Genomic DNA, 53,297 nt, shown 5'->3' with positions numbered 1-53,297 from the left:
TGTATGATGTATTGACCACCACCACTCTCACCTGGTGCACTACAGCAGCGAGCAGGTGAGCGAATGCTGACTGGGTCACGACGCTGGTTTCTTCTCCTCCATCCATCAGCATGGAGATTTCTTTCTCTCGTTTATACAGACTTTTCTTCAACACCTCCAGACACGTTTGGGCTCCATCTAAAGTCAGATCTGGGTCACCTTCCTGTCAGACAGAGGACATGCACTTCATACAATTCTGGTAACTTTCCTAATGACTGCTTAATTAATGACCTGAGGCTGTACTATTTTTTAAATAATGGGACAGTTGCAATCATATAATTATACATGCAGATTTTTCCTGAATCCATCAATAATATTATGGCCTGTAGATGGTGAACCTCTGGATGATAAAAGGTTTGTACCCTTTCTATTGCTGTTTCTCTGAGTTGTTTCTTCTCCCGTGAGGTCTCCAGCATCTCTTGCACTCGTCCCATCTCCATCCTCGCCATCTGCAGCTCCTGTAGAGCTATCACCCACCCAGACATCAACAGAGCACGTTTCATTCTTGTAATAGTTTAATTATTCACATATGGCCAAAACTATGTGGATGAATGAATGTTTGTGAGTTACTTGATGCCTGGTGGCTGTGCAGAAGGTCCAGTCGTGACGAGAAGAGCTCCAGCATCTTACTCTGTGGGAAGTAATTATATTATAAAGTATATTATAAAGTGCTGGTAAAGTGGGTGCCACACAGCAGCGTGGTTCCTTGGCTCCTGGGTTTGACATTTTGTACCTTCTCTGTGTTCCAGGATTCCGAGTTCTGTTTGTTTTGCTCCTGTAAAGCTCTCAGTTCCTCCTGGAGCTTCTCATTAACACTCTGCAGAGTCTGAAATGGCCAAAAAAAAAAACCATCAGGCTGGGTCACACTTTGCTCTCTGTATTCCTCAGCCACTTGTGCCAGGGCCTCGACCAAACACTAGGAGTCTCTGTTGCACCGGCAAGAAGGTGACCGGTCTTCTAACTGCGTCTGTATAGTGCCAACTAGGTCTTAAACCTGGGTTTGTGTTTTTCTCTTTTTCTACCAAAAAAATATTAAACTGACCTTGATCTTTTCCTCCCACAGTGCACTTTTCCTCTCCACCTTCTCCTGGTAGACGTCCAGAACCCTCTTAAGAGCGCCGAGCTTGTTCTGGTAATAGCTTCTGATTCTGAGAACCGTTCTTTCCTATTCATAAAAAAAAATTAATAACGATAGCCGCTACACAGCAACTGCAACTGTTGTGACTGCTTCAAATATTCAGATATTAAGACTGAGTTACCTGGTTCTCTCGCGACGCGATGAGGAAGTTCTCCTCCAGTTCCTGAACCATCTCCAGATGCCTGCTCTTCATAGCCATCATGTCATCGGCTATCTGGTGGAGATATCGTGATACCATGAGAAATATGGAACAGCGAGGTCATGCGTTATCATAACATAACATATCATGTGTCTTCAAAATTGATATGGGGTATAACAGCGTCCAATCTTCTGGGAAAATCTGTCTATAAGATCTTGAAGTGTGTCTGATTGAATTTGTGCCCATTTGGAAGAACAGAAGGTGTTCAGTTGGGTTGGGGTCACCTCCACACCGGTGAAACCATGTCTCAATGGACCTTCTTATGGACAGAGACATGATAGGTGTCCACAAAAAGGGTGTCCACATACTTTTGGGCATAAAAGCACCAGTTTTTTCATCTTGTGGCACTTGTTTACCAAAATTAAGCTGCATCATTTGGACAGCAGGAAGCATCATGTGACTATCATGTGAATCGAAAAATGAGCCTAAGGGAACGACGAGCACAACCGTGAAACGAACAGTAAGACGTGTGTTTCCATTCAACCTTTTCATCTCTGTCCAAAATGTATTTATTTATATCTAAAAAGCTTGGTAGTCCAGATACTTTTGGCTGCTGCCCCTCAGATTAAGAGGCTTTTACTTTCATTTTATTAGGCAAATTAGCCTGCAGTATTTTTAAGACTTGTATTTTCTCCACAAGGGGGAGCTAAAGATAAAGTGTTGAGCATCATTGACACTGGGTGTCTCTACAGTGGGCACAGGCTCACCAAAACAACCAAAACACAACTTCTCCGTACTTGTGTTATACACAGCTTGGCAGAATCGTACGGGATGAAGATCTTCACATCCACAGGTTCCTCATCCTCTCGATCCCTCGTTGTCGAGCCGCCCGGGGCCACAAGTCCTGCTGATCAAATATTCAAAATAATTACAACATAACCTGCTGTTACGGAATCAGACCCGAGGAACTGGACCGTACCTTTGGCTGGCGGGTTTCGTGAGTCTGGACCGATCCAGCGCTTGAAGATCTTCCACCTGTTCCTGCCTCTTCTCAGCCAGGACGTCCCAGCACGTTCCCAGGAACCTCCACACATCAAACAGGCGTTTACAGATGTGACAGAAAATCAAGTCCAATGTGGCATGTGCAAAAGTGTGGATGCCCTGTAAGGTTGGTCAGTACCTTGTCAGACCTCTAATGCCCACTAATACCACCAAGATACAGAGTACCAAGATACTCAATGATGTTCAGGTCAGTCGACTATAGTGGACACATCAAAAACACCACGGTTTGGTGATCACTGCCCCTTGTTGGCTGGACAACTCTTTTTTTTACTATTTTATTTATGCATTTTTCCCCTTTTCCTTCCAATTTAGTCATATCCAATTAGTCTTCCTCTGCTGGAGACACCGATCTCATCTGAGGAGGGTGTATTTGCCCTACGACACGCCCTCCATTTGACCCCTTCTTATTCGCCTGAGCACGAGGTCGGTCTCTCGTATGGAGAGTCACGCACTAATCTCCACGTTCCCCCACCCCGCCCCCTTTTTTAGTCCTGTGCTTATCCCACCCCATCAGACTAGTGGCAGATTTGGTCTGCTGCACTGTCTGCACTGCCCACTAGGGGGCGCCCAGCCGACTGGTGGCAGAGCTGAGACTCGAACTCGCACAACCCCCAAGCATCATGCAGTCATTATAAAAGGGCTTATAAAGAATTTCAGTACGGTCGCCCATCCTCCGAAGCAGGATAGGAGTGATGCTAGACGCCCAGCTCCCCTAGTGGCAGACAAAATTGGTTACACTAAAAATTGTGAGAGAAAGGGAAAAAAAGGCATAAATAAAACAAACAAACAAAAATAAGTTAAAAACAATATAGCAGTAAACAAAAATCAATATGTCGTGGTCAGGGAGTGCCATTAATGTAAGAAATTCTAAAATGATTGGACATTCCTCCTCACTGTTGTGTTAATCCAGATTGGATTGACGTGACTCCTTGAGTAACTTGTGCAGAAATGCAGGTTGTTCAAAGGGGTTCACAAACTTTCTTTGTTGTCTTTTATTTTCCAGGACACAAGCGCATTCACGGCAGGATGTTGTTTAAAACACTATACGCTTTGCTAATGGTCTTGCAGAACTAGCATGAGCTTTTCTTTGAGCGTCTCCACCAACAAACCCAGTTTAAACTCTGCAGATAATGGGGACACGTGACCTGTTTTGGAAGCGGCTCTGGTCCGTCAGGATCAGCTGGTTTTCTGTAACCGATGAATCCCGAGCGGAACAATAGAGTCCTTCAGGACGTCCGGCGTGGCTTTAGTGTCCAGTTATCCAGTCATGTGACAGCGGCTTGATTTATAATATCACACGGACACGAATCAAGAGCTTCGCTTCATGTTTAAACAGAAGACTGGTGTGAAAAACTAAATACATCCAGTGAGTGGCAGTTCAGAGGCTTCGTTAATGAGTAAGAACTGACCAGAATGGCTAGACTGATTCAAGCAGGTAGACTACAGTGACCATCATCTTATTCCTCTTGCCCTGTCCTGAGCTCCTCCTCTGTCACCCCGACTGTCCGCACGTGGACGGACACGTTTCCTTGTCCGGCCTGCTGGGTCCAGGGTCCAGGGTCAATTCCCTTAAATATATCGGCACATGCAAGTAGTTGAACCTTGAGGTGGATGGACTACAGCAGAAGACCACACCACCAAGAGTTCCAGAATATGCTCACCAACATATAAAGACTGGATAGCTATTGTTCAGTCTGGATTTGGCAGCAAATTTGGCATCAGGTCAGGTTGGTGGTGGTGTTTACTTGGCAACACATCAGGCTATATCAATCCAGCATGGTCGGTATGCCACAGACTAGGGTTGAGGTAAGAATTGTTGCTGACCGATTCTCTTTAATGCGTCTTGTGAACTGGACAACTTCAACGGCCTTCCCAGTCGCCACATCCGATCCAACTGAGCACTTTGATGCGGTGAAATGGGTGAATGGCAGCATGAATTTCCAGCTAGTTTATCTGTAACCATATTAACGTGAACCAAAACCAGAAACATGTTCTGAGCAGATGAGGTTCTATGTGGTCGCATTATGGTGTTCCTAATAAAGTTATCAATAAAGGTGAAGAAAGAAACATTCGGATACATGAATCATCTTGTAATCAGATCTTTTATTGGATTCCAGATTTATCAGTGGTTTTGAGTGCTGTTTGAATTCTATATAGCCAAAAGTATGTGGACACTTATCCTAATCAATAAGTTCATGAGTTTCACTTTCAGCTGTGGAAATTTAATGTTCATGACATTTGTCAAGTTCGATATGGAAATACATCAGCCTGTGCAGAGCCCTGAGCCTATTTAACACCTTTGGGATGAATCAGAATGGTGATCGTAAGCCAGGCATTCTCATTGCCCGACCCGACAACCATCTGCAGAAATTCCATCGGAGACCCAGGGCAGATCCATATGGGACGTCCACAGTCGGGTGTCCACATACTGTTAGTCATATAGAACCACAACAGACAAAACGTTCATCAAACACGTCACACTGTATTAATAATAGTTATAGATATTTTTTGTTGGTTAATAACCGTAAGGTTGCAACACTAACGCTCGTTCCAGCAGCTCATCCTCCCCTCTTTTTCTTTAGTGCTTAACACAGACGGGTCACGTCTCTGCTTTTATCCCAGAGAGTTCAGCTTACAGGACAAAAGAGAGCAGAGACAAAACACCAAACACCTTCAAATACTGTTTATATCAGCTATAAATTGTTATAAATCTATTATTATTATATACAGTATGTGTGTGTGTGAATGTGTATAGGGGTGTGTGTGTGTATCTCACACATTCTCTCTCATGTTGAGCTCTATCTTTAGAGTGTGTGTGTAGTTGTACAGTGTATCACAAAAGTGAGTACACCCCTCACATTTCTGCAGATATTTAAGTATATCTTTTCATGGGACAACACTGACAAAATGACACTTTGACACAATGAAAAGTAGTCTGTGTGCAGCTTATATAACAGTGTAAATTTATTCTTCCCTCAAAATAACTCAATATACAGCCATTAATGTCTAAACCACCGGCAACAAAAGTGAGTACACCCCTAAGAGACTACACCCCTAAATGTCCAAATTGAGTACTGCTTGTCATTTTCCCTCCAAAATGTCATGTGATTTGTAAGTGTTACTAGGTCTCAGGTGTGCATAGGGAGCAGGTGTGTTCAATTTAGTAGTGAGAGCTTCACACTCTCTCATACTGGTCACTGAAAGTTCCAACATGGCACCTCATGGCAAAGAACTCTGTGAGGATCTTAAAAGACAAATTGTTGCGCTACATGAAGATGGCCAAGGCTACAAGAAGATTGCCAACACCCTGAAACTCAGCTGCAGCACAGTGGCCAAGATCATCCAGCGTTTTAAAAGAGCAGGGTCCACTCAGAACAGACCTCGCGTTGGTCGTCCAAAGAAGCTGAGTGCACATGCTCAGCGTCACATCCAACTGCTGTCTTTGAAAGATAGGCGCAGGAGTGCTGTCAGCATTGCTGCAGAGATTGAAAAGGTGGGGGTTAGCCTGTCAGTGCTCAGACCATACGCCGCACACTACATCAAATTGGTCTGCATGGCTGTCACCCCAGAAGGAAGCCTCTTTTGAAGTCTCTACACAAGAAAGCCCACAAACAGTTTGCTGAAGACATGTCAACAAAGGACATGGATTACTGGAACCATGTCCTATGGTCTGATGAGACAAAGATTAATTTGTTTGGTTCAGATGGTCTCAAGCATGTGTGGCGGCAATCAGGTGAGGAGTACAAAGATAAGTGTGTCATGCCTACAGTCAAGCATGGTGGTGGGAATGCCATGGTCTGGGGCTGCATAAGTGCAGCAGGTGTTGGGGAGTAACATTTCATTGAGGGACACATGAACTCCAATATGTACTGTGAAATACTGAAGCAGAGCATGATCCCCTCCCTCCGGAAACTGGGTCGCAGGGCAGTGTTCCAGCATGATAATGACCCCAAACACACCTCTAAGACGACCACTGCTTTATTGAAGAGGCTGAGGGTAAAGGTGATGGACTGGCCAAGCATGTCTCCAGACCTAAACCCAACAGAACATTTTTGGGGCATCCTCAAGCGGAAGGTGGAGGAGCGCAAAGTCTCGAATATCCGCCAGCTCTGTGATGTCGTCATGGAGGAGTGGAAAAGCATTCCAGTGGCAACCTGTGAAGCTCTGGTAAACTCCATGCCCAGGAGAGTTAAGGCAGTTCTGGGAAATAATGGTGGCCACACAAAATATTGACACTTCAGGAACTTTCACTAAGGGGTGTACTCACTTTTGTTGCCGGTGGTTTAGACATTAATGGCTGTATATTGAGTTATTTTGAGGGAAGAATAAATTTACACTGTTATATAAGCTGCACACAGACTACTTTTCATTGTGTCAAAGTGTCATTTTGTCAGTGTTGTCCCATGAAAAGATATACTTAAATATCTGCAGAAATGTGAGGGGTGTACTCACTTTTGTGATACACTGTATGTGTGTGTAGTTGTATGTGTGTGTATAGGTGTGTGTGTGTGTGTGTATTTCACACGTTCTCTCTCATGTTGAGCTCTCTCCTTGCTTATAGTCTTGGTAGAGCTTGGGATATCAATTAAGAGGTCGAGAGTTTGAATCCCAGCCACTGTTGGGCCGTACAATGACTGACCCTGCGCTCTGACCCCAGCTTCCAAACAAGCTGGTATACGCGAAGAAAGAATTTTGTAATACTGTCATTCTATTCTATCAGATTGAGTGAAACAGTTTTAATACAGACTGTATGTTTAACACCAAGGACTCCACTAATCCACAGTAAGAGCCATTATCTCCAAATGGAGAAACCCTGGAAATACCAGAGAGTCACCTAACAGGTCAGTTTTCTTGACCACACCATACACAGGAGACGAAACACCTCCAGGCTTCTCCTCACCACACCCAGAAGTGAATGTTTGACCTGAGCTCACCTGCTTCGGTTAATTGGTCTAGGCGTGTGTTGTGGACGTTACAGGGTCGGCGCTGGACCTCCTCCCTCAGGTCTTGTACGCTTCCTGGGAGCTCGTCCAACACGGACATCGATAGGTGAGGTCTGGACACTCTGGACAAGCCTCCGCCGTCCTCGTCGTCCAACTTGGAGGGATTAGTTCTCTCCCAGGCTCCTACAGGGTGGCACAACGTGACCTTAAACCTCCTGTAATATTCACTACAAAACTGTACCGCTCACCAAGGGCATCATCAGAAGAAACTTTATGATCTTAACTATGCTGATCCATAAAAGTTGCCAGTTACCCTTGGGTTAGTAATGTTTCCTGGACACAAACCAGGATTTTAAGGGTCACCAGGGATCAGTGGGTTAACACTGCTTCCTAGACACAACCTGACACCCACCTTAGGTGGGTCACCAATGATTGATCTCTATATTCAAAGTGAGTCTTTCTTCCACTATTGGGTTGCCTGGAAGAGTTCAATTGGGTTGGGTTCAATTCCCTCCCTTGTGTAGCGGTCTGGGTGCTTTTTGTAGCTGCTTGGGGTTTCCTCCCACAGTCCAAAGACATCTAGTCAGGTAACTAAAGTCCCCCTAGGTGTAAGTGAGATGGACTGGCGACCCTTCCAGGGTGTTTCCTGCCTCTTGCTTGAAGAATCGGACCCATCGCGACCATGGGGCAGATCAAGGGGTGGTAAAACAGACAAACAGAATGATAACCATTTTGGGACCCACCCTGCTCTGAAAAAATAAACCTCTCTTAGTTCTTATAGATGATAGATCTTGCAGGAACATGACTGTTCTCTTATTGCTCACTCAAGACCTCCTACCTAAAGCACGTAAATACCCGCTGACACATGAGGGGCGAGTGTGTACGCAATCAAAACTTACGTTGCTTAGCAGCCGGGGCCACCGTGTGATTTCGTAACTTCCTCCCCATGAAGTTGAGAGACAGCGGGAGGTTCCCTGCTCCGGGGTTGGCGCACATGTTGAACCTTCATGAAAAAACACAACCACGTTGAAGATTGGCGGTCCTGAACCACTGATTGATGTTGTTGCTGGTTTACGATGTGTAAATGAATCCTGATTGAGTAATGTACATTCAGGCTAGGGTGCTCCCAGGGCACATTCGGGCTAGGGTGCTCCCAGGGCACATTGGGGCTAGGGTGCTCCCAGGGCACATTCGGGCTAGGGTGCTCCCAGGGCACATTCGAGCTAGGGTGCTCCCAGGGCACATTCGGGCTGGGGTGCTCCCAGGGCACATTCGGGCTAGGGTGCTCCCAGGGCACATTCGGGCTGGGGTGCTCCCAGGGCACATTCGGGCTAGGGTGCTCCCAGGGCACATTCGGGCTAGGGTGCTCCCAGGGCACATTCGGGCTAGGGTGCTCTCTGGGAGCACCACAGACACATTTCAAATATTATGGAAAGATACTCACGGTTTTGAAATGGGACACCCAACAATCCCAAAGTCGGGTGACTGCATACGTACTACTTTGTTCAAAAGTGCTGATATACACAGGACTAATTTGATGGCATTCATTACAAACTGCATGGAACAGTGGTCTCTTTGATAAGGTTAAGCAGAATCCAAACTATCAGGTTCTGGATTCCATCTAACCATCCCAAAAATGTCCTTTCAAATCTAGATGCTAGCTATCATTGGCCATGGCTTTGAATAGATGTCATCTTCCAGTGTCCACATAATTCTTGACAGTCTGGAGAGAGAATTAGATCAGACAAGAAAGGACTGGCGCTGTACCAAACACACTGCCCTCAAACCTAGTGGAATGTGGGAAGTTCCAACAAACCGGGCCAAAGCAAACAGGCTTGTTGGTACAAAGCAAAACCACGCCGGTCTGCACATCACAGAGGAGGGCTGTCCAAAATAACGGAAACACTACCTGAAAAGGATGCCGAAGGTGCAGTCAAGTGGCAGTCACAGTTACGGACAGGGGCGTAAGTACCCAAGGGGATCTAAAAGCTTGCTAGCATGTCACCAGACCTAAACAGTCACTAACAGGTGTAATAAATCAATGACAACTTTACAGCAACAGTTTAGGGAAGGCTCTTTCCTATTCCAGCATAACTGTATCCCTATAAAGACATGAAGAAAAGCTCAGTTTAAAAAACTCCTGCACAGAGCCCTGACCTCAGCCACACTCAACAGTTCTGGAATTAACGGGACACTGACATCAGTGCCCAGCCATACTAATGTCATCATCTTTTAACTGAACAGGCACAAATTCCCATACACGGTCTTGTAAGAAGCCTTCTCAGAAGAGCGGCTACTGCAGGGGTCGGCATTTGTTTTTGAAATGGGACGTCCAACATGCTCATGGTCAGGTGTCCAAGTACTTTTGGCCGTTTAGTGTATATGGATCCAACATTGTTAAAGCATAAAAAACAGATTAAATAAATGAATAAATGACCTTGATGAACCTTCAGTTACTTTACCCCCTGGGGTGGAGTTCAGAATTTAGGTAAACCTTGGTATGGTGCCAGTATTCTGAACATGACTTTTAACAGGTTTCTAACATGATCACATGATTCTTAAAGAATTTAGAGAATCTGTCTTGCTACAAGATACTACAATACGTAATTTAGTATAAATGAGTTAAAAGTGCCAATATAAACAGGACTAGTTTGATAATACTTATTACAAAGTACATGGAACAGTGGTCTCTGTGCTAAGGTTGAGCAGAAAGCGTAAATGTCACCTTAAAATCAAAACTAAAAATTAATAAATATAACAATAAATGAATTACCTGGACGTTAAATGCCAGCAGTAGCGTCTGTCAGGCCGATAGGTAAAAGCAGGATGGAAGAAATGGAAAAGCTTCTTGTTTTTGTGAGGATTCTGGTCGGTCCTAAAATATTAAAGAAGAAGGATGAGGTTTCAATGGGGGTTAGTTCACCCGCCGGACCAACGCGGGCTACTGAATGTCCTTAGGTTTCCGACGTGTGTGTTTGAGATTGTAACCTGATGTGTGGATGCTTTTATTTCCCCTGACATACACATACTCAGGTCATTTATCCCGGATATGAATGAGTCCTGAACACTTGGAGACCTGCACACCTACACACTATATGGCCAAAATTACATGGACACCCCAGTACCCCATAAGCCCTCCCTTTGCAGCAAGATCGACATTCATATTTATTCCAGCTAACAGACAGACAGAATTGTTCGCACTCCACCCTGTAGACTTCAGTTTAGCATACCATGTGTATCAAGTATAAGGAAACACCTATTAGCTGCAGGCTAACATGAGCAGAAACCTTCAGTTCCTCTACCCCAGTTTCATCCAAAAATTGCAGCCTGAGGTGGAGTTTTCCCAAAATATAAGAAGAATATAAACAGACCTTCATATGGTGCCATTATTCCGATCATAAATAATAGATTTATACCACAGGATGTTTCTTAGTTGACCCTGGTTTGGACCTCACATTGATATAGTGTGTTTAGTTGACCCTGGTTTGGACCTCAGATTGGTTAAGGTGTTTAGCTGACCCTGTTTTGGACCTCAGATTGTTCTACAGTAGTGTGTTTTAGTTGACCTGGTTTGGACCTCAGATTGGTAAAGGTTGTTCAGCTGACCCTGGTTTGGACCTCACATTAATAAAGTGTGTTTTAATTGACCCTGGTTTGGACCACATAAGGAACATGGTCTCAAGATTCCAAACCGGCCGCCATCCAGCCTGGAAAGGCTCCAGACCTATCACAAACATGTCTCAAATAAAAACATATATATACACTAACGGTGAATTATTGTATAAACCAATGAGTGCAATTAGGAAAAATTTAAAGCACTTGCTTTGTACACAGGGATCAGGAACCTTTCCCAAACAGTCCCCACAACATCAGCCACACCTGTCAGCAATGGGTGTGGTTGACACGCCTGATCTAAGTAAACAGGACGGGTGTCCGCATAATTTTGGACACATTCTTGGATGCTTGGGTGCTGATGTTTTTTTAATAATCATGTCATTTAAGTATCTAAAACAGTGCATTAGATGAAAAAAAACATACAGAGATTTTTAAAGCATTCAGCACGTCTTCAATTTACAACAGGGCGAATGACAGGGTGCGTACGTGTCACTTTTGAAGGAATGGCTGGACGTGGGCTGACATGCCTGCTGAAGGTTCATCAAACAGGTTGGATAGCTTGAGATTATCCAGCACAAACACACCTACTTCTTGCAGCTTAAAACCCCATTTAAAGTTTTTACAGTGCTGTGCAGTGCAGGATTGTGGAACATTTTCCATCTGAAGAAAAAATATTCATGTTTTTTAATCAGACTGTATTGGAGACTTTTTGAAATTGTACATCACAAAGCTGTTGTATTTAAGTCCATTTTTATCTTTCTTCCCACCAACTCTATCAGGAACATCAGTACACCTGGTAATTTGTGTGTTTCTATGCATTAAATCATACAGACACAGGACGCGATCGAGTACATGACGTTCTCAGCTGTATCAATCTCTATAGTTATGCAGAATAAATGATCAGATATGATCTAAGAAGCAAGAAGATATGATCTGGGATGCTGTCCACAGTAGAGTGAGCTTTATATCTGCCATGCAAGAAAGAAACTTCGGCTCTGGCATTTTCTTTATCGGTGCAATTACCTAGCTTAGTTTTTTTCTTTTATTGTGCAAAGCAGCGTCTATAACCAGGGTGATTTGAAGCTCGCTGAACTGTAAACGCGAACATCATGTTCCAGCAGCTTTCAAATCATGTCATACCTGTCTTTTGTTTTGTAAGAATTTGATAAGAATCGGGAGGGTTGAATGCGGCACAGTTCTAAGTGTTGTTCCTGCCGCTTTCAAGTCATCGTGTGACTGTTTTTTAATGACCGCTGGCTTCTCTATAATCGTTCTTATCCCTAATTTGGGGTGGCACAGTGGATCAGTGGGTAGCACTGTCGCCTCACAGCAAGGAGGTCCTGGGTTCGATCTCCAGGTGGGACGGCCCAGGTCCTTTTGTGTGTAGAGTTTGCATGTTCTCTCTGTGTCTGTGTGGGTTTCCTCCGGGAGCTCTGGTATCCTCCAACAGTCCAAAAACATGCTGTCAGGTCAATTAAAAATACAAGATTGTCCATGACTGTGTGTTTGACATTAAACTTGAACTGATGAATCATAAATCCTAATAATTAAATAAATATCCCTAATCTGAGTGCACGTGAGGAAATCTTGTGAGGCGAGGCTGTTCGGGGGACCAGTTTAACCGCTTTTACTAACAGTGCTGTTTAAGGATTTCTTTTGTTGTGTGTCTGCAGCTGTACCATGACTGCTGTTATCTGTGAGACTTTTCGGACCAACTTTTCCTCAGAGTGCATGTTTAAAACGTGATGCATTTGATATAGCGTTTACATATTTACATTTTTAATATGCTGACACTTTGTTCACTTTATTTACACTTTTTTTGAAGGCACAAAGTCATAAAAACACATTGTGCGACAGTCAAGAAAAGTAAAGAATAAAATCTTAGTTCCTGAGTGAGGTTTTGGGTGTGGTGGTGTAGCGTTAGCTTTTACACTTCCTGGATTTTGCGGTGTAGCCGCTTGGCCACGCCCACTGAAACACAAAAATCCAGGCAACCAAAAAACTTGCAGCACCGGTTACGTCACAGCGTGTATAAAACAGTGGGTGTTTGTGCGAGTTTTTGGGTCTCCGCTTCTATCAGACGCACATCCAGGTAGGTACAGAGCTCGGATTGAGTTATTTTATTTGTGGACACTTTAATGTTTGGTTTTTTCCTTTTTAAAATCATGCACTGCTTGTTAGGATCATCAATTTGTTTGATTTTTAGCGTTTTTCCCTTTTTTATTGGTGCATGTCACTTTAAAAGAAAAAAAAATAGGTGCATTTATGTATTTTTAGGACAAAAACACATTAAAATTGTTTTAAATTCTGGTCTGTAGTTCTTTTTTAAGCTTTAAACTACTTTTATACACCAAACCATGAACCTCTTGGACATCCTGTTCCAAACCATAGCCATCATTATAGTTATACAGTTGGACCCGACTGTTCTGTGAAGTCTTTCCACAGGATTTTGGACCGTACCTGTGGGAATTCGTGTTCAAAAAACCCTGGCTTGCAAGCAAAGTTCTGTGGTACTCATGCAAATTTAGTTTCTTCTGCACCAAACTCGCCCCAGGATTAACTTTTTAATCTTTATTGCATTTGATTTGTCCATGTTGGAACAGGACCTTTCCTAAACTGTTGCACAAAGTTGGAAGCCTCTAACTTAGCCAGAGAGTGAAGGGTGTGTCTGAAACATCTGATCTCAATCATTTGGGCGGTGCCTACATACCTTTGGCAACACAGTAAATATAGTATAACAGTTCTTGTATCATCTAATGTTTTCGGGTGGCACCGGACCCACCAGGGCCTTGATCGGGATGAAGCGGTTAGTGAAATTGAATGGTGAAATAAATATGTCATTATAGTTTTATACAATTTAGGGCGGGGCAGCTTGGTGGTGGAGCATGCATCCTCCCTTTTTACATGCAGTTACTGAGTGTCAGGAGTTTGGTATGTTCTCCAGAAGTCAGTATGAGTTTCCTTTGTATGCTCTGTTCTCCGGAGTGGCTGCTTGAAGCTGCTTCTGTGTGAGTGTGTGGTGCCCTGCCTTCTATTGAAGTTTTTCTGGGTGGTTCCAGGCCCACCTAGACCCTGGTTGTGATGATGCAAAATGTGCTGCATCATACTTTGAGCTTTCTGTATGGAAATAACCACACGCTGATATATAATCCTACATTCCTTTGATTAAAGGGCTTATCAGGTGGAACCAGACTTCATTAAAGGTGCCGTCTGTGATTTTAATCTGAATTTTTTTGGCTCAGTTCTGCCCAGAGACTTGGTCTCTGATTTTTCCTGGCTTGTGGAACCAATCAGCACAAGGAGGTGTTCTGCTTGCCTCTTATAATGTTTAAAGGCATTCGAGAATGTATTCGGGGCGTGGCCTTGACAGGGACACAGACCGGAACAAAGAGCTCATTTTTATTATTATTATAATTTTTTTATAATTGTTTCTTCTTCCAAAACCACTGATGTGACCTTTAATTTTCACCAAAATGGTTTAACCTGGTAGAAAAAAACATCCACTAATAATTACTGTATGTATTTTTAGATTAAAATCCGTTCGTTTTTCAACTTTGCAGGCTGAAGTTTCCTCACAAGGGGGTGCTGGTATGCCTGGCATCATTCTAAAATATTCTAACCTCTAGTGGGGCTAATAAAACATGTTGTATCTATTGTGTAGATGGCTATCAGGGTGGTACAGCAAGTGTGCCAGTGCTGCACAGGTCCAGGGTCTCAGGTTCCGGGTTCAATCCTCACTCTGTCACCTCACATTTGTCAGTAAATGGAAGAGGCTCGGACATTAAAAAATACAGAATGTAGGAATGTGTGATGTCCCAGATTTATTAGGGTTGCTCTGGATCTATTGTGACCCTGACCAGGATGAATCAGGTTGTTTGTTTGTACAAGCAAGGCTATATACTGTGTGAGTACGTAGTAAGTAGATAATGCAACATTAAAACATACATTCATCACAAAACCAAATAGTACCACGTATATATTTTGTGTGATTTATTTCTTTTTTTTATGTGTCCACATACTTTCGGCTCATTATTTCACTCTCTTCCTGCAGATCGTTTCCATCATGGCTTTCATCAGCGAGTTTCTCAAGCAGACCATGTATCTGGGCGCGCCCGAAGCCGTTGTAAGTTCCTGTAACCTTTTCTGAAGGAACGGCTAAAAAAAATACAACTTTTTTTCTACGGATGGAAAAACTGAACATCAGAGCGAAGGAGGGAGGAACGAGAGAGGAAGGGTGGGGGTTCGAGAGGCAGGGCGAATTTCTGACTCAGTTATAAACTTATGACTCAGAAGAGGGCTTGTCTGCTCCGAAAAAACAAAGTTTTAACTGTTTGGGTACTTAGATGAACCACCACTGTTCGTCTAAAGCGAATAATCCCAACTGTTTTGGTGACTGGGTCCCAGACAGTGTGCTAGATAGTGATTTAGCCAGTAGCATCATAAACTGTAAATCTACATGTTATTAAAACTAGATTGTGTCTGAATTTAGTCGTATTTAACTCGCTGGGGGAGGAAAAATTCCAGCTCCACACAGCAGCACAACTTTGAGATCTGTGAGACCCTCAGCTAATTAATTTTAGCATCTGTTAGCATGTTGCTCCACTGAGCTGTCTTATAGATCCGCTTCTGTCCTGCTCTGTCTGTCAAATTTCACTTTTATATGCTGTATGTACAGTAGATTTTTAAATACAGACCACTTCTGTTTTTATTTATTCATCTATTATTTTATTTATAATGAACACGAGTATGTGCTTAGCTAATGGTTTGACTGCCGTGGTCCTGTAGCAACTGCTACTACTGTCACTTAATAGTCATTAGAAATAATAGTAGCACAACTGTAGAAATATAGGTTTGCCCAGCTAACTTAGCCTGCTAACAGCCACCTCAGGTTAACAAGCCAGACAATAAACTCACCGTTTATAAATTTTTATGCTCTCCAAGCACAATTTGGAAAGTTAAAACGGCACTTATCAAGCTGGAAGGTCCAGGATTTATTTTTGAAGTTAGCCACAGCTTAAATGCTAAATCATGGCTAATGTGGCTAATGGACCACAAGGACTGTTTATTTTTAAGTGAAATCTTCCAGTCTCAACCTGATTCGACCGTGTGTAATCTGACCTGGGTTTAACAGTGTTGCTTAGATAAAAATATTAATAATGAAATAATATCAATATTGAAATAAAAGCTAGAAAAAGTTTGCTGCCGCTGACCTCCACTCCTGACCGAGGAAAGCCGTGACGAACACACATCCCCTCCGACACATGTGGAGTAGCCAACTGCTTCTTTTCACCTGCTAGAGACAAGTTCGTATGGAGTATAGCGTAACAGTATTGCATATGGAGAGTCACGCACTCCCGTTATCCCCCGTCGCTGTGCAGTGCCATCGATCAGCTAGCAGAGGGCATAATTGCATATTGCATTAGTTATAAGGAATCCCCTCCGGCATCCAACCCGATAGACGAGCCGTTGTTTGTGTAGGTGTGTCATGAGTTTGAGATGTCAGCACTAGTGTGTTTTACTATTGCACCAACTGAGTCAATTGCAGTGTCGCTGGGCTCAACGTCATTGTTGCGACTTTGCGTAGGAAAGGAATATTTGACTGTCGTCGTTATTATTAAACGTGAATGCAGGGTTTGTATTGTTAATCTGGTAGCTAAAATATTCCTTTATTTGTTAGCAGAATTAGCACAGTTATCTCTAGTGCAAAACCAATAGAGCAAACTTACATCTTAGCTAATCGACTGCTTGTAGGCCGATTGGAAAATAATGTCATTTGTACTTAATAATTACTGGAACGTTCCTGTGATGCTCGGTTTGAATCACGTTGTGTCTGTGTTTTTGAGGGGTTTCAGGGAACGGTGTCGGCGTACCCTCAGTTTGACGCCAGCTCGGACGCAGCCGTTCTGGACAAAGCCATCAAAACAAAAGGTAACGACGTTTTCCCACCTACAGAAACGAAATCAAACACGATAACGACTGAGTAAATTTACTCTGAGTCATTAAGCTAACAAATGTAGGCTCGTTATATAAACTAATCATTGTGTGCACACATTACACTGTACTGTTCTCAACCGCAATGTGGCCAAAAGTATATGGACACCAAATTATTATCTTAATGGGCGTCCCATTCCAAAACCACTGGGATTCAAATGGATATTTCAGCCTCCAGTCTTCTGTAAAGGCGTATTACGGAATTGTGGGGTGTCCCTGTGAGAAATGGGAGGCCAGGCTTACAGTTGACATTCTAATTCTTCCCAAAGGTGTTGAAGCCAGGGCTCTGTACAGGCCACCAGAGTTTCTTCTTACCAAACTCATTACACCATGTCTCTATGGACCTCACTTGGTGCACATGGACACAGTTACCATTTCCAGAAATGTAAAGAATAAAGTTGATTTGAGTTTGACTCCTTCTTTCCAACTGATAGTCGGGTGTCTACTAATTTTTGGTCATACCGTGTTAACTGTTGTCCGTGTTCTGTTTCCGTAAGGTGTGGACGAGGACACCATCATCCAGTCTCTGGTGAAGAGGAACAACGAGCAGCGCCAGCAGGTCAAAGCCGCTTATCAGAAGGCCAGCGGAAAGGTAAAATCTCAGAAAGTACATGGAACAGTGGTCTCTTTGCAGGGTTTAAGTTGCACATGATATAAAATTTGCTTGACTGTCCGTTCCAGCACCAGTCAACATTTTGGAACTACACCACCAAAAAATCATTACATTACATGACCAAAAGTGTGTGGACAAGTGTTTTGGTGCAAAAACTAAACTGACTTAGGCCGCTCAGTTGGCGCAGCGGTAAAATACGCTAGCACACCTGAGTTGGGTTTTCGAATACATCCTATCAAAGCTCAGCTCTGCCACCTGTCTGGGTTGGGCGGTTAGGCAAGCCGGATCATGGGTCCTCATAACTGGTGCGATTACGACCCCTGCTGGCTGATTATTGGCTCCTGCACAGAGCTGAGAAATAATGCTGATCGGGGTGTGGCTCTCCATACACAGTGCTGACCGGTATATATGAACTCGACTCGTGCGGGTGAAAAATGCAGTCTGTTCTGAGCACGTGTCGGAGAGAGCGTTTGTCCGTTGAGAAGCGTCCTCAGTCAGCGGTGGAGGGTTGAATCAGTGGAGGATGCAATCAGGGAATCAGGGTAATTGGACATGGCTAGATTAGGGGAGAAAATGGGGGGGGGGAATAGAAAATAGAAGAAAAAAAAGAACCGAACTGACTTTGGCCAGAGCTCCATTAATTGCCAGCTTGTTGCTTCTGTTCACAATTTTATGAAACAGTTTGGCATTTCTTTTCAAATGGGTTAAAAACATGTCTCAGTTACCCTCTGTTTCTTTCTTTTCGGCAGCCTCTGGATGCAGCTCTGAAGGCGGCTCTGAGTGGTGAGCTGGAGGAGGTGGTTTTGGGTATGCTCAAGACTCCGGCGCAGTTTGATGCCGAGCTGCTGAAAGGTGCCATGAAGGTACTTCGTCTTTGAATTCGTATTTCTACATGCCAGCAAGTGTATTTTTACTGACTATTTCATCTTGCTTTGGGATGAGATGTGTCCAACTTTTGTGGCATTTGGCAGACGCCAAGGCGACTTACACTTTTGACTGAATACAATTTAAGGGTAATTGAGGGTCTTGCTCAGGGGCCCAACAGTGGCAGCTTGGCAATGAAGGTGCTTGAACTGGCAACCTTCTGATTACTAGTCCGATACTTCAACCACTGGGTGACTTCTGCCCTGTTTTGACTTGTTTGACACCCTTTCCTGGACTGGGAGGGCATACACCTACTCGCATAGAGCTCTGATGTACGCAGGAGCACGCTAGGTCCTCCGTATTCCTCCACCATTTGTCCATGTGCCTTGACTGTGCAGCAGGGGGTGCTGTTGCATCTCCAGTCATCTTGCAGCATAACGTTCACAGTGCTAGCTTTTTAAATTCATTCCATTTTGATCCGGTCGTGAGTGTTTCTCTTGCTTTGTCACTTTCTTCAGGGTTTGGGTACAGATGAGGAAACCTTGGTGGAGATCTTGGCCTCCAGGAGCAATAAGGAAATCAGAGACATCAAGGTCGCCTACAAAGAGGGTGAGTCTGACCTTAGGGTATCGTATGCTGTTCAAACAGAATCTGATTATTAACAAGGAAGGAAAAGTGATCCCATATATATCTGTAGAACCTTCAGTGATCTGGTACCAACGCTAGAAGAAATAAATACTATAAATATGCAGCTAAAGTGAGTTCGATTTCCCGCAGCCTTCAAAAAGGACCTGGAGGCCGACATCAAGTCCGACACGGGCGGAGACTTCAGGAACGGCCTTCTGTCCCTCTGCAAGGTGGGTGCACTTCTGAACACTGTTGAATCCTGCACGTTTTCATTCAATCTGTGAAACCAAACGATCATCTTTTTGCTTCTCTTGTAGGGCACCAGAAGCGAGGACAGGACCGTGCAGGAGGATCAGGCAGACAGGGATGCCAGGGTAAGAGAATAACTGAGCATTTTAAAGATCCCTCGTGTATCAAAGTGCTTATGCGGGATGTATCTGTCGCTTTAGGCACTTTACGAGGCGGGAGAGAAGAGGAAAGGCACCGACTGTGCAGTTTTCATCGACATTTTGACCAACAGGAGCGCTCCTCACCTCCGCAAAGGTAATTCATTAAAAAACTGAATAAAATCTTGTTAAAAATGTTCTTTAAGGAATTACCACCAAGAGTAATTTGGAATGAATGTGTACTGAACATTTTTATGTCTGCCTGCTAGCACAATAGACATTGTCCAGTTGTTGTGAACACTTGACCTGTACGAGCCTCTTGGGAAGTTCTGAGGATTTACAGGCTGATTTTTACAGTCCATGACTAACCACACGGTTCTTCCTGTTTGCCTTCCAGTCTTTGAAATGTATTCCAAGTACAGCAAGGTGGACGTGGCCAAAGCCATCGACCTGGAACTCAAGGGAGACATCGAGAACCTCCTGGTTGCCGTCGGTAAGACATTCAAACTTGTCCTGCTACCCAATCCTTTAAGCTTTGCATCGTGGTAGAATAATAGATGTCTGACAGGCGAGGTTGGTTCAATTCCAGACCAAAAAAAAAGGTCCATGGGAAGCGGCTGCACCCTTATTGTGTAAAGTTGAAGTGATGGATTGAATTTTTTTGCTGTGTTTGCCGCTCCCGGTCACGCCTGTTTTTGCACAAGAAAATTTAAGAATGATGTGTTGCAATGTGCAAACAGGCATAAAGTATTTCTTTTTTAATAGATCATATTTAATAGATAGAAACCATAATGATTGTAATTTGTTTAACTTTTAATGTTTAAATTTGTCAAATAATGTTTACTCTTTTGTATCCTCTAGTCAAATGCGCCGGAAGCAAACCCGCCTACTTTGCTGAAAAACTCAACCTTGCGATGAAGGTAAGCACTTGTCTTTAAGGCTCTGTGGGCCACTGTTTCTTAACTTCAGTCCCAACGGGCCCCTGTTAAGTTTATCAAACACACCTCATTCAGACCATGAAGGCCCTGAAATTATGGGCCCTCAGGATTGGCGCTGAGAAACATTGATGCAGTCCATCCACCGCTAAATGTCAGTAGGGCTGAATGTGTGTCTTTGTTTAATCTGAGTGCAGGGCTCTGGGTACAAAGGGAAGATCCTGACCCGCATCATGGTGAGCCGCTCGGAGGTCGACATGGCGCTGATCAAGCAGGAGTACAAGAAGAAATATGGAAAGACTCTGTACAAGGATATTCTGGTAGGTTCTGGTGATTGTTTTGCATTGATAAACATCAGACAAATGTATGTTGTGACGTGGGTGTCATAAAATATTGGAATGGTAAGGACGTTTCCACTGGGGTTCAGTAGAGGGGCCAATGCAGACTCCTTGAAGGCCAATGCAGACTCCAGCTTTCCATTCCCAGTTCAAAACGCAGCTCCCAGGGTTGAACGCTTTTCTCGGCAGCTACCCCCAACGTTCCTTATTTTGAGTAAAGTTGTGGGCACCGGATGCACACTTGAGCACAGTTTGCCCAGATGTAGAGTCTAGTGGACTTATTCCTTGCCTGGAGCAAGATTCCTCCAGATTCCTCCAACATCTCAAAAATACACTAATAACAAGAATAAGACTATGATGATCTTCAGTGGACTAGCGCAGTGGTGTCCTCTCCATGATAAAGCTGTTAATGCAGTTTTATTACAAGAATTTTTTGGTTATTGAGACATTTATTGCTTATCTTGTGTTTTTTCAGGACGACACCAAGGGCGACTACGAGAAGATTCTTCTGGCCTTGTGCGGAAGCGACGAGTAAAACTGCTGCAATTCTCAAGAAGTTGGAAATAAATCGATCTTTACACTTTATGCCATGGAACACATTGAAAGAATGAAGCTATGTAACCGAGACACATACAAATATAAATGTATGAGTGCCTTATCTGTGTGTCTGGTCTGTTTGCTTTCTTGCTTCAAGAATAAAAACGGTTGTTGGATTTGTATTATTTTGTCTAGATATTTTTGTGTAGACATATTGCTCAGTAAAACAAACTAAACACTGTTCTCTTAAATTGTCTACTATAAAATATACAGATCACAAATTCCAATTTTAAATAGTTTGAAAATGAAGAATTGGAACCTCATGGGTGATCTACATTTGACACATATTGCAATCAAGTCTTCAAGTTCTTAGAATAAACTGCACACTTGAGAAGTAAACAGCATGAAGTAAACTTAAAAAAAAAAGAACTTAAATTCTTAAACATATTAAAGGCTGTCCTGCTTTAGTCCATTTTAAGAAGGCAGGCCAGTGGGAGTAGTCAAGGGTGGCGTGACTGGGTGTGATGTCTGGGATGCTTGGCTAGACATGCTTGTCTAAAAAATCTGGGGAATGCTTGCAAACCCTGTTGTAAAAGCACCATAAAGAACATGAAGATCCGTAAACAAAACCATGTTCTGATTCTGTCTGCTTATTTACTTATTGTTATTTATGTTAATGTATGGAATACTGTGACCTGGCTTGTGTGTGGTTAAGCATGAACACTTGAAAACACCACACATACACACGGCCAATTTAATAACATATAGATAAACACATCAGCATAAGTTAACATTAGATAAACCAACATTAAGATAAATATTAATGGAACACAGATATTTTAGTATTAAAGCTATGGACAAGAAGGACTAATCCTAAACGCCTCAATTAGCTTAAATAGTGCACTAGATAGTGAGTGGAATCCATGATTTTTGCACACTTTGTAGGGCACATGAGTAGGCTGCTAGAAGCCGTTTGGAATTCAAACTCGCAGAAGGCTAACGCGTTTGATTTACCTCAGAAATAATCTCAAAAACCACGTCAAAGCTAAATGAAAGCAAAATGAAACCCCACAGATGCATAAACTGAAGTTTTTATTCATTTTAGATTTTTCCGAGTGCAAAAAACATCAAAAATAGATTCGTAGATTATGATTGAAGCAACGGTTGAAGGACTTGTGTATCCGTCCAATCAGCGCGCTCCCAGCACAGGAGGCGGGACCTACCTGAAAACAGGTGGGGAAAGAAGTCAACACGGAAATGCAGAAGGTTGAAGAGCTGCTGGAGGAGACGCTGGTGCCGCAGTGAGAGGAGAAAAGCGCGATCAGCACTTCAACCAGTAAATCAATTCCTCACTCATTCATTCAGTATTCACGCGTTTATAATGTGTGATGATTGTCTGTCTCAGATTGTTTACAATTCGCAGATGAGCGGAAGATTCAGAACTGAGTGCTGTAGCTGCTACAGGATCAGTGGATCTGATACTGACTGTTTAGTGCTGAGAGATCTGACAGTTCATCCATCCCATTCATCCATTCATTCCGTTATTCATTCATTTCATTATTCAGTGCTTCCCTGTTATTTCACTGAACCCACTGACCTTCAGTAACAGTTCGATTTTCTACCTGAATTTAGTCACTTCATACATTCGTTCATTCATTCATACATTCATTCATTCATTCATTCATAGATACATTCATTCATTCATACATTCATTCATTCATTCATACATTCATTCATTCATAGATACATTCATTCATTCATTCATAGATACATTCATTCATTCATACATCATTCATTCATACATACATACATTCATACATACATTCATTCATACATACATATATAGACCGTTTCAATGAGGGTAAACAATAACAACGCTACTGCGCATGTCTGTTCCTTTCGCCTTTCCGGTAGCGCCACTTTTAAACATCCATCCAGCTGTCAACATGACGAGCTCGTACTTTTCGAGTCTCCCGAACGCGGAACAAACGCGATATTAGCAGAAATGAATGATAGATCATCAAGTATCTTTACCAGACCCTTTTGAGGAGAATTTAAGAAGTGTTTTTCCGCTGACCTAAAACGTTTGCCTGAGGTAACATACCCAGACGTGTATCACTACCCTGTTGAAACGGAGTGTGTTTACACCAGAGAGGCAGTGAAAGCATACCGCAGTTTGGACGCATACAATTAATTATTAAAATCATTATTGTGTCATCTCCCCTTTTGTGTCTGTTGAGTTAAGAGCCGTTATAATATGATAAAAATATGACAAACCACAGTGAATTACTTCTCATCTGAATTAGAACATATTAGCTAATGCTAAAACGATTTTTTTATAGCCTAACTGGAAATACATGAAATATTTTACAGTAAGCACAATGTACTCATAAATAGTTTATTTACTTTTTGTATTACAAAAGTAGAACCATGTTTCTTTACAGGTCTGTGTGTCATTTAATAATTAAGCTAAGCTAATTATTACAGCTAATTAAGCCGTTAATATAATTCCATATAGTGACGTTTCCCCAAAATATAGTCCTATAAAGTTATGGCTTTTACATCGTATTCTCAGGAAAATGTAAACTTTTTAAGGCTTATGTTAGGTTTATGTTTATTCTGTTCTATTAATACAAATATTAAGCGCCTGCATATTTTAATACACTTAAGCTAAACGTCAGGGACAAGACACCAAGAGAACAGCGTTTAAGTGAGTACATTTGTTCACAATATTTTATTATGAAATAATATATATTACATTTATTATAAGAGTTGATGGTGGGTATCCAGCCGGCTCTATTTACAGCAGCAATCCAAGCGTTTCGCTGTGCGTGGTCTTTTGGAAATCTGTTCACCTTAATTTCTGAAAGCAAGTTTGTACCTGGCCTGAGGGAACATCCGACAACCGAACAACACGGTCCTAACTTTAATTTAGACATACTGTCAGTAAATCACAACTGAACTAGCGCAAAAGAATTGAAGCAGTTGTGCTCAATCACTGTTGTTCTGAGCGCTGTTTACCACCAAGCGGAAGCGTCTTAGGAACATCAACGTCACTTCCTGGACTCATGAATATTCATTTGAAACGGTCCAGAGCCGTAGATAGAGAGAGTTGCGACACTCCTTGATCTCGCCGCTACGCGGTCACGTGGTTCATGTAACCCTCAATAGTTCCAAACAAACCCGGCGCTGTCATGTTCTCAAATGGGACAGGCAGCAGTAAATGAAATATTAAACGGCAAATAATAAACATTTGTACAATTTCTGGGTATTTTCAACTGCGTTTACATTTACTGCATCTGCTTTAATGTCAATTTGGTATATAAAGTGGAAGATTGATGTTTATAATGACTTGTTAATAGGTCGTTCTTGTTAACACACAGTACATTATAATAGCATACATTACATAATGCGATATCATTAAGTAGTAGAGACAATATACAGTATAGACATTAAAGTTTTTTATGTTTTGTTTTTTGCATAAACTAATCTCCCTTCACTTTCCTGAGGATTCATAATAATAATCATTTTTGCTAAACACTAAGTCATGTGCTGGATTCATAAGGTTTACCTGCACTGAATGAACAGATTGATAAACACATTACCGTACCAAAAACATTATAGTGCAGGTACATGAAAAAGCATTCATTCATCTCTTATTTCATGAGTGATTAATAATTGATTCCTACATGTAATACATTAATGAATTCATTATGAATATGCACTAGTTCATTTTGTCTAATGTAAGTGGTGGACAAGGTACACAAACCATTTAGTTGAGTTAAAGTAGAGATATCCAAGGTAACATATTACTCCAGTAAAAGTAGTAGTAAAAGTAAAAATACTCTTTACCTCCACTAAAGTACTAAACTAAATTTACCTTCAAATGTACTTAAGTATGAAAGTAAAAGTATAATGATTTATTGTGGTTCTAATGTTTTATGATCATTTCTGTAACAAGACTCTTGATTAATCAACTCATTTTAGGTGAAAAGACTCGTGTGTCATTAATTAAGCTTAACTGACTAAGCTAAATTGGGTTATACCTATTAATTAAGATAAACATGTAACATTTAGTGCTGAGCAAATGCTAAACAATAACAGTATTAAGTATATTAATGACATTAAATTCATAATTTTTTTAAAACAAAGCAACATACAGCTAAAAATGTTTGATAAGTAGTGGAAATGAATGGGGCTCTATGGGTTGTTTGGAACTATACAGAGCTCCACAACCCGGAAGCTGCGCAGAAAATATGTCCCGCCCCCTTTCCAACGGTTCCCTATGGGAGTGTCGCCACTCTGTTCTCTCTACCGCTCTGAAACGGTCTATACATACATTCATACATTCATTTATTTATTCATTTATTATAGTATTACTAACTGCACTACAGCTCACTGTCACGAACATTTTGTATGATGTTTGTACATTGAATGAATGAGTGAATATTCCCTTTATATTACTTAGGAGTACAACTCAGCGACCGTATTTTATTTTTATTCATGCATTCATCCACTATACCACTGCTCAGTGCAGTACAACTCATCATCCCTGAGTAACACTTTTCTATACTGTTTCATACCTGAAATCAGATTTCATTCATTCATTCATCTAATGTGTTTCTACTTGCTGCTGTAAAATCTACTGTTTTTCAGGAACACTATTCATTCATTCACTCATTGATTCATTCCATCATTCAGTGCTTCCCTGTTAATTCACTAAACTGATCTTCAGTAACACTTCTATTTACTGCCTAAATTAAGTCACTTCATACATTCATTCGTTCATTCATTCATAAGTGTAATGCACTCCTTAACTGGAGTTAAGCTTACCATTCAGTAGCACTTTGTATATTAAATTAAATGAATCATTTATAAATGATTCAGTAAATGAGTGAATCATTTCCACTCACTCACTCACTCACTCACTCTGTGTATATCTCTCCAGGACAGGACCATGAGCTGAACCTGTACCACACCCTCTTCCTCCTCCTCCTGCTATGATGAACGATAAGCTGATGTTCCTCGGGCTCCTCTACTTCGTGCAGGGGATCCCGTACGGCCTGCAGTCCTCGCTGCTGCCGGTCTACCTGCGCAACGCCGGCCATTCGCTCACCCGAATCTCCCTGGCCAAGATCCTCTACTTTCCCTGGGTGCTGAAGGTGCTGTGGGCGCCCCTGGTGGACCGCGCGGGCACCAAGCGCCTCTGGCTGGCCACGACGGTGGGCGGGCTGGCGCTGGTGTGCCTGGCGGGCGCCACGCTGTCTCCCGAGTCCCAGCAGGTGGGAGTGGCGGGGGTGCTGCTGGCCATGAACGTGCTGGCGTCGGTGCAGGACGTGGCGGTGGACGGGACGGCCGTCAGGCTGCTGCGTGGCGCCTCCGAGCTGGGCCTGGGCAACACGGCGCAGGTGGTGGGGTACAAGGCCGGCTCCGTGTTCGCCGGCGGAGGCCTGCTGGCTGTCATCGACGTGGTGGGGTGGGCGTGGACGTTCACTCTGTTGGCGTGTGTGTACGGAGGGATGACGCTGTTCGTGTGCGGCGCGCTCGTGCTCGACGGCGAGGTGGGCCGGCCGCCGGGCGAGGCCAGGAGGGCGTCAAGGGACGGGACGAAGCCGTGGGCAGTTCTGCGGAAGCTGATGGCCGTGCCGGGGACGCCGTGGACCATGCTGTACGTGCTGACGTATAAGCTAGGTGAGTGGGCAGCATTTATTTGTCTATAAATCCTGATCAGACTGCAGGGCCATGCTACCAGCATCTTATTTCTCAGTGTTGCATCACAACTACTGGCCAAAAGTATGTGGACATTTCACCATACGCTCATTAGACCCCACTCCACCCCAGGACTTTTTAAAATATGATTTTGGAATGCTCCTGTGGGAATTTGGGCCAGATTGGTTAACAATTACCATATTTAACAGACATTTTTAGTAGCTTTTAGACGCTTTAAGTCACAGGGGTCCAACAGTTGCACCCTGGAGGTCATGATTGTGGGGCTTGAACCTGTTTCTGTTATTGAGAAAGAACAGCCAATCAAAAGAGCATTCGGGATTCCAATTCATCCCAGAGGTTTTCAATCAGCTTGAGGTCAGTCATGCCTGAAACAGGAAAGAGAATTCCCCAAACTGTTTTACGTTGTAAGCATATTATTTATTTATTTTATTACTGATTTCACTCACCTAGCAGTATGTGTATCTGAAAGATCCGAACCCTGCCGTTAGAAAGTGTGTCCACATACTTTTGCCGTGTACTTTTGCGTTTAAATGATCAATATAAAATGAATGGAAACACCGCCATCTAGCGGTTATGAAAGGAATAACGCCTGCACATTATTCCCTCGTTCACCGCTAGATGGCGGTGTTTCCTTTCATTTGACTTTGATTATTAAAACGCAACTCTGAGGTGAAATGACTCACGACCTTTTCATATCTGACTTATATTCGGCCAAAAGTATGTGGACACCTGACCATGAGCTGGTTCATAATTGTAATCATGAATACAGAGCTCCTCCTGTTTGCAGCTTCAAAGATCTATGGGAATTTGTGCTCATTTCGTCCAAAAAGTTTGACGTTCCAATACGTCCCAGTGGTGTTCGGCCAGCTTGAGGTCAGGGCTCTGTGTGGTCAAGCTGGACACAAGACAGGACCTTCCTTAAACTGATGACGTAAACTCCTGAACTCATGAATGAATGGGGCAGTTGTATCCTAGTGGTTAAGGTACTGGGCTAGTAATCAGAAGGTCGCGAGTTCAAGCCCTACACTGCCAGGTTGCCACAGTTGGGCCCTTGAGCAAGGCCCTTAACCCTCAATTGCTTAGACAATATACCGTCTCAGTACTGTAAGTCACTTTGGATCAAATCGTCCGCTAAATGCCGAAAGTGTAAATGTAAATGAATGAGAAAGGCGTCCACGTATTTTTGGCCATGTATTGGCTAACATACATGGACACCACTATTATTCCCCAGTGCTGTCTCACAACAACTGCTGGCCAAAAGTATGTAAACAATTCACCATGAGCTCATTGGACCTTACCCCACCCTAGGACATTTTTAAATAGGATTTTGGAGTGCGTCTGTGGGAATTTGGGTCAGTTCGGTCAACATATACTACGTATAGTAGAATCGGGACGTCAGTTGTGAGCCAGTCCATCTCGTCCAACACCTCTGAGCTGTAATCTGGTGATATGCCCTTACAAAAGAGGCTGTTATAGCCTCAGGAGGGGTGTGGGTTAGGAATGACAGACCAATATTCAGGTGTCCACATACTTTTGACCATGTAGTGCACACGAGCGCTCGTTTCTGTCTGTGCAGGGATCGATCGGGCACTGATGATACCAGCTGTGGATTGTCCGTGAGAAAAGTCCAGCTGAGAGAGAGAGAGAGAGAGAGAGAGAGACAGATTTTGGGACGGGGCGAGGGGTGTGAAAAAGTAATCGCTCCCCCTCCCTCCACCCCCCTGCGTTTCCTGGCGGCCTGTTAGTGCATCGAATGATTTTAGATCAAATTGAGCTCGCTCACCAGTGCTGAGATTCTACCCGGGTTTAAATCTCAGCTGTCGACCGGCTGGACGTCTAGACAGACCTGAGCACTGTGGTGGACTGGTTTCTCGGTGGAACCACATTCGGCAGACGCCTTCAGTCAGGGCCTTGCTCAGGGGTCCAACAGGAGCTTGAATCTATTATTGACAAGGGGCAGCCGGTCAAAGGAGCATTCGGGATTCTAATTCATCCCAGAGGTTCAGGCACGGGGTCGCACACAGACCCGCCGATAGCGTGTTTTTCAGTGTCTGCGTCACCACGCCGAGTGACTGATTAGATGTTGTATGAAACTACAATAAAAAGAATAAATAAAATCGTTCTTGTCGCTGTCACAGGCTGAAAAGTTTTCAAAGCGAGAACAACAAGGCGGGATCTGAAAACGCGACAAGCCACGAGCGTTCGGAGAAGAGACGGAAACACAGACGCCGGCTCCCCGAACGTGTACAAACCAAAAAAACAAAAAACAAAATAAGAGACGAGAAACAAACTCCCGCCTTTGTTCGCGTTTTTCGCAGCCGTCTGGATCCTTTGCGGCGTTCGCTTCGTCTGTCTCGAACGATCCGCCGCGAAGCCTCGCCGCTGACGCCTGACAGTCAAAAAGAGTCGGCGTGGCGCTGTCAGGAACTCCGCGCGTCTCTGATTAGCTCTGTTTTTGATTCCGCTTTCCGTTTTTTGTTGCGTTCGGCGGTTCTATCCGGGGGACCCCCGGACGCCTCCCCGCGCGCTCGGCGGCGGTCTCCGAGCTGTCAGTCACGGCAGACGGGCTGCATAAATGATGACGGCGGCGTTTAAATAATAGACGGGCTGAACCGACACTCTTCCGCTCGCAGATCAGCTCGTCTCGTAAACAACACGTGTCCGGGATTCGATTTGAATTGGTCAGTTTGGTCAGCTGACTGTGTTTGACCCCACCAAAATAGTTCCAGAAGTATGTGGACACCTGCATATGAGTTTGCTGGACCTCCTGTTTCAAAAGCAGATGCATAAATATGGCTTTCTGGAGTGTATTTGTGGGAATTTGTGCCCATTCATTAGGCGAAGAATAGTGTAAAATCAGAGCTCTGTTTAATCAGTCTTGCTTCCAACAGGAAAGGGCCCTCCCTATACTGTTGGCAGGCATTCAACACAGTTTTGTCATGACGATCTGTTTGTGTTCAGGCGAGCAGGGCGCCATCACCATGTTCCCCCTCTTCCTGCTGGACCATCACATGACGGCGCGGGAGCTGGGCCTGTGGAACGGCGTGGTCGCCATGGCCTTCTCCATCTGCGGCTCCTCCCTGGGCGGATTCCTGCTCTCCAAGTACAGGTACGAGTCCCCGCCGCTCGTTCAGGCATAATTGTATGTTCTTATTTTATATCTCGGTGGTGCTACCGGCCTGACCTGGAGCTAAACAGACGTATTTGGGTGTGTGTAGAGAGGGGAAGTGGGCGGAGTGTTGCGGAACACGACTGCTACTGCACGAGTGAGGGTGGAGGGGGGTCAGATGGAGCTTAAAGTGGCTCTCCGTACGCGATATGGCTAGCAGAGGGGGCGTGAGGAGAACCTACTCATTTTTATCATATAGGAGATCATACAAACAGCAGCAGATTTACAATCGGGAACTGGATACGACGACATGAAGGAAAATAAGAAAACAACTTTTAAATGATTTTTATAAATCAGATTATTTTATATATTTTTTATGTGGTTTTACACTTTTATTTGTTAAATACGTGAACAAAACAAAGCAAATTCAAAGCAAACACAAGTTTAATGAACTGCAGTGAAACAGCGCCACCCTGTGGCGGAACTCTGGAACTTACGGCTTCAAAATGTCATGTAAATAAGACGATTTATTAATTGAATTTTAAGAGCTTTTATCACATTATTTTATATATTTAATTTATACATTTATTTTTATGTGATTTTGCACTTTTAATATTGTTTTAGGTGTTATTTTGTATTTTTGTATTTTATTTTTGTTGACTAATGACTAATACCATTTTTATTACAATTCGTATTACCATTATGATTTTTATTACTATTTTATTATTATTTGTATTACAATTTTTGTTACTATTTTATTTCTATTGTATTTCTATTGTATTATAATTTTTTATCACTATTTTATTACTAGAATTTGTATTACTATTTAATTTAAATTTTTATTGCTATTTTATTATAATTGTTATTACAATTTTTTTACAATTTTTTTACAATAATTTTTACAATTTTATTACTATTTTTATTACAATTTTAGTATAATTTTTATTATCATTTTATTACTATTTTATTATAATTCTTATTATCATTTTATTACTACTTTATGATAATTTTTATGACTTTTATTACAAGTTTATTATAATTTTTATGACTTTTATTATAATGTTTATGACTTTTATTACTATTTTATTATAATTTTTATTACCAAAAATCGCCTTGAAGTGGAGAATGATTCTGTACAGTCTGCGCCGGTATCGGTTCACATGCAGATGTTGTATCCGCGCCCCGAGCCTCTGCACCCGCCGGAAACGGAAACGTCCGACTAGTCTGTTCAAGCCTGGATGGGATCCACGTGTACCGGGCCTCCCGGGCGCCTCCCCCGTGTGATGGGAGATGGAAGCGCTGCTGTTAGGAGGGAGGTGTGAGTCCTGTGAGAGAGTGTGTGTCGGGAAGTGAGAAGTGATTTGTTCCTGACTCCATCTTTCTCACAGCGTGTGAGTGGTGCCGGACGGGGCGGGACTCGGAACCTTCCGGACACAGAACTCCGCGTTCGGTTGTGGTACCTTCACCGGTGCCGAGAGCTGGTTCGTAGTTGACTTTCCGATTCATCCCAAAACTGAGCAGGGTTGAGGTCAGGGCTCATTAGATCAGCATGTCGTTGTGGACCTTGCTTTGTTCCCAGGGGTGCAGGGGCCTTCCCCAAAGTGTTGTGACACAGACACTGATGCTTCACATCAAATGCTCTCACACTTCCAGTATTGTGTCTGTGCCAGAGGGTGTGTGTGTGTGTGTGTCCATGATTGACAGGGTCCACTGGGGTCTGATTGGCACTAGGGGATAATAGTGTGTGTGTGTGTATGTATGTGTGTGTGTGTGTGTGTGTGTGTGTGTGTGTGTGTGTGTGGCGTCTAATCAGCCCACGCTTTGTTTTGTTATTGATTAGGTCGTGGAGCTGAGCTCACCGGGAGGCTCTTAAACGCCTAACGCTGAATCAATGATGCCGTCTTGTGCTCATCCAAAATGAGTGTAAAGTGACTCACTGTCGACATTCCAATACATCTCAACTCGCGTTGTGCACAGTGAAGCCCTAGTCCAGGTTGTTCCTGCCTTGACACTCCTGACCCACCGCTGTCCTTTACTGACCCACCGCTATTCTTTACTGACCCACCGCTATCCTTTACTGACCCACCGCTATCCTTTACTGACCCACCGCTATTCTTTACTGACCCACCGCTATCCTTCACTTTTGATTGGTTGGAACTTTTTGAACTGTGTTTGTTTCCAGTATGGGTGCACTGATGAGGCGCGTGTTCGTGGTCCGGACCGTCAGCATGGTTTTCCAGTGCTCTCTCCTCACCGTGCTGGAACCCTCATCTCTCATGAAAGGTAACACACACACACACACACACAGTGGTTTAGCTGGTAGAGTGGGTGCATTGCAGCAACCTGGGTTTGATCCTCACCTCCAGTCACTGTCTGTGTGGAGGTCAGGGCTCAGCGCAGGCCACAGCAGACCTGTTCATGATGGGAGTGGCTAAAACACCTGAGTTTGATCATTAGGAGGGGTGTCCACATACTTTTGGCTGTACTTAGTATTTATTGTGTATATGTTGTCTGGAACAATATACAGTTTCTAGAACTTTCTACCCCCATATATCGGGCATGCTCCGCCCACAGGCGCTCTTTTAACAGGTTCTAGGACTTTACTCCTTTCCCATATATCGTGTGGGCACCATGGACACTTCCGTTCTTCTTCATTCGACTTGCTCACAGGCACTCTGTTTAGAGGTTCTACAACTTTCCTCCAGTGTGTAAAGGGGAGAGGGTGTAAACGTCGAGCGTGACTTTTTGAGAAAGGATTCGTCCCCAATGTCGACGTTCAATATCAGAGCCGACGTTCGGCTCTCCCGGTAACCGCCTGCGCTCAGCCGGGCCACGGAGGGGGATCGTACCGAATTTCTGCCTGCGCCGTTTCCATCGCGAAGTCGACGGCGTTTTCGTTTGAGCGTCCTCGCTGTTCGCTTTGATAAATGAATAACCACCATCCCGACTCCTGCCGCTCTCTCACACTCTCTCTCTCTCTCTCTCTCTCTCTCTCTCTCGTTCTTTTGTGGTTTTTTGGATGTTTATTTAATGGAAATAAAAAGAGAAACGGCGGCGGCTCGTATCCGAGTCGACTCGCTTTTATGTTTTTTTACGCCTTTGCTCCCCGTGAAGTCGCGGCTTTGTAGTCTGGCTGTTTTTGTCAGCAGCCTCGTTTCCGTCTCCGTCTTCCTCCGCGTCCCTCCGTCGCTCTCAACACTCGGGAAGCGAACAAATCTCCGCTCGTGCTTCCCCGCGAGTATCATTTCTGATTTTTGAATATTGAATGAATGCCTGTCTGTGGTTGCTGGAGAGCTCTTCATTAGGCGGAGGAATGGAATTCCAGAAGTATTCGGACGCCCTTTCTGATGATTCAACTCTTGTCTCAGGTTGTTATTATTGACGACTTGGCTGGACAGAAGTTCCTGGACCTGTGATAAGAGTCCCTGTGTCTGTGTGTGTGTGTGTGTGTGTGTGTGTGTGTGTGTTTGCGTGTGTTTGCTCTTTCTCAGGTATGGCGGTGTTGAGCCTGAGCACGCAGCACTTCATCGCAGGTCTGATCACCACCCTGACCTTCACCTGTATGATGCACTGCACGCAGAGGGCCGAGGAGAGCATCCAGGTACCACCAGGTTCCAGACATTTACAGACAAATGACATGAGAACTCAAGGGTTCCGGTTCTAGTCCCTCCTCGTCCGCGTGAGAAACGACTGGAATAGTTTGATTTGCCAAGTGGCGCAAATAATCCACACTTCTTATTCCGGATGATGTTCCTGCATTCCAGAAACGTTTGATGAACAGAACGTTGTCAAGCTCCTTCTATGGGCCGCCAGATTCAAAGACGATTGAAGGATCCCTCAAAGAACTGAAGATGTTCTTCTGAAGAAACCTTTGGACGGCTTCAATTGTAGCTTGCTAGTTTTAATAAAATTTAAATTTTTGGGATGAGTGACAGGCATTGATGAGGCATATAAAGTACAAAACAAAGAGACGGTTTGTCATCTCTCGCTGAAGACGCCCCACCAATGGTTTCGGTGGTGTCTGCTTCAAAAGTCTCAAGAAAGTCGATTCCTCCCAACATCCAAATACAAGAAACGAAATTATTTTGTTTGTCACCTCGCCTCGGTGTCGAAAAACGTCTTCAAACGGATGGAACATCCCGAGCTGTCTGTCAGCGCTGACAGCCGACTTGCGTCAGGACTCCCTTCGTTCTGTCTGTCTGCTGGCGGATCCGTCCCAGCCGCTCTCACCTGTCTGTCAAATCCGGTGTCAGGACGTCACCGAGCGGTTGGAGTGTCAGTCGTCGACGCCACGCTGAGAGCTCGGCGCTTCCGCCCGCCTTTCAGATCCGCACATCAAGAGGGATGAAAGGGGCTCATGGCTTTGTACCCGCCTCATCGCTGCCCATCAATCGCCTCAAAAAGGGTGTGTTTTTGGCTTCCGTTAATATCGGAGACCTGAGGGTCTATGGTACGATCTTGCGGAAGTCTGTGAGGTTCCAATGTGGTGACCACGGAGGCCATCCTGGTCTTTATAGGGGTCTAGCATTCCTGGAATATGTGAACACTGCACCGTAGGGTGCGCCTGGTTCCGTTAGATTACCCATGGCCTGCATTCTAAACATGGTCACCCAACCAGAAGGCTGAAGTGACGCACCGACTCTCGCTCTGACGAAGCCTGTGGATGCCGCCGAGTGTTCCCGGACGTCCCAGATTCGAGCAGGTGACACCATCGCCGCTGTGAAACGTGGTGGTGGTAGGGTCACGTGACTAAGCCGCTTTACAGCAAGGAAATAAGCCCTTGCCGAGAGTGCGCCTCTTAAGACTTACTGGTAAAGCTCCTCATACTGTCGGAAAAAACAAAAAGAAAATACAACCACGTTGCCTAGGTCAGATCTGTGTTCTAAACATGGTCACCCAACCAGAAGGCTGAAGTGACACACCGACTGTGAAACATGGTGGTGGTAGCGTCACACGACTGAGCCGCTTTTCAGCAAGAACATGAGCCCTCGTCTTTCGTCCTCGGGCGGGACACTGACCCCAAGCAAAAGTATGTGGACGCTCCTCATTTTACCCACACCCAGTAATACGATGCTTCCGAATTTCCAGTTCCCAGTTCCCATAAAAGGGCACAAATACCCACACACGGTCCAGAATCTTCTCCCAAAATCTGGAGGCTCCTTATTAACAGTCATAGTATTTGGGACGGGACGAGCTTTTGTCCACATAGTGAATGTTGCATCTACTGTAGCCAGTCGTGCGTTCGGATGTCAGCGCGTCCGTATTGTTAAGGCGGTATTATGTAACCGTAAGCCGATACGGATACGCGAGTGCTTGTGAGGAGCTCTGGAGAGGGAAACCGAACACCTTAAACATGTCTGAGGGAATAAAAGTGCTTCACTGGAGTCTTAATCGTGGTGAGAGTGAACGAGGGAAGTTCGGCCGGAAGCTCTTTTCTGGACGTTTGCTGTCCAATGGACAAACCAAGTTTTAAAAATGTGGGACAGAGGAACGATTTTGACCTTTAGCGATGATTCGTTTTCAGACAAGAGCCTTCCAGGTATTCCTGAGCCCATGTGGTTATATTAAAAATTAATATTAATATTGTTTTTCAGGCCTTGCCCTTTACACACAGATATTTCTCCTAATTTTCTGTATCTTTCAATAATGTTATGGACTGTAGATGGCAAAACCAGGGTAATTCCTGCAAATGTGCATGAAAAGGAAACCCAGCTACGTTGCCTTGGTCAGGCCTGCAGAGGGCTGAAGTTACACACCAACACTCACTCTGACAAAGCCGGTGGATGCCACCGAATGTTCAAGCACCGGGTCCCAGGTTCGAGCAGGTGACCCCATCGGCGCTGTGAAACGTGGTGGTGGTAGCATCACGTGGTGGACTGTAGATGGCAAAAACGGTACATTTCTTGCAAATGTGCATTAAAAAACTTACCGGTAGTTCGTAATCTGTCGGACTGTTTGCTCATGCGGTATTTGGCAAGGGGGCGAACCTCGACCCGACCTCGCCCGTAAACAAGTGAACCTTTCGTAATGCTCGTTTCATGATGATACCCAATTGTGACATCATCACTTCATTAAATGAGGAGCTTTACCGGCAAGTCGTCCAGGTGATATTTCCAGAGGCTCACTATTGGTGAGGGTTCATTTTCTTTCATCAGCATGTGATGCTACCACCACCATGTTTCACAGCGGCGATGGTGTCACCTGCTCGAATCTGGAGCTTCGAATCTTTGTGCTTCCGATGCCTTTTACTTAAATTAGCTCAGCTCTGCTATTGGTCGGCTGGGCGCCCCCTAGAGGGCACGATCAGCAGTGCAGACAGTGCAGCAGACAATATCGGCCACTGAAGTCTGCTGGGTGGGAAAAGACCGTACTATAAAAGAGGGCGGGGTCTTTGATTCTGTGTAAGGACTTTGGTTAGTAGGCCGAGGCGGGGAATAAGTCGCACGCTATTTGGCCACGCCCTCTAACTTTGCTCCTGTGTGCGTTCCAGGCGACTCACTACAGTTTCTTGGCCACGCTGGAGGTTCTGGGGAAGCTGAGCTTCAGCGCCCTGGCCGGGGGCATCGTGGACGCGGTGGGCTTCCCCATCGCCTTCCTGCTCTTCCTCTTCCTCACCTCCACCAGCGCTCTGCACGTGTGGAGAGCCATGGAGACGGGCGTGCTGAAGGAACAGCTGAAGGAACAGCCGCAGTGAAGCGCCAGTGTGTGTGTGTGTGTGTGTGTGTGTGAAAGGATGTACAGAGGTAACGTGATGTGATACGATGCAATACTGGGTGCGCGCTCACGCCGCCACAATTTTTGTTGCATCTGGCAACGTTTAACTTGCTAAAGCTGTAGCTAATCGCACAAATTGTACTTTTTTAAGCCAACCTGTTGCTCTAAAAGAGCAAAAATGATGAACAGTTGTCTCGGATCAAGGGTCACATGCAGTTCAGGAGCGAAGAAACACATTTGCAATAAATAAACAGTGCGAAGGCCACAGATATGCGAAAAAGCTTTATTGTGTAGAGTTACCGCGTTCAGCTTCGGGTTTGTTTTTTTTGGTGCCAAACGTAGCCGAATGACTTGAAAACCCCCTCGGTACATCTGACCCCAGGTCGAAATTTCGACAGCCGCTAAGCTAAAGTAGCAACAGCATGTCGTACAGCCACGCTACCGCAAAGCACAAGACGCCACCTCGCAAGATTCACAGCGAAAACCACCAGACTAAACCAGTTTAACAAGTTAAACCATTTAAACGGTGGGCGATGTCAAAGCTAGCTCTGTTAGCTTCCATTTAGCTAGCTCTGTTAGCGTTCTCCGAATGAAACGCAGCCTCCCCACACACAGATTATTCCTGGTCGTCCAAAATAACATAAATAACGTGGATCTAGCTTGGATAGCCAACATGCTAATCATGCTTCAAACACCGGAACAGAAATTGGACATCTTATATCAGCACTAACAGGCTCAGCTCAACTCGGCTCGGCTTTTCAATTAAGTTCGTTTTCTCCCGCCGGACTAGCATTTATTAAGAGGTTATTGGCAAATCATTCAATGATTTCTTATTTAAGGAAACGGGCCTGTCTCTTCCTGGTTTAATATCCGCATTAACAGTCTCAGCTCCGCTCTAAAGTTGAAAGTCAGTCAGTTGCAGACGGAAATTGCAGTTAAAATTTACATTTAGCGTTTAATTGACGTTTTTCAGTTAACGATTGTTTGTCTTTCTGTCGACGTCTGATGTTCGCGTTATCGCTCACAGCGTGGCTCTGAATTCAGGTTTCGGTTGTTAACGTTCATTCGATGGTCCTCAAAAAGTGTCAAAATTTGAATTTGAAGTCGAAGCTTTTTGTGTTGCTTTAGTCGCGCCAGCCGATGTAAAATCTGTAAATCCAGTGATGGATGTAGCATAATTTGGATGTGAACATCTATGCAAGAGTGCAATAACATTTACTATATTTTATAAATGTTTGTTTATCACGTGTTCTTACATTTCCTACGTCTGTCTGAGAACCTGGTGAGCTGCTGAGCTGCCTCAGTAGAGAGGATTCTATTCTAATAAGCATCAAACTCATAAGGCAGATTATTTAGACGCACTACTTACCTCATTATTTAGGCAGATTATCACTCAGAATTAAGGCAGCATTTAAAGTATCAAAGAATTTAGACACGCCCTCTTCTCAGGAGTGTAGGGTGATCGCTAGGTTCTCAGACAGACCCGCAATATCAGTTTTATTGTTTACTTTGATAACATGAATGTTTTTTATTTATCATCTGGATGTCACATGACTGAATTCTGTTTTATTGAACTCGAATGACCTTTGAGGGACCGTACGAGGAACACCCTGCATTTCCAAACGTACGTGGACGAGTCTACCAGATTCGGCTCTTTCGGTCACTATTAGAGTCAGCACAATGCGTGTTTATATGGATCTCAGATGGAGATCACCATGTGCAGTTTCATATCCTGGCTGGCTGGGAGGGAGTAAAGCACACCCGTGTTGGACCCCGGAGCAGTAAAGCGACCGTCCGTACAGGATCGAATCCAAAATGTGAAATGTGTTCGGAGCACATTTGCTTAGCACGGTTCCAGCTGTGAAGTACGGTGGAGGAGATGATACAGCACTCACCGAGAGGGAGTAGATCCCTGCAGCCAGGTTCCAAACCTGTGAAAAGTCTTCCAGTAAAAACCTCAAAAAATAACATTAAACAAAGATGTATGGTTTGAGTGTCCACATACTTTTGGTCATGTCGGGTCACTGTTTAAGACTAAACTGTGCTGTTTTGGTTCTTATATCATTTCTTTCCAATCACTGTAGGCACCATAATGCACAGTCTGATATACCAGCAACGCCTTTGCACAAACGACATGAATAAACCTGCTACTGGACTGAAAATCATCCTTGTTTATGTTTTTATTTATGTTTATATTTATTGCATGTTTTTGTTACAAGTTTTCAGCTCTGCTCCCGGCAGGCTGGGCGCCTAAACCGACAATGATTGGCTCTTCCGTCGGGTCGAATGCCGTATGGATTCCTCATCACTAACTGCTGCAGTTACGACCTCTGCTGGCTGATCGATGGTGCTGCACAGAGACGGGGGATACCGGAGATCAGTGCGTGACTCTCCGTACGCGATACTGATCTCCATATGAACTCGTGGTGCAGGTGAAAAGAAGCGGTCGGCCACTGCACGTGTGTCGGAGGGGGCGTGTGTTAGTCCCGACCCTCTTCAGTCAGGAGTGCAGGTCAGCAGCGGTAGAGATGGAGCGAAATGCAATAAGGTGATTGGATATGACTAAATTGAAATATGTAAATAAATAAGTAATCAGAAGGTTGCCAGATCAAGCCTTAAGCCCTACCACGGCCACTTTAGGGCCCCTGAACAAGGCCCTTAACCTATAATTGCAGCTCACTAAATTGGAAGGCAAATTGGAAAACAAAGCAAAAAAAAAAAAAACTAAATGAATAATTAGAAGGTTGCCAGATCGAGTCCCACCACCGCCACTTTTGGGCCCCTGAACAAGGCCCTTTACCTATCGAATGTACAGGCGGCTGAGTTCTTGTGAAACCAGAGCCGTAGTTCTGATTCATTTCCCGTTGAGAGAGGAACTGGTGTCCTGGTGGAAATGATGTGTAGGTTGATGCCAGGCGCTGGGTGGCGGTTCTGTCCTGTGGTGTTGATGAGACGGAGACCCCTGACTGTGGGGCTGAAATTGGGAAGCGTTCTCCAGCTGAGACGGGGGATCTGCGCTGCCCGTGCCGGAGCGATGTGGGTAAGGTTGTAATGTGCTTCCTTCAAACCAAACTTGTTGAACTGTGCCTCTTCATGTGTAAGATTCTGGAACGCGTCTATGGGAATTTTTGTCCACTTCTTTGGGTCAGGCATTCGCAAGCTATAGAGCTTGCTTTGTGCACATGCTGAAACAGGACTGAAACAGGAATTATGAATTCAATATTTAAAAGTGCCGTCCCAATACTTTTGTCCACATTATGAGGTCACAATTCGTACGTGATTCAGTATTAAAAGCATAACGTTCCGACAGTGATGCGCTGAGAGTTTGCGGTATGAACGGCGGCGTTTACCGGGACGGAAAATTCTCACCTCTCCGCACCCTGTCACCCTCCTGCCGGCCTCGGCGCTGTATGCTACAGCTCCGCCTAGACAAAAGCGCTTTGTTAATGATCCCGAAGGAACGAGGTGTTGGCTGTTCCCTCCACGGCTTTTGTGGCTTTTTGTCGGGGAGGGAAACCCTAGCCGGCAGGTGCAGGCCCAGCGCGGACGCGCCGGCATCGGATGACCCTCCGTTTCCTTCCCCGCTATTTTACCCACCTGTTTTTGTTTGTTTGCCAAACCTGATGAGATGGGATCTGTTATCCGCGACTCCGACTCGTCCTCAACCGGCCTTTGTTTCTTTTTCTTCGTATTGTATTTTTTAGCCACGTTCAGCTTTTCTTTTCTATCTGATTGTCTAATTCTCAGATTTTTTTTCCCGTCACTCCCGCCCGTCTTAAATACACAAATTCCCAAATGGACTTTGGGTCAGATTGGGTGTCGCTAATCTGGTGTATTCATACATTTAAAGATTTAAAGTCACAGTTCTTAAAGCCATTTTAATGGCTAAATCTGATGATAGGGCAAATGTTTACATACACCCCATGGTTAGTTGGTTCATTCATTCATTGTCATTTTTACCACTGCTCCATCCTAGTCGGGTCGGGGTGTGTCCTGTGTGTGTGTCCTGTGTGTGTGTCCTGTGTGTGTGTCCTGTGTGTGTGTCCTGTGTGTGTGTCCTGAGTGTGTGTCCTGAGTGTGTGTCCTGTGTGTGTGTCCTGTGTGTGTGTCCTGTGTGTGTGTCCTGTGTCTGTGTCCTGTGTCTGTGTCCTGTGTCTGTGTCCTGAGTGTGTGTCCTGTGTGTGTGTCCTGAGTGTGTGTCCTGTGTGTGTGTCCTGTGTGTGTCCTGTGTGTGTGTCCTGAGTGTGTGTCCTGTGTGTGTGTCCTGTGTGTGTCCTGTGTCTGTGTCCTGTGTCTGTGTCCTGTGTCTGTGTCCTGTGTCTGTGTCCTGAGTGTGTGTCCTGTGTGTGTGTCCTGTGTGTGTGTCCTGTGTGTGTGTCCTGTGTGTGTGTCCTGAGTGTGTGTCCTGTGTGTGTGTCCTGTGTGTGTGTCCTGTGTGTGTGTCCTGTGTGTGTGTCCTGTGTGTGTGTCCTGAGTGTGTGTCCTGTGTGTGTGTCCTGTGTGTGTGTCCTGTGTGTGTGTCCTGAGTGTGTGTCCTGTGTGTGTGTCCTGTGTGTGTGTCCTGAGTGTGTGTCCTGAGTGTGTGTCCTGAGTGTGTGTCCTGTGTGTGTGTCCTGAGTGTGTGTCCTGTGTGTGTGTCCTGAGTGTGTGTCCTGTGTGTGTGTCCTGAGTGTGTGTCCTGTGTGTGTGTCCTGTGTGTGTGTCCTGTGTGTGTGTCCTGAGTGTGTGTCCTGAGTGTGTGTCCTGTGTGTGTGTCCTGAGTTTGTGTCCTGTGTGTGTGTCCTGTGTGTGTGTCCTGTGTGTGTGTCCTGTGTGTGTGTCCTGAGTGTGTGTCCTGTGTGTGTGTCCTGAGTGTGTGTCCTGTGTGTGTGTCCTGAGTGTGTGTCCTGTGTGTGTGTCCTGTGTGTGTGTCCTGAGTGTGTGTCCTGTGTGTGTGTCCTGTGTGTTTGTCCTGTGTGTGTGTCCTGTGTGTGTGTGTCCTGAGTGTGTGTCCTGAGTGTGTGTCCTGTGTGTGTGTCCTGTGTGTGTGTCCTGAGTGTGTGTCCTGTGTGTGTGTGTCCTGAGTGTGTGTCCTGTGTGTGTGTCCTGTGTGTGTGTGTCCTGTGTGTGTGTCCTGTGTGTTTGTCCTGTGTGTGTGTCCTGTGTGTGTGTCCTGAGTGTGTGTCCTGTGTGTGTGTCCTGTGTGTGTGTTCTGTGTGTGTGTCCTGTGTGTGTGTCCTGAGTGTGTGTCCTGAGTGTGTGTCCTGTGTGTGTGTCCTGAGTGTGTGTCCTGTGTGTGTGTCCTGAGTGTGTGTCCTGTGTGTGTGTCCTGAGTGTGTGTCCTGTGTGTGTGTCCTGTGTGTGTGTCCTGTGTGTGTGTGTCCTGTGTGTGTGTCCTGTGTGTTTGTCCTGTGTGTGTGTCCTGTGTGTGTGTCCTGAGTGTGTGTCCTGTGTGTGTGTTCTGTGTGTGTGTCCTGTGTGTGTGTCCCGTGTGTGTGTCCTGAGTGTGTGTCCTGTGTGTGTCCTGTGTGTGTGTCCTGTGTGTGTGTCCTGTGTGTGTGTCCTGAGTGTGTCCTGAGTGTGTGTCCTGAGTGTGTGTCCTGTGTGTGTGTCCTGAGTGTGTGTCCTGTGTGTGTGTCCTGAGTGTGTGTCCTGTGTGTGTGTGTCCTGAGTGTGTGTCCTGTGTGTGTGTCCTGAGTGTGTGTCCTGTGTGTGTCCTGTGTGTGTGTCCTGTGTGTGTGTCCTGTGTGTGTGTCCTGAGTGTGTCCTGAGTGTGTGTCCTGTGTGTGTGTCCTGAGTGTGTGTCCTGTGTGTGTCCTGTGTGTGTGTCCTGTGTGTGTGTCCTGTGTGTGTGTCCTGAGTGTGTCCTGAGTGTGTGTCCTGTGTGTGTGTCCTGAGTGTGTGTCCTGTGTGTGTGTCCCGAGTGTGTGTCCCGAGTGTGTGTCCCGTGTGTGTGTCCTGTGTGTGTGTCCCGAGTGTGTGTCCCGAGTGTGTGTCCCGAGTGTGTGTCCCGTGTGTGTGTCCTGTGTGTGTGTCCCGAGTGTGTGTCCCGTGTGTGTGTCCCGTGTGTGTGTCCCGTGTGTGTGTCCCGAGTGTGTGTTCTCTGTGTTTGTCCTGAGTGTGTGTCCTGTGTGTGTGTCCTGAGTGTGTCCTGTTTGTGTGTCCTGTGTGTGTGTCCTGAGTGTGTGTCCTGAGTGTGTGTCCTGTGTGTGTGTCCTGTGTGTGTGTCCCGGGTGTGTGTCCCGAGTGTGTGTCCCGAGTGTGTGTCCCGTGTGTGTGTCCCGTGTGTGTGTCCCGAGTGTGTGTCCCGTGTGTGTGTCCCGAGTGTGTGTCCCGAGTGTGTGTCCTGTGTGTGTTTCCTGTGTGTGTGTCCTGTGTGTGTGTCCTGAGTGTGTGTCCTGTGTGTGTGTCCTGTGTGTGTGTCCTGAGTGTGTGTCCCGTGTGTGTGTCCTGAGTGTGTGTCCTGAGTGTGTGTCCTGTGTGTGTGTCCTGTGTGTGTGTCCCGTGTGTGTGTCCTGAGTTTGTGTCCTGTGTGTGTGTCCTGAGTGTGTCCTGAGTGTGTGTCCTGAGTTTGTGTCCTGTGTGTGTGTCCTGAGTGTGTGTCCTGTGTGTGTGTCCTGAGTGTGTGTCCTGAGTTTGTGTCCTGAGTGTGTGTCCTGTGTGTGTGTCCTGTGTGTGTGTCCTGAGTGTGTGTCCTGTGTGTGTGTCCTGAGTGTGTGTCCTGTGTGTGTGTCCTGAGTGTGTGTCCTGAGTTTGTGTCCTGAGTGTGTGTCCTGTGTGTGTGTCCTGTGTGTGTGTCCTGTGTGTGTGTCCTGAGTGTGTGTCCTGTGTGTGTGTCCTGAGTTTGTGTCCTGAGTGTGTGTCCTGTGTGTGTGTCCTGTGTGTGTGTCCTGTGTGTGTGTCCTGAGTGTGTGTCCTGTGTGTGTGTCCTGTGTGTGTGTCCCGAGTGTGTGTCCCGAGTGTGTGTCCCGTGTGTGTGTCCTGTGTGTGTGTCCTGAGTGTGTGTCCTGAGTGTGTGTCCTGTGTGTGTGTCCTGTGTGTGTGTCCCGTGTGTGTGTCCTGAGTTTGTGTCCTGTGTGTGTGTCCTGAGTGTGTGTCCTGAGTGTGTGTCATGAGTGTGTGTCCTGTGTGTGTCTTGAGTGTGTTTCCTGTGTGTGTGTCCTGAGTGTGTGTCCTGTGTGTGTGTCCTGAGTGTGTGTCCTGTGTGTGTGTCCTGTGAATGACTGGTGTCCTGCCCAGGGTGATTCATGCCTTTCGTCCCATAAATCGGACAGGACACACTTACTTCTCATTTCTGATTGCTTAATTAGTCGATTCATTGGTTTATTAATTGATTGTTTGGTGTGTTGATTAGTTGAATGATTGGTTCTTCAGTTAATTGGTTTATTAGTTGATTGGTTGGTTGGTTGATTGGTTGATCAGTTTATTCGTTTATTGGTTCATTGTATGAGTGATTTGTTGATTGGTTGATGAGTTTGTTTGTTGGTTGAATGGTTGCTTGGTTGAATGATTAGTTGATTGGTTAATTAGTTGATTGTTTGAATGACTGGTTGTTTGATTGATTAGTTGATTTGTTAATTGGCTGATTGGTTTAATGTTTGGTTGGTTGATCAGTTGATTGGTTTATTGGTTGATTGCTTGAATGATTAGTTGATTGGTTGATTGGTTGATTGGTTTATTGCTTGAATGATTAGTTGATTGGTTGATTCGTTTATTGGTTGATTGGTTGATTAGTTTATTGGTTGATTGGTTGATTAGTTTATTGGTTGATTGGTTGAATGGTTGGTTGGTTGATTAGTTGGTTGGTTGGTTGAATGACTTGCTGATTGGTTGGTTGGTTAATTGATTGGTTAATTAGTTTATTGGTTGCTTAGTTGAATGATTAGTTGGTTGGGTGATCAGTTGTTTGGTTGGTTGATTATTGGTTAATTGGTTAAATGATTGGTTGGTTGATTAGTTTATTGGTTCATTGATTGGTTAATTTGTTGGTTCATTGGGGCGAAAGGCAAGAAACACCCCTGACAGGTCGCCAGTCCATCACAGAACACACACACACTCACCATTCAGTAATTACACCTTTAAATGGCTTTATTTTTATTGGATAACGCTGATCAAGAACAGCTCGGTGGCCCCGGGGGTCACAAACCCCCTTTAATAATCATCACATAAATAATAATACCCATGAATCATCCTGTTTTTCACCAGCGTTCTCGTTATTTCGTACCAAAAAAAGCCTTTTTCTCAGGTTCAGGCGTCTTTAGCTCTCCATGGTGTTTCTCATTGTGCTTCTGAAGAGCTGCTGTTATTTATCAGAGCTAGTGAGGTTGTTCTGACCCTCAGAACCTCTCGCTCTTTTAGGTGCTCGTGAACGTGCTGAACGCTGCACACCCACTGCACACCCACTGCACACCCACTGCACATCCACTGCACACCCACTGCACACCCGGGCCGACGGTCTGGATATGTTTATGATCACCGGTGCGGAGGGTGAATCACTGCTGGATGGAATAAAGAACACCAGCTTGTTTGGCGTCTCATTACAGAATCATACAGATTAATGTGTTTTGTGCTCATGGCACGTTGCAGCTCTAACAGCCCTTACTCTTCTGAGAAGGCTTTCAACATCATTTATTGGTTGATAGGTTGTTTGGTTGAATGGTTGGTTAATTGAGTGGTTGGTTGGTTGGTTGAATAGTTGGTTAGTTGAATGGTTGTTTTGTTGGTTGACTGCTTAATTAATTAATTTATTAGTTGGTTGGTTGACTGGTTATTTGGTTGGTTGATTGTTTGATTTGGTAATTGATTCAATGGTTGATTTGTTGATTGATTATTGGATTGGTTGGTTAATTGGTTGGTTGGTTGGTTGATTGGTTGGTTGGCTGATTGATTAGTTGATTTATTGGTTTGTTGGTTGGTTGGTTGGCTGATTGATTGGTTGAGTTATTAGATGATTGCTTGTTTGGTTGGTTGATCGATAAATTAATTAATTGATTATTGGACTGGTTGGTTAATTGGTTGATTGATTGATTACTTTATTGATCCCCAAAGGGTAACAGCAGTGTTACATTAGCACACGAACATCACAAACATCACAAACACATCAATCTAGTCCAAAAAATAGACCGAAGGTAGTTTAAATTTAAAAGAAAATAAAAATAATACAGCTGTAGGTCTGTAAGAATAAACTGTGCAGTTTAAACACATGGGTGTGCTGTCTGAATAGAACCTTCCAGAATAGAACTGGGGTTTGTTGTGGAAAAGACCAGTTGCCCATGATGATGATGATTATGATGATGATGGGAGTAACAACCGATTTAGAGACAGTGAGACGTCGTGACCGAGGGACCGGTGATGGTAAGTCATGGTGAATCACACACTGGTGCAGGTTGGCAAAGACGCAGGAGCAGCGCTGATTCGATCTGCAGGGTAGCGAGGAGCTAGTGTGTGGGGGGGGCGGGGGTCGAGTCGGGGCCTTTCTGCTTGTTTGGGCGATTAGTACAGTGGCAGGAGACGGGTTTCTCTGTCGACCCCCAACTCGACTTCCTCCCTGTTACTGCTCATGGCCTCTGCTGCGAAAGCTTGTTTCCAAAAATGTTGGGACGTTTTGTAGAATGTAATTAGAAACTGTAAAAGAATCTGCGGCCTGTTCATTTGGTCGACACTTGAATATCTTGTATGAACATGTAAACAAATAACCAGAGTTATTTACTACCGCAGGAGAAGCTCCTGACTTTGAGAAGGTGGATCTAGCCGGACGTCCTCCGATGTAATTAAACGCCGACCCGGAGACGCGTCCGCATGATGAGGCGCGGACGTCTCTGATCCTCTTTGACGCGTCTCGTCTCGGAGTCGGAAGGGCAGGGGGACGAACTCGCGACCCGCCTGCGTGTTTATTTTCCCATTTATTTTCCAATTCCGTTCGCTCATCCTTTCTGCACTGGGATTTGGGTTGTGCTCGTATCTTGATTGAGTTTGCTGAGTTTTAGAAGGGTAGGAAACAGACACTGTATGGCCAAAAGTATTTGGACACCTGACCAAGAGCTTGTCGGACGTCCCGTGACTTTGAGGTATGTCTGTGTATGGGAATTTGTGCCCATTTAGTCGAAAGGCGACAAGCTTATGTAGGGAGAAAGCCTCAGTTGACGTTACGGTTCATTCCAAAGCTGTTCAGTCTGGGCTCCGTGCAGGGCGCTGGAGTTTCTTTGGAGCTGTTCTTTACATCGTTATAGGGGCGCAGTCATGCTGGAACAGAAAAGAACCTTCCCTAAACTGTTGCTGCAAAATCGGAAGCGCGTATTTCCCTTATACAACAGATTTATTACACCTGTGAGCAACTGATGTGGCTGATGTGGTTTCCAATACTTTTGTCCATACACAGACATTGGTACTGGAGTTCAACACGATGCTGTATGATGTCTCAGGTGTCCACATAATTAAAATCTACCCATATTCTTGGCAGTAAGTCGTGTTAAGGCTTTTCTTCAACCCCCCACCCCGTTCCCCGGTGTAATCTAACCAATTATCACCTTTTAAACCAGCTATTAGTTGTCAGAATTGAATCGTTGACGTGGGAGGTGATGCTGATTCTCACAGACAGGCTTTTCCAGTATAAATATGGCCATGAGCGTGGGCACCGGAAACTCAGGACCCGGTGGTGACACTGGTCTGGCTGGGCGTTCATCACACAGCTTTCCAGATCTAGTGAATTGGATCTTCCCTCACTACTCAGTCAGATCATCACTCAGAATTAAGGCGCCTCAGTAGGCAGCATTTTAAGGAATCTAAGAATTTAGTGATCCCCGGTAAAGAGGACTGGACACAGACAGAAAGAAAAACAGAAGCGTCATCTGTCCCTTGCCCCCTTCTTACGCTCCCGTGCCCTTCCTCGACCCCTCCGCTCCAAACCCGGACAGTCTCTCATTATTCCCTAATTGGACCGTATTTTCATGGGTCCGTTCGGCGGCCGATAACTAGCGTGAGCAGCCAGCGGACTGTACGCTTCCCGATCCTGTTATTACTGCTGATATTTACAAACGGCTTACAAACTACGACAGGATTAAATTGAATTTAATAAAGATATTATAATATTTTAACAGTTTTAACTGCTTTAGGTACTCGAGGGTTCTCCCCTCCCGTCCGCCCGTGTGGGGTCAACACATAATTGTTTACACAAAACAATAGGATAAACTGTGATGTCACGTCTAGACGGAATGCAAATGAACGAGTGTGTAGAAATTAACGAGCTTGTGTTTTATAAACACACACGATAATCAGAAGACCTCTGTTATTGTGTTATTGTGAAGATTGAGTTATTGTGTCTGGATTTTAATCACTAGACTAAACAAAGCGTCTTTAATTCACGACTAATTTTTATTACCGACAAAAACCTGTGAAAACCAGAATTATTATTATTATTATTACTATACTATACTATAATTATATTATTATTATTACTGTTATTATTATTTTATTATTATTATATTTAAATTTATTACCATTACGATTATTATTATTATTATTATTAGTATTAATATTATTATTAGGTTTAAATTTATTACCATATTATTATTATTATCATTATTATTATTGTTATTATTATTATTATTAATATTATTTTTATTATATTAAAATATATTACTGTATTATTATTATCATTTTTTTTATTGTTGTTATTATTATAATTAATATTATTATTATTACTATACTATAATTATGTTATTATTTCATCATTATTATTATTATTATATTTAAATGTATTACCATATTATTATTGTTAATAACATTATTACTATTTTATTATAATTATATTATTATAATTATTGTATTAATATTGTTATTGATGTTGTTGCTTTAATATTATTTTTATTGTTATTCTTGTTTTATTATTATGATTAATATTTTTATTATTTAATAAACAGACGTGTGTGTGCAGTGTTTGCTTTGCTGATTTTCTTTGTTAATTTGATCTGTTTAATGTTATTGGAAACATCAGGTGGAACTTTGGTAACGATGGAACGTCTGTTCATGACGAGCAGGAGAATCGAACAGCTGTGTGTCGTCCCTCCATCCACACTTCATCACTTCTGTGGGATTAGAGGACCAGGGTGAGGGGCTTTTCTGCACCCTCCCCAAATAAACACCACATGACCCAGATACAGCAGGGTCAGAAATGATCTTAAATGAGTGTGTGTGTATAAAATATATAAAATATATATAATGGGTGCAGAGCAGGAAATCACTGATCACTAATGCTAATCCAGTCAGCGCAACAAACTCACTCACACTGTGGGAGAGTCTCCTGAGTTACTGTAGAGTGGTGCGATAAAACAACCAGTGAGCGGCAGTTCTGTAAGCTGAATCGCCTTTTTGAAGAGTGTGAGTTTTTTGCGCTCATTGGGCCCCTAATACCAAGGGGGCAGTGAATGCCATAATCCAGGTAAGTTCAGCTGACCACGTTTGTCCCTTTATGGCCATAATTTGGAGTGAGTGGGTGACAGTGTGTGACACCCTTGGATAAATTAGCACTCTTAACACACGTGTATTTGTCGCGTCCCACCTTATCAGGATGAAGTGGTTACTGATGAATGAATGAATGAGTGTCGTGCAGGCCCTGGACAGGTTCTCCCTCCCCTGTCTTGCAGTGGCTCGTTAGAACAGACGCTCGTTTTGTTCCGGTAACCTCCAGCTCCCTGGGACTCCAGCCACAGGAGGGGGTAAGTAAGGGGGTAAAAGGGGCTTTTGCTGGCCAAACAATATGCTTGTTTGTCCCCCCCCCGACGTTCCCCCAGTTCAGGATCTGATCTGGAAAAGTGGGGATGATGTGTGTGTGTGTGTGTGTGTGTGTAGGGGGGTGTGTTTGGCTTTCCTGTGGTCTTTAGCACAAAGCCATAATTAATGAAATGGTTCGACAAATAGGCTCTCGTACACGACGTGCGGCTCTAAGGTTACTATAGAAACGATAGCGTCGTGTCAAGTGTGTGTGTGAGTGAGTGTGTGAACGAGTGTCCGGGTGAGTGGATGAGTGCGCCGGTGAATGACTGTATTTCGGCGTAATTGTCTCTGTGCTGAATGAGACCGGATCCGGGCTCGCTGATGGATAATTAATAAGTGGGTAATTAATGGGCGGGGTCGTCAATTAGCGCTTTAATTGATTTTCCTGTTAATGTGATTATACACTCAGTGATGTCACAATAACCGCAGTCCTTTGATGTTTCTTTGATCTTGACGTTTTAACCTGTGTATACTTAGTTTAGTTAAAATTCCTCACGTTGAGTCTTTACTAGAAAACTGAAAGTCGGATTTTACAGAAAAAATCTGTCCAGCCGAGCCAGACCAGCGATCAATACCTGATCGATCGGCTCCGATGGGAGACGGATGAGCTTCAAGGACAAATGATCGATTAATAAAGCTGCACGAGCAGAAAATCATTACGTTTAATCACATTTATTTAAATACGAGTCTGTTTTATATGGTCCAGTGTTCCAGGTATGAACTAATAATAACGTAATATTTTAATTTAATTACTGATGAGAATTTTTCAGTTCTTAAAGAAAATTCTGGACAGTTTATATGTATATATCTAGAAAAATTTAAATTGTATTAAGTTCTTTTCCTAAATCTGGTTGTGACATCTTTCTGTACTGTAAATCTGTCCACAAAAATATTTCCATAATTTTGGAAATTTCCATAAATCTGGGGACACCACTTGATACCACTCTCCAGATCCCTCTAGAGGGTTAGGGTCTTCAGCCCAAGACTTGTCTAGAACTGCACACTTGATGTTCCCCTTCAGAGCTTTGAGCCTAAAGTTCCAGTCTAGAATTTCCGTTTTAATGTTCTCCTTTAGAGGTTGGGCCTAATGTTCTAGTCCAGAATTCTAGGCTTGATGCCTGATGTTTCCCTCTAGAGCCTGGTGCCAAAAGTTCCAGCAATCTTGATGTTTCCCTTTAGAGCTTTGGGCCTAAAGATCCAGTCTACAATTTTAGGCTTGATGTTCCCTTTCAGAGCTCGGCCCCTAAGGTTCCAGTCTAGAACTACAGTCTTGATGTTTCCCTTCAGAGTTCCAGTCTGGAATTCTAGGCTTGCTGTTTCTCTCTAGAGTTTTGGGCCTAAATTTTCAGTCTAGAATTTCAGGTCTCAGGCTTGATGTTCCACCTTTAGGAGTGTTGGGCTTAAAGATCCAGCCTTAAGCTCCCTCTAAATTTGCCATCTTGATGTTTCCTTCTAGAGCTTTGAGACAAAAGTTCTAATCTAGAATTCTAGGCTTCATGCTAAATGTTTCCTTCTAGAGCTTTGGGCCTAAATTTCCAGTCTACAGTTTCAAGCTTGATGTTCCATTTTTGGAGCGTAAGGCTTAAGAACCAGTCTAGAATTTTAGGCTTTAATTTAAGGATCCTCTGGAATTGCAATGATGATGTTTCACTCTAGAGCTTTGGGCCTAAAGATTCAGTCTAGAAGTCCAGTCTTGATGTTTCCTTTAAAGCTGTGGTTTTAGTCTAGAATTTAGGCTTGTTGTTTCCTTCTTGGCCTTTGGGCCCAAAGTTCTGGTCTAGAATTGCAGTCTTGATGCTAGATGTTTCCCTCTAGAACTTTGAGCCTGGGTGCACAGGTACGTTGATTTATCTACATGTTTAGAACATTTTGAATGACTAAAACTTCATTCTGTAGAATCTTTAATATCTCTGGACCAGTTCTTAATTCGAGGTTGTTTGTTTGTTCCTTCTTTGACTGGGTTAAAAAAGTGGTTTGAGTTCAAAATGAAACTTGGCAGTTTGGCGGACAAGTTCGAGTCAGTTTGTGTAAAGTTCTGCTGGCATGATGCAGAGGGTGGAGTGTGTGTGTGTGTGTGTGAGTGTGTTTGTGTTTTTGTTTGTTTAGTGGTGTGTGTGTGTGTGTGTGTGTATGTGATGGCAAAAGACAAAACTCCCTCCATCGCACCCCTCGTTCCCTTCTCGCAGCCCCCGAGCCAAAACAACAGGCTCTAAACAGCTTGAGCCGCCCCTCCCGAGCGCAGAAGTGGCCCATTTTCTTCTCTTTTGAATCTGACATTTTTGGCACATTAAAAATTGGACATTAATAAATTAAAAGTAACGAAGTGACATGAAAGTGGAAGAAGTCAGATGCTACAATGCAGGCGAGCATAAAAGCAACATAAAAGGGAAAAAAACTTTGTTTAGCTCCAATTAGCTCAACACTTTTTCTTTGTAAACCTTTAAAGGACGTTTCCTCGCGTCCGATTACTCCACTGGATTCTAAATAATTCAAAGGTGGGGGGGGGGGGGGGGGGGGGGTCTTGTGTACTGTGATCATAAACATTGGAACATTTTCAATTTTTTTGTATTTTCAGTTCTTCAGAATCACTGACCTAATGGACATGGTGGTTTAAAGTCTCAAAAGTTCTGGTCGGAAGTTCCTAACCAAAGATCCCACCTAAAGTTCCAGTCTAGAATTCAAGGCTTGATGTTTTCTCCAAAAGCTTTAAGCCCAAAGTTCCTGTTCAGAGTTCCTATCTTTATAATCCTTCCGAATATTTCCCCCTAAAGGTTTAAGCTTAATGTTCCAGTCTAAAATTCCAATTTAAATTCCAGTCTTGATGTTTCCCTCCAGAATTTTGGGCCTAATGTTCCAGTTTAGAATTTCAGTCTCTAGAGCTTAAGGCCTAAAGTTCCAGTCTAGAATTGCTATTTGAATTCCAGTTCTGATGTTTCTATCTAGAACCTTAGCCAAAGGCTCCAGTCTAGAATTCCAAGCTTGAGCTCTATAGTTCCAGTGTAGAATTCCAGTTTGAATTCCAGTCTTGATGTTTCTCTTAAAGAGTGTGGGGCCTAAAGCTTCAGTCTAGAACTTCAAGTTTTAAAGCCTAAAGTTCCAGTCTAGATTTCCAGTCTTAATTTTTCCTTCTAAAACTTTGGCCCAAAGCTCCAGTCTGGAGGTTCCAAGTTCCAAGGTTGTTGTTTCTCTTAAGAACCTCGGGTCTGAAGTTTCGGTCTAGAACTCAAAGCTTTTTACTAAAGTTCCAGTCTAGAATGCCAGTCTCTAGAGCTTAAGGCCTAAAGTTTCAGTTTTGGTGTTTCTATCAAGAACTTTAGCCCAAGGTTCCAGTCTAGAATTCCAAGCTTGAGGCCTAGGGATCAAGTCCAGAATTCCAGTGTTGATGTTTCCTCTCTAGAGTTTTGGCCTAAAGTTCCAGTCCAGATTTCCAGTCTTAATTTTTCCTCTAGAACTTTGGCCCAGGGTTCAAGTCTTGAAGAGTTTAGGAGAAGAGAGGGTTAAAGTTTCTTCTCCAACTCCAAACTTGGGCCTAAAGTTCCAGTCCAGAATTTCAATTTAAATTCCAGTCTTGATGTTTCCCTCTAGAACTTTGGGCCTTGCTTTAAGTTTTCATCTACAATCAAGCTTCGAGTTTTCCACCTAGGATCCCAATCAAGACATTTACCTACAGTTCGAAGACCACGTCATAGCAGTAAAATTAAAAATAAAGTTCCAGGACTCCTAAACAATGTTCCAGGACTGTCAGTAACGGTTCTGTCCAAATATTT

General features: G+C 44.1%; 2 protein-coding genes across 3 annotated transcripts; both read left to right on the top strand.

The window, feature by feature from the left end:
- Positions 1–12,997: 12,997 nt before the first annotated feature.
- anxa1a (annexin A1a) lies at positions 12,998–21,409 on the top strand. 2 transcript variants are annotated; one of them, XM_063018203.1, is made up of 13 exons: positions 12,998–13,028; positions 14,988–15,059; positions 16,780–16,864; positions 17,425–17,519; positions 18,290–18,403; positions 18,923–19,013; positions 19,182–19,261; positions 19,349–19,405; positions 19,481–19,574; positions 19,815–19,910; positions 20,279–20,337; positions 20,550–20,672; positions 21,166–21,409. In XM_063018203.1, exons 2-13 carry the CDS (start codon positions 15,000–15,002, stop codon positions 21,223–21,225), a joined length of 1,014 nt encoding a protein of 337 aa, XP_062874273.1. In that variant the 5' UTR covers positions 12,998–13,028; positions 14,988–14,999; the 3' UTR covers positions 21,226–21,409. The 2 variants fall into 2 exon arrangements, with proteins under 2 accessions (XP_062874273.1, XP_062874274.1); XM_063018204.1 differs by having other exon boundaries at positions 13,002–13,028; positions 16,789–16,864.
- A 1,079-nt stretch (positions 21,410–22,488) lies between these two features.
- Positions 22,489–38,942, top strand: mfsd3 (major facilitator superfamily domain containing 3). The gene is made up of 6 exons (XM_063018202.1): positions 22,489–22,563; positions 26,176–26,918; positions 29,919–30,066; positions 32,249–32,349; positions 33,558–33,667; positions 36,557–38,942. Exons 2-6 carry the CDS (start codon positions 26,228–26,230, stop codon positions 36,758–36,760), a joined length of 1,254 nt encoding a protein of 417 aa, XP_062874272.1. The 5' UTR covers positions 22,489–22,563; positions 26,176–26,227; the 3' UTR covers positions 36,761–38,942.
- The last annotated feature ends 14,355 nt before the right edge of the window (positions 38,943–53,297 follow it).

This window comes from Trichomycterus rosablanca, chromosome 21 (assembly GCF_030014385.1).
Source record: "Trichomycterus rosablanca isolate fTriRos1 chromosome 21, fTriRos1.hap1, whole genome shotgun sequence".
Lineage (NCBI taxonomy): Eukaryota > Metazoa > Chordata > Actinopteri > Siluriformes > Trichomycteridae > Trichomycterus > Trichomycterus rosablanca.
Note: the sequence above shows the minus strand (reverse complement) of the source record. Positions and strands in the feature narration are given on the sequence as shown.

Bases quoted from the DNA above. Each gene is read 5' to 3' on its own strand.
- anxa1a (XM_063018203.1), top strand. From the start codon at position 15,000: ATGGCTTTCATCAGCGAGTTTCTCAAGCAGACCATGTATCTGGGCGCG. The intron at 19,575-19,814 runs GTAATTCATTAA...TTTGCCTTCCAG, and splicing joins CGCTCCTCACCTCCGCAAAG to TCTTTGAAATGTATTCCAAG. The intron at 20,338-20,549 runs GTAAGCACTTGT...ATCTGAGTGCAG, and splicing joins AACTCAACCTTGCGATGAAG to GGCTCTGGGTACAAAGGGAA.
- mfsd3 (XM_063018202.1), top strand. From the start codon at position 26,228: ATGATGAACGATAAGCTGATGTTCCTCGGGCTCCTCTACTTCGTGCAG. The intron at 30,067-32,248 runs GTACGAGTCCCC...GTTTGTTTCCAG, and splicing joins TTCCTGCTCTCCAAGTACAG to TATGGGTGCACTGATGAGGC. The intron at 33,668-36,556 runs GTACCACCAGGT...TGTGCGTTCCAG, and splicing joins GGGCCGAGGAGAGCATCCAG to GCGACTCACTACAGTTTCTT.